Below are 57,487 nucleotides of genomic sequence, written 5' to 3'. Positions count from 1 at the left end.
ACACGCACACACACACACACATAAATGCACACACATATAGACAAGTGCAATATAAACCTATATATTTTGTATCTTTAAATTTGTAGTAGCATCCAACCATTTACATTTAGCACCTAAACACATTTAACAATGTAGAAAAAATTATCACACTTTGCTCCAGTTTATCGACAGCCATTAGCGTCTCCTGTGTAGTTAGAGTTATAGCTTCATGAACAATGTGCGTCTAAATATGAGTTGAACAGTGTTGAGGGTGAATGCCTCGATCTTACCTTGTTAAAAAACTTTAATATGATATATACTATATAAAACTGATTTTACATAGGATTCAGGATTCAAGAGTTTATTGGCATATGTACAGTATACAGTAGGAAACAGTTTGTGACACCATACAGTGAAGTTCTCTCTGTGAATCCTCCTAGCGGCCAATGACATAGATTATGAAGACATTGAGAAAGAAAAAAAGACATAAATTACAAATTTGCAAAATTAAAAAATTACAATTATTGCAAAATGCAAGAAGCAACATGAATAAAGTGTAAGTATATATAGAAGCTTTTGTAACATTAACATCGATTTCAGAGGCTAGCAGAATTCCCTAGGCAATTTGTAACCCTAAGTCAAATTTGAGCTAAGGGAAAATATTGCAGAGTTAAAAATGCAGTTGTGTGGATGGTGGTAAAGAATAGTGCATGTAGTGTGGATGGTGGTATTGAATAGTGCACATGGTATGAATGGTGGTAAATAATAGTGCACATAGTGTGGATAGTGGTAAATAATAGTGCATGTAGTGTGGATGGCGGTAAAGAATAGTGCACGTAGTGTGGATAGTGGTAAAGAATAGTGCATGCAGTGTGGATGGTGTTAAAGAATAGTGCACATAGTGTGGATTAATACTGCTAATGTATGCTGGCAAAGTAAACAAGGTAAATAGGACATCTAGGAAATACTTGGAAATCCTGGAAAACACTAAGATTCTATAATCTGCATTAGCTGAGCTGACTGAGGGCTGTTCGGCTGCACGTAGGCATAATCTCCTCAAAACAAAACAGAAACATACTACTGCAGTTTAAAGCCTCGTTACTCGCCATGGTTTTATTGAGTCTTGTGACACATAAAAGCAAAATAGTTTTCTTTCAATTCAACCCAGACAGGGGAGAAAAATGCCTGCCTGTGTAAAAAGTTCTAGGAGTTCAGTGCACGTGTGCTGGATGGAGACAGCTGGTGCAGCCTGAAGAACATTTGTTTCCTAGAAATGTCTCTGAGCATCAGCGTAGCAGTACAGTACGTGTGCACATGCATGTGCAAAGTCATGTATGTTAAACCCTTTAATTAAGCTTCATGAAATGGCTGAAGAGCCGAATTTACTTCTGCTTCAGAGGATGTGAATGTGGATGAAATGTGAGTCCTGTTCCTTGCTTTTTGGCAGATGATGCTACATTCACATTTTTGTGTGAATTCTTTCAGTGTGTGTGTGAAGAGAAAAGAAGTTTAGTCAGTGAAATATGGGTGCTTTAGATATATTCTGCACAGTTAGCATGTGGTGTGTATAATTTGTGTGTGTGTGGGTTTTTTTTTTTCTGAGTCAAACTGCATGCTTGTTTCTGATTGGTCAGAAGTGCTGACAATATTACATAGTACTTACTGTATACTAATGCACTTCTTCTAATATGTAATTGTTTCTATAGCAACAACTTATTCAGAGGGACGTGTTTCAATTCAATTCATTTCAAGTTTATTTGTATAGCGCTTTTTACAATTGACATTGGCTCAAAGTGGCTTTACAGAACATAAACATAGAACAAAAGGTTAATATAAAGATTACTATTAAGATTAATAGAATACAAAATTCAAGATTAATATTAGATATATTTAAATGTGTTTGTATGTATCCCCAATGAACAAGTCTGAGGTGACTCAGGCAGCAGTGGCAAGGAAAAACTCCCTTGAATGGAAGGAAGAAATCTTGAGAGGAACCAGATTCAAAGGGGAACCCATCCTCATATGGGTGACAGTGGAGGGTGTGATTATAAACTGGGAAAGTGTGTCTTTAGTGTGTATTTAAACTGGGAAAGTGTGTCTGAGCCCTGAACACTATCAGGAAGACTATTTCAAAGTTTAGGAGCTAAATACAAAAACGCTCTACGGTCTTTAGTAGATTTAGATATTCTGGGAACTACCAGGAGCCCTGAGCTCAGAAAGCATGAAAAATTGTAACGTGTTAGGAGACTAGTTAGATACATGGGAGCTAAAAAACTTAACAGGTAGCCAGTGTAAAGATGATAAAATTGGGGTTATATGATCATACTTTCTTGTCCTAGTGAGAACTCTGGCAGCTACATTTTGGCTACAACTGTACACAGCTACAACTGTAGCCTATTTATTAAAGATGCAGGACAACCACCTACAGTAGTAATGCATTACAGTAGTCCAGTCTAGAGTTCATGAATGCATGAACTAGCTTCTCAGCATCAGATACAGATAGGATGTTTCTCAGCTTGGCAATATTTCTAAGTTGGAAGAAGGCTGTTTTTGTAGTATGGGCAATATGATTTTAAAAGACAGGTTGCTGTCTAATATAACACCATTGTCTTTCACTGTCGAGTTACTAGTAACAGTATATCCCGCTAAATGGATCAGAGCTTCTGTGTACTGGCTTTTGGACCGATAAGTAGTATTTCTGTATGTGTTTCTGGACTCATGACCAAAGTGTGTAGTAAAAGTGTTTCTGTATAATGTTTATTTACCTTTTTTCTCCAATGTCAGCGTCAGCGTCAGTCTCTGTTCCACTCAATAGTAAAGCTGTAAAATGGAAAAATTCTCATGATGGAGGTAAAACAAGACAAACTGCATTTTTAGATACAGATGTAGGAAAGATTGTTATCTATTATAATAGATATAAACAGATTAAAGCGTGATGCTCATTTATCTTTTTACGTATTGTAATCATTCCCTTCCAGGATTCAAATCCAGGATTTTCAGGTTGTAACATTTAGCATCACATCACCGTTGATGTCGTCTTATTCTCCTATAACAGCACATCCTGAAGTGTTTTATATGCATTCGATTATATTATATCTGTCTTGTAATTAAACAGCACATCAGACTGAAGGACTTCTCATCTATTCTCAGTACTAATCGTTACTGTCTGCATGTGCTTGTTAAACAACAAATGACCTTCTTGATGTAAGTCTGGATAATTTCTTTTTTCCTTTAACAAGGATGTCAGTCTGGCTGCCTATATTTGTTAAGGTAAAGGTCTTCTGTTTGATGAATTATGCTGCTTTGAATTTGAAACACATCCTCAGACTCCAACTCTTGTTGGCTCTTCTAAAGCTTAGGTAGTACCGTATTGCATCATTACAAACATCAGGATTGTGCTCTGGTGACCCCAGAGCAAATGCTCTCTTTCAAACACACACACACACACACACACACACACACACATATACACACATACAAACAAAATGAAAAGAGCTCCACTCCTTGGCCTATTGTTTCTGACCACAGGCTTTCCAGCTTGTTCCCGGTGCTGTTTCACAACCAGACCGAGTCTCACATGTTTCTCATCTCCGCATGAGCTCGGCTGTAGAGCAAAGCCATGCCTTTCAGCCACTTATTCATTCAAGTACATGGGGCATATGGTTCCAGACCTTTTGAATTAAATCATCTATTGTGTTTTCACTGTTCTTATAATTTCATCTGGTGATATTTTCTATGCAATTATTTCAGGAAGAAGTCTATTCAAGCACCTTTGCATTTTTTTAACCGTTTCAAGACCAGTCCTTAATCTGTTGCACTACTCTTCTGCAAGCACAGATGTGTTGGTGGAAACCACAGTAGTATCTAATATTATTTTCAAGAAAACACAGAACTCTGTCTGCATTTGTGTCTACACTTTGAATGCAAGTATATGAACATTTAATCAAAGCCAGCTAAATAGTGGACACACTTTTGTACTTAGTGATCACCACTAGCTCTACATAAAGGCAGCACCACTAGATGGCATGGTGTTTTGCGTACAGCACACGGATGCATGTCATGGATAGCTTGGACTGTTCCCTGTCTGAACACCAGGGGGACGTTATGGCAGGCTTTGTTTTGTCTTGTGCAATGTGCTTTAGTTTTTGTTTTCGTTTAGTTTGTTTCGTTTAGTTTTTGTTTTCTGTTCCTTGTGTTTCAATGATTGTTCTCCCTTTTAATACCAGTAGACTTGTGTCTGTTTTTTGCTGAGTCCTTGTGTGTTTGTGTTTTTGGTTTGTTGTCATACCTCCTGGTTTCTGTTGTGTTATTTCAGTTCCATTGTCTTCCCCAGTGTTTTTCCATGTGTTTGTTGTTTTCCCTAATAAACCCCTTTTTCGGATTATATAGGCATTTTGGTCTGGATTTTATCCGTAAAGACAGTCCTGTTCCCTGACATGCTGCTACATTGTGGATGGAAGCATCAGCGGTGGTTTTATGAGCACGAGGTTTAGCACCATTCCAAAATCATGTTCATGTCGAGACTTTAATAAAGAAATTTATTTCTTAATTATATGAATGTTTTCCTGAAGCTTTTACACATTGTGCTGGTGTAGCCTCGTTCCCTTATTCAGTATCTAATGTCTTTGCCATGTCTCACTCATTAATGCTGGCTCACTAGGTTACATACTTAAGATACCATGAGTTTAAAAGTTCAGAGTTACAATGGAAAAGTGTCAAATGTTTTTTTTTTTTTTTTAAATGCAAAAGATAGGGAAAGAAGTGCTAGTTGAAATGTTTCCTGAATAAGTAGGTCTTCAACCGCCGTTTGAAAATAGCCAATGACTCAGCTGTCCAGACTTCTAGGGGAAGTTCATTTCACCACCTTGGTGCCAGTACAGAGAACAGTCTTGTAGTATACTTGCCTCTTACCCTGAGAGATGGTGGAACCAATCGAGCAGTGCTGGTAGATCGGAGGGTGCGGGGTGCAGTGTGTGGAGTGATGAGGGCTTTGAGGTAAGAGGGAGATGGTCCATTTTTGGCTTTGTAGGTCAGCATCAGTGTTTTGAATCTGATGCATGCAGCTACCGGAAGCCAGTGGAGGGATCGCAGCAGCGGGGTGGTATGCGAGAACTTTGGCAGGTTGAAAACAAGCCGGGCAGCTGCATTTTGGATCATTTGCAGAGGACGGATTGCGTTCATAGGTGGACCTGCCAGCAGTGCATTGCAGTAATCCAGTCTTGAAATGACAAGAGACTGAACAAGTACCTGAGCAGCCTGTGAGGACAAAAATGGCAGAATCCTTCTAATGTTGTAGAGAAGAAACCGACATGAGCGAGTCACATTAGCAACATGAAAGGAAAAGGACAGTTGATTGTCCATGGTTACCCCAAGGTTGCGAGCTGTGGCTGAAGGGGAGATCAGATCGTTGTGCAAGGATATAGCAAGGTCATGACCTGGGGATGAATCACCTGTTTCATTTGTTTATACTGATTGAAAATGTCCCATAATTACATTTCCACAAAACAGTGAATGGGTAAAAAACAAGCTACTATTTTAGTTGTGTAGAAGTTGCCTTAGTGATCTAACCAAAACCTAGCTCAGAAATGTGTAAAAAAAAGTCCTTTTAAAATGTGGAGATTGGAGCATTGCAAGTGAGGGATGTGATTTGAGGTTTTTAAACTTCCCAGTTCCCTTCATAAGCACAAGCTCAATCATACTGTCATTTGTCTTCTTTTTCTTCTCTTCTACAGTATACACAAATACACCTACACACTCCTACACACATACAAGTGTAAAGAGAAATACCCAGCTCTATTTATTACACTTGACACACAAGGCTTGTGCTAATCTCTACATACAACACAGAGTCTAAAACACTTCATCAAATCTTGAAGCTTGTCAAACATTTTCCACAGTTACAAAGAGCTACAACGGTGCTCACATTTGACGGTGGTAACAGTTCAAAATAGTACACAAAATCTTTAAAATAGATATCATAATAATGATGTTTCCCTTTATCCAGGGCTCTGGTGTTCTGTTTTGCCGGTGGAATGGAAATCTGACATAGCGATCATTTTCAATCAATATAAAAAAAATTCTGGCCAGTCGCATGATGGATATTAAAATGTGTCAGGACTGTTGGCTTTCAGTGTAAGAAATGTGTTTTTCCCTCTGTGTTGGGATAACCTTAAACAGACTTTAATTGATTGAAGACAATCTTCAATTTCTATTTTATTTATTTATTTATTTATTTATTTATTTATTTTACAAAAAGTCCAGAGTTTGCATGTAGCCACCAAGAGGGGGCAGAGCTGATGAAAAAAAAAAAAAATCTCAGATCTCAGATTAAACACTTCTGTTGTGCCACCTTTGACTGCATGCCCTCAAATTAGCTTGACTGTGCTCTGTTATGACTGTTAGCGGAATTATCTGTACTGAAGAGTTTCTCCAGTTTTAATATCGCAATCTTTAACAGGATTTCTCATCGTAAAATTGTCTGAGGTAATTTCTGGAGGTGCAAAACCACTGCCTCTGTAGTTTATTATCCAAGCCTTGTCTTACAGTACTACAGTACTTACAGTAGTCGTCGTAGCCCCAATAACCCTGACCCAATGGAATGTTATCATTGCTTGCCATAAAGATCATCCATAGGGTGATAGTAAAGATGTCCTTCACAAGGTTAGAAGAGAGGACTTCTCTACAGTGTTGGGGAATCCAGGAGACAGATTTGGTGTGAAGGAAGTAGTGAGATTGCAAAGTGGAAAATGAAAACATTCTCAAATCTTGATTTAGAATCATTTCTTTGTTTGTTTGTTTTTTATTTTTAAAATGTAACGCAGCTGGTATTTTAATCCCATTTTAGACTTTCCATTATATGTATATCCATTATCATTCTACATCAAACTCATTAATGAAATAAGAGAACACAGGCAACATAATCATGTTTCCAATCTTTTACCATGAACCTTTGCTTTCCCATATAAGCTCTAAATTTATGGCACACCGCTTTACACAAATCAAAAGCTTTCATTTACAGCAGAACTGTAAATCGCTGAGCATTTAAAAAAAAATCAGTGGAGGTTTTCTAAACATGTCTGACCTCTCTCTGGAGTGTGGATCAGTAAAGGTAGAGGATGGGCTAGTTTGAAGTTCACTATAAAATTGAACTCCTGCCATTTCAGATTACAGAAATGGTTGAAGGATGACAATGACACTGGATACTGGTCCTGTACAAAAATAATGGATGGTTGACTGCATTTTGGCTGCCATCCTGTTTCTGTCCATATTTAAAGAAAGTTATGGATACAGCAGACAAGTTTAACAGCTGTGGGATAGGATGATCAGAGAAATAACGATGAAAGACATGAGTGATGTGTGCTGTCATGGTGAGCTTAAGGCCAGAGAGGTTATGGTGATAGATCTCATGATGGATTGTACAAAAGAAAATGAGGGTCTTTATAAAAAGAACTTAGATTTGGGGATTGTTTAAGACAAAAAAAAATGTTCACCCAAGAATGAATCGTACCACACTATTGTACTCTACAGCAAAAAAATTATTGATCTTTAACCAATTAAACAATTAGCCAGGTACTTTTATTTTGGTTTTTGTTTTGAAACCTTTATCACACAAATTATACACACCACCCACCTTTGCTAACCATGCAAACTCTTTGGTCTCATCTCTTTCCCTTTTCAAGCTCTTGTCATTGTTTTTTTGCCTAACTGCTAACTGTGTTCAGTTATTTTATCTATGTTTATTTAGACATTTGTACATTCATCAATTATGCACGATCAACATTAACAGCTTGTGTTTTCCGGCTATGGACAATAGCGCTCTAATAAACTTTACAACATCTAATAGATTGTATATCGGCAATATATAACTGTCCCTTATGTTTCTCTAATTACCTCCCCTATTTATACCAGTTGTCATGAGCGTATTGTTTTCTGAGTCTTTGTAGTTTTGTACCTCTTCTATTCCTGGGATTGATTCTAGGTCTACCATCATCCTGCCTACAGTATGATATAGCAGTTCACAAAGATAAATTATTAATTTTTTCATAGAACCTTGAAAGCCTTGGCTGAAACTGTTCAGATTTAGCTGACTAATAATGCTGCAGGTTTGCCAAAAGAAACACTCAACATACTACAAGGATTAAATGCCTGTGTGTTTTTGAGGGGGAAAAAAAAACTATGACTAAGGTTATATGAAGGCAAGTGTTCCACCAAAATGAATGCAGTGCATAAAGTGGGTTGAGTTCAAACAAAGTGTAGGCTAACTCTGGTGTTCTGTGGTTTTCTAAAGCCAAAAGGACCTAAGCAACACAATTGGAATTTCACACTGGGTTAGCAAGCTGAGATTCCTGTGACATGATGTATTCAGCAGGCTGCCGTGCTTTCACTGTCCTGTCAGCGTTGAAAACAGTTTTCATTTATCTATTTTACCCTTTGTTTCTTTTGATATCAAAATGTGGCACTTCATGTGACATTCAGTAACTGCTCTATCCTGGTTAGGGTTACAGAGAATCCTGTGATCTATGCACAAAACTGCTGATTAATGAGTTTGCGTTTGAGTTTTTGTCAGTATTTAATAACTGTAGGCTATCATCTGGTCAGTTTTAATGCTATATCACCCCTTAGAGATGGCAAAAAGTATATCACACATTATCCAGACATTTTCTTATACTGTAGATTTAAAAATCGATTATTCTTCTGTTTATTTTTCTTTTCTACATTCGTTTTTTTCTTTCAGGATCAGCCATTTTCAGCCATTTTTTTCACTACACTTTCTTCAACTTTAGTAATATTTTTAAAAAGTAACATTTAAGGAATTGTTGATCATTATCAATGCATGTTAGGTAGGTTTCCGTCCTCACTTTCTTCCCTTGAGGGAGTTTCAGTGATTTCTTTTCACTAAGCGCAAATTGCATGCATTCTTTAAATATACAATCTACACACTGCCCTCAGGTGTTGTGTCAGTTTATGGCTGCGAGCTCTGTCCTTAATCGCTCCTTCAGAGAAGAAGAACACAGAGTTCGCATACTGAAGGACATATGTTTGGTGTATACTCTGTCTAGATGAAGGCTGTAACATGTTTGGGTGGGGGAAAAGTGTGTGTGACTGGCAGCTGTGTATCTTGTGGGTCACAAAGTCAGGGAACAGCATGTACCAGAGATGTCAGAGTAACACAAGTCCTAGCCATTGGACCTGGAGACTGAGTATCTCTTTTTGGTTACATTTTCCCCTGTGCTTTAGATTTTTGTCTTTAGATTTAGATTCTATTTATTTATTCTTTCATTTCCAGACAATTTTCATTTGTAATTTCTGGCACAGATTGACTGATTAATCAACCGATTGATTAGTTGTTTGCTTTATTAAAATGTTCCTTTTTTCATTCCATAGGAGATAATAACTTGTGCTCTCAGCTCTAAGTAGCTATGGGAGTGAAGAATCTAAATCTTTGCTCGCTGACATTTTGGAAAATTAAGGAATTCATAGCAGTTCTTCTTCTTACCATGATTCTTTGCTTCTAGAGGCAAATTTATTGGCACACTAGTTTTAAATAACTTGCTCTATTTTATCTCCTTGGCGGTCAGCCTTAATTCATGGACCTTTCCCTTTGACAATAAAGGAATAAAGTAAAGAAGTGTTTGTGTATCTGGTTGATATGGTTGTGTCACCGCAACAGGAAAGATTCTGAGCTCAAAGTGCACATGGGTGTCAAAACTGGCTCCCTAGAACACGACACAGCTCACAGAAATCTTTAAGACTTTTCTGTAGAAAAAGTGATCAATATATTATATTTTTTCAATGACATACATTTCACACACATACATGCATGCACAATAGATTATGAAGAGTACTGATGGTTGATGTATGCGATTCTACACACTCTAGAAAGTTCACGCTATCAAGGATTATAGACTCATCATTTTATATTTGTTTCTGTTTCTTGCTCATAGCTCAGAGAAACAGATTGAAAAAGATTCCAGCCTCCATTTTTTCTTAGTTGTGTTACTGTGTTAAAACAACAATAAAAAAAGAAAAAAGTAGAGAAGATGTACAGCATCATAACAATGTCATAAATAATCGTTAATTAAATGTTTACATGTCAGATTTTGAATGAAGTTTGAATGAAGTCGGCTTGATTTGAATTAAAAACTTGTAACATATATTGAAGTTGTATGTATTTGTTCATACACGTTTGTTAGTTACTGTATTAATTAACACCTAGGTGTAAACTAAATCAAATATTTTTCCTAAGAAATAATATGAATAAAATGTGCATCATTTTAAATTGTTTAAATCATTAAATACGCAAGCATCCCTGGATAGAGCTTACGGGAATACTTTCATAGTTTATGATGATCTTCTTTATCAAATGTAGAAAGACATACCAATAAAAAACACCAAAAACAACCTGGGCTGCATCATCTCCATCCATTTTTCTTCTAATCCCACTGTAGTTCTAGTGCATGTTCTTAGTGGCTCAGGCCCAGGACTCTACTCCCTTACATGCAAGGGATAAATGAACACAGTAAAGTTTATTCATTTAAAACTAGTCTTTTCTAACATTATTTTCTGATGTTTTTGTCTTCGATAAAACATGTTTGATTTAGCCCTAGTACTCCGGTTTCCTCCCCCGGTCCAAAGACATGCATGGTAGGTTGATTGGCATCTCTGGAAAATTGTCCCTAGTGTGTGATTGCGTGAGTGAATGAGTGTGTGTGTGTGCCCTGCGATGGGTTGGCACTCCGTCCAGGGTGTATCCTGCCTTGATGCCCAATGACGCCTGAGATAGGCACAGGCTCCCCGTGACCCGAGGTAGTTCGGATAAGCAGTAGAAGATGAATGAATGTTAATTAATACATTAACTAACAACACTTACTGTACTGACATGTACTTAAAGCTGGTTGTCATTTACGCATTACGTTTAATGTTCGATTTCCATGCCTTAATTCACCATTAGTTCATTTTTAGGTAAAACTAAATTCTCAAAAATTGGTGTGTTTTTTCACTTACTGTAACGTTAATTCTGTTAGGTAACAAATAGAAGACAAAGACGAAGAAAAAGAAGAAGAAGAAGAAGAAGAAGAAGAAGAAGAAGAAGAAGAAGAAGAAGAGGAAGTGAATAATCTAGGCCCAAGATATTCAATGAAATATAAAAGGTCCAGTTTAATAAACTCCCTTCTTTATTACCACATAACTGAATGGATATTAACGATCAATTCATGACTACTTAGCTAATAAAATAAGTCGTATTGCTGTTTCACACAGCTCCAGGGTCCTAGGTTCGATCCTGGTTTCAGGTAACATTCTGACAGGAGTTTCACTTACTGTCCACTCCCTGTGTCCACTCCTGTAGATTGGCTAAGATAAAATGCCCCTGAGTGTAAGAGAGTTCTTTTTAGCATAGTTTTAACTTTATCTATTAACATAATGGATTTAATATGTGTAGCAAAGAATAAGATAAGTAAGCTGAAATCTTCCTAAGTTACTCCAAGCTATCTGGTTTGAAGTTATCTCATCAGGATTTACAGTGCAGGTAGTGTTGCATATCATGTTTAAATATTATTTAGTAGAGTTGTATGTGGTGGAGTATTTATGAGGTAAATATTTTGTATCTTGTATCATCATAAACAGTGAGAGTTTATTCAAATAGGCTCAATTTCTAAAACAAGTTAGGTTTAGAGTAAATATGTGCATTAAAAAAACTTTCAGGTCCTACTTTATTCAGTATATTGACACATTAGACTTACATGAAATCATTATATCTACTAAGATACACACACAAAATGGATTTCATAAATACTCCAGTGTACTAACATCCGTATATCTTTACATACAGTAACAGTGTGGTTATTCTAATAAGATTTTCTGTGTGCTTTGATAACTGTGTACAGCATAGGAAAAGCCATGTGCAATTCTCTGTGTAGTCACACTCTAAATCATACTGCCAAGTCTTGTGAACTTTCAGGAGCCACAACGTCACACTGTATTTTCATTGTTTATTTAACTGCACAAGGATTAACGGGAATTACATTTCTGTTTGATGGAGTAAGCCGTTTATAAAAGAGAAAAAAATGCTTTAGGTTGATAGAGGAGTTTAATTAATAATATTATAATTGCATGTTGTGTTTGTTTAACTACTTGGGGATTATTATTCTCTTAGTGGAAGTTACAGAGTTCATACAGCAGAAGAAAATCAGATTTGGAATTAAAAAAAAAAGAGAAACTTGCTGACACATTGTAATCCATCTGTAACTGGGAAAGTTTTTTTTTTGTTGTAGTTAAAGAACTTTTAAGTGCTGCACATTGAAGAGATTGAACAGAGAGAAAGAGCGGGAGAGAGAGAGAGAGAGAGAGAGAGAGAGAGAGAGAGAGAGAGAGAGAGAGGCCTAATTACCATGTCTTTGGTAATCTTTTGTAAATGCTAGGAAACAAACAGAAACCCATCACTTACTGACACCTTCATATCACAGTCTCCAGATAAAAATCATGTTTCGGATAAGATTTGTTTCAAAATAACAGCAGCCTATCTAACAAACACTCATGCACACACTTGCTCCTTTTTACACATAAAAGACTAGATACAATCTGGCACTGAGCAAGAGGGAAAAGGGGTACAAAAAAGGCTAGGAGAGGACATGGTTTCTTGGAAAGAAAGAAAAAAGTGTGTGTGTGTGTGTGTGTGAGAGAGAGGGGGGGTGGGGGTGGGGGAAGAAAGATAGACAGAGAAAGGGGGTTGGATAATAATAAGTGTAATAAAACTTTGGCCATTGTGCTCTGATTAGATCCGTCTCTGAGTAGCCCCTCCCCTCCCTGCCCGTGTGGGGATGTGTATATATATGCACACACACTGCTCAGCCAATTCACCGGCCTGACTCGGTGCTGCAGAGTGTGTAAAGTCAGTGTGCACTCTCCTGCGTGTGCATGTCTGTGGTGTGTGTGCTTGTATATGTATGTGTGTGCATGTGTGTGTAAGAGAGAGAGCGTGTAGGTGAAAGGAACTGCAAGAACAAGCAAGCACGTGGGTGCACACTCCTATAATAGATAGATAGATAGATAGATAGATAGATAGATAGATAGATAGATAGATAGATAGATAGATAGATAGATAGATAGATAGATAGAGAGGGAGGGATAGAAGGAAGACAGAAGATAGAACTGCAAGAAGCACAGGCAAAGAAAAAGAGACAAGAGAAAAGATAGAGATATAGAGTACAATGGACGCCTATGCCCTGTCCTTTTGGATTTACATGGGAGTGTTGTCTGTGTTTGTCGGAGGCACGCTGAAGAAGTTCCTGGCAACCCACGTCAGTGCTGTGCCCTCGCTCGTGGCATGGCTGGGTGCCACGCTGCTGGTGGAGAGACTATGTGCTATATGCATGCCCGCTGTGCTGGCACTTGCTGTCTTCTGTGCCACCTGTTGGCTCTACTCGCTGTGGGCTGCCCCACCACTGGTCCTGTCTGTTGAGGGCAAAGCGGTTTTCATCACAGGTAAGCACGATAAATGTTTGTGAAAAAAATAAAATAAATCAACACTTAATTTCACTTTTTTCTTGTAGAGTCACCTTAAGTTTTAGTGTCAATATTATTAGTAGTAGTATTAGTAGTATGTATTTTTTATCAAGCTCCATCTCACAAATCTGAACCATAACAAATTGAACGCTCAAAAATCAAATGCAAAAATTGATTTATATATATATTTTATTTTAAAGATGAATGAATTAACTACAATTAACCCCAAACCAAGTGTCGTTATCATACAGTGCGTTCATATTAGATTTGATTAGATCAGAATAGATTAAGAATGGCCCACAAAACACTTGTGAAAGTGCTCATTACACACAACTGTGTGCTTCAGTGAAGACAAATGAGCAGTGTGAGTGAATTTTAAGTCTAACATGAGACAGCATGCACAAAGAGCCCCCTCCAACACCCCACCACCACTAGCACTGCTACCAGCACCTTAAAACTGCCCCTTGGCCCCCCCAAAACCCAGAGTCCAACAACAAGTGTTCACAGAGTTCATTTAAGTTCATCTGGATGCTAAACACAAGAGGAATTTGCTGTGCACACGGTGACACTCAGTCTAAAATTGTCCCTAATTCAGGGTGCAAACTGAAACTCAGCAGGTGTGTTTTTTCTTCTTCTTCTTTAACACATTTGAAGCATTTTCTTGTCTGATTAAATTATATCATATTGTCAGCTCTCTCAGGATCTTTGCAAAGTCCAGATGACTTGGAGCTGGTTGGCTGGTTGGAGGAGGTTATTATAACATGTATCAGGTTTCTGGGATTGTGTAATTACACTCGGGGTTGTTTGGGAAATCCTCTGGGTCCAAAAATCCAGAGCATTTCTGCACATTTTGTCCAAACACTAAGCTTCAGAAAGCTGAGAACTATTTTGCTATTGGACTGTGTGTGTGTGTGTGTGTGTGTGTGTGTGTGTGTGTGTGTGTCAGTGTGTATGTGTGTGTGCGTGTGTGTGTGTGTGTGTGTGTGTGTGTGTGCATGCGTGTGGGGGGCAGGCAAGTGTTTAGCGGTAATATAATGATAGGCTTACTAGACAATTCTGCCCTCATAAGGATATTTGACCTAAAAAGTCTTATATATTGATAATAGTGTGTGTGCATGTGTGTGTTTAAATAATCCTACTTCTAATCCCCAGCATTTGGTTTATACAGGTATTGTTCATGTTTCTGTTCCCCAAAACAGTCATAAACACCTCATTAGACCTTCGATGCATTAGACCTTTGCAGCACTGCGTGGAGACACAACAGAGCTAAAATCTATATAAAATATAATGAAAATATTTGCTTGTGAAGTGAAAACTGTCCTGAACTGTCACTTCAATATGAACAAATCAAAGTTCATGGAAACTAATTGTTTTAATGGCATGTAATTAAGTTGCACCACTTCTGAATCTGCTTCTCTCTGTTTCGAGGTGACGTATTCACATAAAGCAGCACCAAGAATACAAGTAAGTGCCACCTGGCACTTGCAGTCCTCTGGTATAAAGTCTGTGTCTGCCGTTGCAAATCAAAAAACAAACACACAACTGTGCACTTGACGCACAAAATGTAGGTTACTCTGTCTGTGCCAGCGTAGAGATGTTTGTTTGTTTCCAGCCCCACTTTGATGCTTATCTCTTACTTGCTTCCTTACACACACAGACAGAATGAAGCTTTGAACCGTGTGGTAATTTATGCTACACTATGAGAAGGCAGGGCATCACACAGTGATGGAGAATGAAAGGGTTGTAAGATGTAGGTGACCTACATTGTAGAGCCAAAACACTGCTGTATCAAAAAAAAAAAAAAATATATATATATATATATATATATATATATATATATATATATATATATATATATATATATATATATATATATATATATATTCTGTCTTTTTTTATTTATTTTTATTTTAGTTTTTTAGAGAGATTATAGCCCTGGTTTAGGAGTGGGATAACATTTGGGTTCCTTAAATCCCTTAAAGTTAGTCTACTGGCATGGTAACAAGACCAAATCCCTGCTTTTATAAACCTTTTTTTTTTCTTTTCTACTGATCCCAAGCCAAACACATGCACATTGCAACTTCTCACTGCATATGCATGTTACCATTTCTCAGCACACACACAAACACAACCCAACACACAAATATACACACATGCATGCCAGCAAGCAAGCCATCCGCCAAGACTTGGAACATAAACTGCTGCGCTGGATGGAGTTACTCCCAGCAAAATCCCCACTGCTGATTTAACACCTACAATGGAATCATTTAATTTTAGCATGGACACAAATGAAAACTTGGTTTCTACACAAAACACACAATGCCTGCTGGCTTTTTTATTTCACAATTAACAGTGTTAATGTGTCTTGTTTGTTGTATGTCACCCACTACTTCTAGAAATTTAAAAGGCAAAAAAAAGGCTAAGCCTCTTACTGAAGCAGCAAGAGATGTATAGAGCTAGCATTCCACAGAAACTCACAGAGCCGCTTGAATTGGCTCTGCAATCACATGACTGTGCATTTCATCTCTCTCTCTCTCTCTCTCTCTCTCTCTCTTTCTCTTCATTCGATTTTATGCACCATATTCTTTGCTCCTTTATTATTTTGTTTGTCTTCTAGCAAAAAAAAAGTCATAAACTCGAAAAATATCTTAAGGCTAGTTCTTAGAAAGTATGCTAGCATTGCATTTTTTAACAGTATTAGCTGAGTAGCTAATGAAAAAAATTCACAGTTGCACATAAAAATAATAAATATATCGTTAACATAATAAAAAAGTTTGTGAACATATTTGTTCATTGTAGTCAGTAGAGACAGTAAATAGTTCCATTAGATGCAAGACCTTTCATGATCCTTGCTCTTGGATGTTATTTTTATTTAAAATGATAGCAAGATTTAAATCAAGTATTTCAGTCCCGCATCATGACATGCTTGATGTCAAAGTGGAACTCTTTTGCTATGACCACATTATTTACTGAACTAACTCCAATGCAGCATTTTTTTCAGTGTAGGCGTACTGGAACCCTCAAGTCTATGACCAATGAGACTACTATAAATCTGTTGCATAAGTGCGAGCTGTTCAGTGCCAATCCCCTTGTTGGAGCTTGTGCTGCTATGATAACGTTTCAGTGTTCACTGAGAATAACATGGTATCAAACGAGCAATTTGTAAGAAATCCATATCAACCGAGGAGGGAGAGCCTGAGGGTGTGAAACCAATTAGATGAGCTGTACGTGAGTGTGAGTGTGTATGTGCATAGCTGCTACTCCTTCAGAGTTTTGGCATGCCTTTCTTTTACTCAATGTCCCTGGAGAAGCTCCAGAACGCAGTTCATCTTCGAGTCCAGCGATATACTGAATCGTTTTCCTGAAATATAAATACCAATTTCACATCATCCATCTTTCTACACGTTACAGCATAATCATTTTGGCTGACCCTGTTCATGTAAAGTGACCTAAGATTGATTTGAATGTTAAGTGACCAACAGTATTAGCTTGGTATTTAAAGTTGAACTTTACAAGCTAAGGGTCAATAGCACAGAGCTTTAACCGCTGACATGGCCATGGCTTTGAGCTCACCACAGTTTATAACAAAGTAAACAGCTATAATCAAATAAGGAAGCATGAAGTAAAAATAGGGGGCACGGTGGCTTAGTGGTTAGCACGTTTGCCTCACACCTCCAGGGTTGGGGGTTCGATTCCCGCCTCCACTTTGCGTGTGTGGAGTTAGCATGTTCTCCCCGTGCCTCAGGGGTTTCCTCTGGGTACTCCGGTTTCCTCCTCCGGTCCAAAGACATGCATGGTAGGTTGATTGGCATCTCTGGAAAATTGTCCGTAGTGTGTGAGTGCGTGAGTGAATGAGAGTGTGTGTGCCCTGCGACAGGTTGGCACTCCATCCAGGTGTATCCTGCCTTGATGCCCAGTGGCGTCTGAGATAGGCACAGGCTCCCCATGACCCGAGGTAGTCCGGATAAGCGGTAGAAAATGAGTGAGTGAAGTAAAAATAATGATTCACAAAATACTATAAGGTTTATTATAAAGTTATTATTCATCAATATTAAAGGTGCCATAAGAAGCTTTTTATAATATTTATCTATAACTTTTTATAATAACTTTCTATAATAGATTTGATTGAAGATATAAGAACATGATCAATATTATAAAAATGTTCCTGTAATAGTTTATCTATAGAGGATAAAATCTCTCAGGCTCAGCAAACTTGAAAAAAAAGTGTGTGATGTGGGCCACCAGCATTCAAACCAATAAGGACAGAGAAGTGGGTGTGTCTAGCCCTTCGCCAGTCATGTCACTTGGCAAATCAGAAATGTCCCCAGCTTTCAATCATATTTAGGTGTTTAAGTCCTGCATGTGTGTGTACTGGAAGCTAGGTTTTTAGAGAAACCGCCACTCCGACTGAGGGTTTAAGGGCCAGACAAACAATAACATTTACAGAAGGAGTCTCCAGTGTCAGTGCTTTATAACAGTGAACAGTTTTCCATGAAGAACAGCAGTCTTTAGGACAGGGGACATTTCACAACATTAAATGGAAATATAAATTAAACATGTAATTTTTTAAGCAACTATAAAAAGCAATCGCTGGAAAATTGCTGACACAATACAGAAATAAAATTCTTTGCATCATGCTGGTTTTGGGAAATAGTTAACTTCAGGGTGATAAGCATGAATCCACCCAGTCATTGATTAGTTTCCAATAACAACACACTATTATGTGTATTATTCTTTACTTTACTATTAAACTTTAGTTATTGAAACTTTCCAGAATGTGTGGCAATTAAAAAAGGTTGTGGTTTTTTTTATGAATGCAAGAAAAAGGACCAATGGTCTGCGAAAAACATCAAACTTTTTTTTTTGGTTCAGAGAAATAAATCAATAGTTATTACTCATTAATCCATGTCAAATGTGAATGTTAGATTTGGAAAAGTAGCAATGTTTAGGCAGTTAATCTTTTTGGATTACCAGTTGTACTCCCAATATAAACACACACATAATGAAATGGTGTGTACATTTACCCGATACAGTAGGGAGTGGAATGCACGGGTGAAAAAGCTGCCAGATTGTTCCATGTCCTCAGAAGACCTTGAGATAAACCTGTGGTTCACATCAGGTGCATGATTTTATGATAACAACCACAGTGTGTGTTTCAGTATTTAGCACTTGCACACGAACACATCCAACACCAGAGTAAAGTGTGTGAAGCCCCATGAAGAGTACTGTAAAATCCAAATTTATGGATGCATACATTTTCCTCAGAATCGCTATCTTTTTATTACCCATGCGAAACACTTCTGAGAAAAATCGATCTATTGTATTTATGATGCAGTGTACATAGAGGAAACAGAAGATCAGAGGTCAAAAAAGTGGGAAATTTCTTCCGTCTTTGTTTTTCTAATCTGTCTGTTGGGGTTAAAAGTCCGGCAAGGTTTACACATTTATCTGCTTATAGCAATAGGGTGTTTGATTTCTCATGAATGTGTTACACCTGTTGCCAGCATGTGACCAGTCACACACTGAGCATGGTGTGTGTGTGTGTGTGTGTGTGTGTGTGTGTGTGTGTGTGTGTGCGCGCGTGTGTGGGCATGTTTTTGAAACATTATTTACAAGCTTGGATTGAAGATCATAGGGCTGCCAGGTGAAGGATGTTTCGTGTCGTCACTCAGGCACTGTGGCCTGTTGGAGTTTGTTCACCTTGCTATATTTTAATATTAAATAAATAAATAAATATACCACAAAAAAATAACTAAAATCCTGCTTTTAATAAATAACCTTTGTGTTTCTCAGATTTAATTAAATCTTAACAGACGCAAAAGGGAATCCATCCCCTTTAGGGCGACACCAGATTATAAATCATTATAGTGTACAGGTGATGAAGAAACAGGTGAACAACACAAACAGTGCTATATATATATACTGTTTTGAGGAACCGCTTTGAAAGGAAATTATTCTCTTATTACTCAATAAACCACACATTTACCACTAGCTCCCTCCTTCACATTTACAGAAGCTGTAAAGTTTTATAATTCCATAAAACATTGTTTAAACAGTTCAACAGCTTTTGCTTGTGTTATTGTGATTATCTTGGTGTTAGAGTTGAGTGACATGACAAAGGCACTAAACTCATCCTGGTATTTTATTTAGTTAACCAGCTATTCATCTAAAAGCACTTCATTAACTGCTAAAGCAAACCTTTGCAATGTGCCAGTGTGAGGGAGAGGGATGTACGTTTCTACAGGGTGGCTCCATACATCAGAGTAATTAATACTTTTAACAGCAATTAACAACAAATTGTCTTCCAAAATATTTCAGACTTATTTTAAATTTTCTATTTTAGATTTATTTTTCACTTGACTCCATGCTGTATTCTAAGTTGATTGGCATCTCTCTCTCTCTCTCTCTCTCTCTCTCTCTCTCTCTCTCTCTCTCTCTCTCTCTCTCTCTCTAAAGGGTGTGACTCAGGGTTTGGGCATGCCACAGCAAGGCGTCTGGACGCTATGGGATTCCAGGTGTTTGCCACAGTATTGGACGCAGATGGTGAGGGGGCAAAGCGTCTGAGGAGTAGCTGCTCTTCTCGCTTGACCTTGCTCCAGGTGGACATCACTCAGCCACAGCAGGTTCAGCAGGCTCTCCTCAACACCAAGGCCAAGCTGGGCATGAAAGGTGAGCGCTCACACCAGTGCATTTCCCAACACATAACATGGCATATCTGAGCATTACATTACCGTCACCCACAATTACATATGCTGATATATATGTACTTGAATACAGCGGCGCTTTCTTCTTTTAGTCTTACTATTTTTTTCCATCTTACATCCTCACAAGCTTCAGCTTTCATTATGGTATCACCATCACCACGCCACACTCATCATCTCATAAATAGATAACTAGCCACGCCAAGTCTTTACTTTACTTCAGTGAAACTGCGTCGTAAAGTTGGAATGCTTGCTGAAACTTCAACTGTAGGGTGTTTAATATTGCATAGTGTGTAACAGGGCTCTTGCTCTAATGGAGCTAAATGGAGAAATTGAGCTATATCAATTATTCTTAGAAGAATTCCTTAGAATGAAAACAATGCATTTCTCTTTCATTATGTTTAAGATCATCGAAATGAAACTGCGCTAGCAATGTCACCCATGTCACCCAGTGATGTCAGATTGGCATAAAAGTTTACATTTTCATTAAAAAACAGAACAAATTGGAGTCAGATCCACAAAACGAGGTGAACTTTCCCCTGAAAACCTTCTTGCAGCTATGTCCTCCTCTTTGTTTCTTTTTCTCCCTGTTCCTTTTCATTTCTTGGTAGGAGCAGTGTGTTATAAATAAAACTTCATACGCACTGTAGAGTAGCAATGACCTTTTAAAGGCAAGTACAAATTTACTCCCTTTTGGATGACTTCCTTTACTATTGTTTACATTACAGGAGTCATTTGAGGTAAAACAGTCTGTGGGTGCATTTACATGTCGGTAATCGTCGAGCTTGGAAAAATGTCATTGATGCTCAATAATGCATGGCCTTCTCACTGAGCCATGTGTATGGCTTGGCAGCATTTCAGTGATGCACTTTATTTTTAAACTAGAGCAAAGAGCAAGCTGTCTAACAGGCCAAATATAAAGAAATGAGGATTTTTATTTCCAGCATTTTCCTCCTATTTTAGACACTGTTCATAATCTGGCAATAAAGGTGATAAAAGAAATGACACGAAACCATTGATGCACAAAGTGTATCAGGTCATGAGAGTTAAACAAACTATATATAAGTGTATGAGAGTGTGTGTTCATCTTTTAGAACACAATATCCTTTCTGCTACAAGAGAGTACATGTCTTTTGGATTGCATTTTTCTTGTGTCCTGAATTCTCTTCCCACATTGATTGATGAGTCTGATTGTGTAAGTATATGGTGTAATGAAGCTGCTTTTTTGTAGAAGTTTCTTATATTCTTATATTCCAAAAACATGTAGGTAGGCAGATATTGTAGGATAGATCGTCCCGAGGTGTGAAAGCCTCTGTGGGTATGGGTGTGTATGTGTGTGTGTGCATTCCATCCGGGCGTCCCATCCTATCTGAGGCGATCTGAATTCTCCCTCAATGCTCCTGACTCTACTTCCAACCCTGACCTGGATAAAATGGTTTATTTATATAAAATAGAGAGCTGAAAGCTGAAGAGTGAAAAACATTGCCTTTTCCTTTCCTTGTCTCTGTGCCAAATGTAGCCTCCTCTTCATGTTCTTGGCTGACTCATAACAGTAGGGTGATAGTTTCTTTGCTGCTGTAACTCATCCTCCTTGAGGATTGACATGTTGTGCTTTATGAGATGCTTTTTAGCTCAACACAGTTAGTGGTTTTTTGAGTTACTGTAGCATTCCCGTCAGCATGAATAAGTCTAGCCATGACCTTTCTTATCTGAAAGGTGGCACAAACTATTTAATCCAGTCCATCTGGAACCAACAACCATGCTATTGTCAAGGTGACGAAAATCACAAATGTTTTCTCATTCTTAAGCCTGATGTGGATTTTAACTGAAGCTCAGGTGGCTGTTGATATAAATAGGTGACTGATGAAAGAAAAAATTGGTGGACTTGTTGCGTTTGAGTTCTTCTTGACATTAAGTGGCTTTTGAAATTTACGTTCCACAACCTAAAAGTATAAATGTTATAAACGTTAAAAATGTCATCAGCAAATTGCTAAACCTGATTCATAAGAGCATTATACCACCCAGCTCTTTAGTGTGTTCCCATATGTCATGCCATATTTCTTAGACATTCAATCTAACTCTGCTTTTTATATTATGCTTTCTCTGAAGGTCTATAAATGTGTTATTGCTCTGGAAAAACATATCATCATAAAACATAGAATAATCTAGTAATACATTTGGCAAAGAAACACTGCTCTGGGGTAAATTCAGAGTTTCCGTGTCCACTACAAATCACAAATTCAGCACTCCATAGCTATCTGATTTTCCTTTCCAGAGCCACAAGCCATCAAACACATTTATGCATGTTATTATTTGCACCAGTACCAATAAACTACAGATAAGTGTTTATTTCTTTGTTTTGTCCATCACTCAAATCCAATTATTCTCCACTCCAGAAGTACGTAAAACATTGCAGTCAAAGCTCACATGCAGAAAGCATTAGTGCAAGAGACGCCGGAACCCGAGGCCAAGCTGACAAACACAAGAGCTTGGCTGTTACAGCTGAGAATCTTGTGCGACTTCCCTTGATCTGTTCAGAATAAAATCAAAGAGAAAGTGTCATTTCACTTGTTCAGTTCATTCTCTGCATATCAACAGTAATGTAGTTCAAAGGAGGATGAGAATACAAACAACAGTACATCTCGTTTAACCTCTGCATACTGTACACTCACTTACACTCCTCGTGATCAAGCATACCATTCTTATAACAATAACTGATAAATAAGACACAAGTAGAATTGATTCACGCTTTAATTGTGTCCCATTTACAGTTTTTGAAATGTGTCATTGGGCATCTTGTAGGATTGTGGGCTCTGGTGAATAACGCAGGAGTGTGTGTGAACTTCGGAGACGCCGAGCTCTCCCTCATGTCAAACTACAGAGGCTGCATGGAGGTGAATTTCTTCGGCACCCTCTGTGTCACGAAGACCTTCCTCCCTCTGCTGAGACGAAACAAGGGCCGAATAGTGACCATCTCCAGCCCATCTGGTATATACACACTTCAACACACACACATAATGTGATTTTAGTTCCTCATAGGATTTGGCCTCAATGTTTTGATTAAAATTAATGAATGAATTATTAATTTACATCTGGTACAATATGGCAAAACAGAACTATAACACTCTATGTTGTTATAGTTGTAACATGAGTCTTAGAAGACATTTCTCCTAGCAATGCTCATACTATATTACATGCATTTTTATCGAAAACCCAAGCATTAATATCAAGCTGAACTCCCAATTTGGACAGGAAATCTATGCTTTAAAGACATATTAATATTATACGATAGGTTCTGATTTTATTTTCACTTTTTAGATAAAAATTCTGTCCTATGATTAACTCAACCGGCAATTAAAAGACAACTATGTTTGAGTATTATAGCATCTGTTATATAGCATCAGGGATGTGATGGCCTAGTGTTTAAGGTGTTAGTCTGCCAAACAGAAGGTATGTTGTTTGAATCCCATTTCCATCAATCTACTGCTGTTGGGATCTTGAGCTTGGCTCTTAACCCTCAATTGCTAAGCTGTATAAAAGGAAATAAAAATTCAAGTGCTCTGGATAAGGGTGTCTGCTAAGTAACATAAATGTCTCATCATTAGGTGTAAAACTATTACAAAGCTGCTCATTAAAAGAGAGGGAACTAAAACCTTTTTGTGTTTCATGTTTGTAATCAAGCCATGTATCTTGACAACACTGTCACTAATACACTGATACTAAAGTCTGGGATAAAAAGAAATCAGCCCCACCCCTGTGTTTGTATACTTCACCATTGGTGGTGCTATTGCTCTTTGCTCCTAGTAAACATTTAACCCCAAGTATTGTCATTGCTTCTTTAAAGACGGGGCTGAACCATAACTGTGGTTGCTTATAATTTGTTTAATAATTTTGGCACAAAATTAGAGACTCAGTTCATCGCCAGTTCATAGAGTGCAGTTCATCGCCATCTAAATAACCCTCAATGCCTACAGTATATACAATATACAGCCAAAAGTATGTGGACTCTAGACCATATGTCCTTTTTGTATCATCTTGTTCTTGATTTTGTTCCAAATTGCTATCAGAATTAACTCCACATTTCTAAGAAGGCTTTTTGCTAGATATTGGAGCGTGACAAGGAATTTGTGTTTATTCCATTACAGGAGCATTAGTGAGGTCATGCAATGATGTTTTGCAAGCAGGTATGACATGTAGTCAACATTCCAGCTCATCCTAAAGGTCTTCAGTGAAGTTGAGGTCAGGGATCTGTGATGTCTGGGACACTCAAGTTCTTCGACTCCAACCTTGGCAAAACATGGCTTCATGGAGCTTGCTTTGTGCAGAGGGGCATTGTCATGTATGAGTTTGATGGACAGTGATGGTGTGTTGGGCAGCTGTTCACATATTTATGTCTACATAGTGTATCAGTGATTTCTTACAGATCAGAAAGCCTAAAATGCTGATGTATATAAATGTTAACACCACAGCTTCATTAGATTCGCTGGGTCCATTAAATCGCAACTATTATAAATTATATATATATGAGGTTTCAATCAGGCATCAGCAGAGACTTGCTGAGCCCATTTGAATTCTATTAGAAGACTATCAAGTGCATCTGGAATTAGCCAGTGTTCATTTGTTAAATCTTTAAAGACCATTTACAAATAAAATGTATGTTTTAAATCTTTTTACAACCATTTCACACCCACAAAGAGGCAAATAAACCTGTAACAACCTGATACACACACACACCACACACACACTCAAAAACACCTCACACACAACACACCATGTTCCCACACACCCCTTAATCTAGCGTAAGACTTTATCTCATCCCATTTAAAGACCTGGAGTTCTTTCAAATGTCCAAAAATGTCTAAACATAGTAAAAATAGATCCCAAATTCTTATCTCTATGATATGTCTTTGTCTCATGAGGGCTCAGTGTTTACCTCCACTGAGAACAGCTTATGTTTTGATTTTAGATTACAGGAGAACACTGAGGATAAGCACGGTTCAAGCAGCATTTCTTTCCTTCCTTCCATTTTATCACCCCTTGTTTACTGCCTTCATGCCAATACAAGCTATGGCCTGAGTCCCCTCTAAAGTACTGGCATCTGGCCCTGTTAAACAAAGATGTCTCCATCAGAGGGATCTCACTAGGCAATGGGGGCCGAGTAGGAGTGAGTTGTTTTTTTTTGGCAGTTAAGAACAACAGACGCTACCATGCGAATGTCTCCCTGCCATGTTCCAGTAAGCCTCCTCACAGGTGGGCTGTGTTTTCAAACGGTTTTCAGATCCTGTCAACGTTTAAGCTGGCACTATTTGAAACGCAAACCCCTCCTTTTTTACTTCTCATCTCCCAAGGCCAAACCACGTGTTTATATAAAACAGCACAATGTGCAATTAACCCCCTGTGCTTGTTCTGCACTTGAATAGTTAGCTCCTGGCACAGTGTTGATTCGTCGACTCGTTTTTGCTACCCGGAGCAAACACTTCACTAAACAATAGTGCAATTCTGTGTTGGGATCAGGAGCTGTCATGGTGTACCTGAATCACTGCCTACTTAGCCTGGAGTGTAATCTGATTCTGTTCTTCACATGCTATTTATGCATTGATTTACCTGCAGAACAGTGCACTAATAAAAGTACATCATAAAACACTGGGCATTAAATCTAAGGATCAAAGTGGTTTTATTGTGTGTTTTATGAAATCTAACACGTGGTGCTAATAAGGGGAAGATAAGTAAATGGCTTGAAACAGTTAAATCATGCTGACTTCTTGGGGTACATTTAATCACTGTATGTGTGTGTGTTTGTCTGTGTGTGTGCGCATGCAGGTGAGCAGCCCTTCCCATGTCTGGCATCCTACGGGGCCTCAAAGGCGGCACTAAACCTCTTTGTTAACACTCTTCGTCATGAGTTGGAGCCGTGGGGGATCAAAGTGTCCACTATTTTTCCTTCTGCCTTTAAAACAGGTAAGAAAACATTTTCATTCCTGAGAATATTTTTCCTAAGTGGGTCCTCTTCGTTAATGTAGATGTGGCCACAAGTGATTTATGCTACTGGCCACTATATAGTGATATTTTAGAATAACAGGTAATAAGCAGTTAAGATCTAAGAACATCATCATCCAGCACTAAATCAAGCAGATTATTTCAAGTGGTTTTTAAAAGTATCTTTGTTCAACAGAGTTTCATGCACACACACACACACACACACACACACACATACACACACACACAAACACAAGAGAATTGGCAGGTTTCAGGTTAAATTTCCAGTTTCCATCCCAGCTGCATCTCTGCATACTCTTTTTTTTTTTTTTTTTTGATTAGCCATTGTATAAGTAATCAGGTCACTGTAAAGCACATACATTTCTGAGTTTCAGACATTACTGCATTATAAAGTAATGTCTGTAAATCAGAAATGTACAGTATGTGAGAACCATTGTTCTGGTCTGCAAATGTTCTGGTCTGTTTAAAAAAAATCTGTAAAGACAAAAAGGTATTGTTGTCTTTTCCTTTCTTTTTCATTTTCTTATAACAATTCCAACCTTCCTCTAATGTATATTTATGAACAAGCACAAGCCAGCACACTTCCATTCCAATCAGCCTCTATTAGTGCTTGTTGTCATTCTCATTAACACATGTTGAATGGCTGAGCATATGGTTTGGTTAATCTGCCACTGAAACTCACATAAAATCACCTTAAAATACAGTACTGTTTCAATGTGTGACACAGTGTCAAATAATATCTTGATAATATTCAGTTTAGCACGTTATACAAAGATGAAATATTAAAAAAACCTACAGATTTTCTGAAATAGCATGTGATCTTTTCTCTAAAAATGTACTGGTCATGGCGGTCATTAAGGAAATTCCTACTATGTTAGAAAACCCATAGAATAATTATCAGGAGACACAAAAAAAGCCAGGATTACCATATGGAGCACCATGAGTTTTTTCCAGTTACAGTCTACAGTAGTAGAGTTTACTAGGCTACTGTAATGATATTGCACATAAAATGATGATGTGTGTAATTAGTGGGGAAAAAATAGAAAAGGGTCAATGTTCAAAATTCAAAAAGAAATTTTTACTGCCAGAAAACCTCTGGAAAGACTAAGAAATTGGGCAACATCTAAACCCCCATTTAACCTCTTTTAATTGAAACCATTTCTAGCTCAAATTTTTTTCTTGCTTGTTAATATAACAGGCCGCGCAGGCAAAACCAGTTATAGAGTATTACTTAAGAAATAGCAGGATAAATTGTACCCAGAGCCATGTTTACATTCTTCTTATTTAATTCATCTCTAATCTCTCAGTCAAGTTTCTTCCCATTATGCTCGAATACACACTAATCCTGGAAGCCAATACTTTCATTGTATGACTCAGTAGCATTTATGTATGTCACAAGATGTCCTGGCTTTACGGGAACAAAAGCCAAGTTAAATACTGTTTATATAAACAACTGTTTAAATGTGTTACTGAAATAAGACAGATGCCTGTTATTCTGGATATCCTCAACATTAAGATTTTAGCTAGAATTCTTTTTTAAAGCATATCTTTTTATTGTTTTTAGGACAGAGCAGTAACACTGAGTACTGGGAGAAACAGTACCAGCACCTTCTTCAGAACCTGTCACCGAGCCTTTTAGAAGAGTATGGTGAAGACTATGTCATGGAGACTAAGGAACTCTTCCAGAATTATGCAAAATTAGCCAGCGAGGACCTGAGTCCGGTCGTTAACACCATCGTGGAGGCTCTTCTCTCGCCGCAGCCTCAGGTACGCTACTATGCTGGGCCTGGCGTTGGGCTCATGTACTTCATCTACAGCTACTTCCCCCTGAGTGTCAGTGACAGGTTCCTGCAAAAGATCTTTCTGAAGAAGAAGGTGGTGCCACGTGCACTCAGGAAACAGAATGAGCTGAACCGCATCAAGGACAACAACAATGACATCATCAGCAACAACAATAACATCTCTAGGATAGAGTAAATCTGTTGTAACTCCATGTAAATAAAAGATGCTAGAGGACCACTGATGTAATCCAATCATAGTGACCCAATGCCGATATGTGTACTTGTATTTGTGCTGTTTTATATAATGTACTGTATAATGCATTATGGGCTTTTTGTCATAATTTTGAAGGGATTGTAGAATAGCTTTGCTTTCTGAGTAACTATTAAATACTATTTTAATAGAAATTCAAATTTGGCTTCGCCTTAATATCAGCTGATGCATTCCCTCCAAACTTTTGTTGGTAATATTAAATTTCACTATGTGATAACACTAGATGTGTATAGTTCATACACCTTCCAGTTTTCTATGTTACGTTAGTTCCTTCACAGATACCAGATAACAGACTTTATTTTTCCTAAAAAAGTCCTCAAAGTCCTTCAAAAGACTTTGGATTAACAACGTACATCACTAGGTCACAATCTCACCTCAGGTTCATACAGCACATACCATTGCTGCTACTCAGTGTAAAATCACTTCACGGTTCTATTGTATGTTCAATAAACAGATTCGCTTCAATCTTAGTTAGCCAGCTTCAAGCAATATAAGGTCTGTGCATAGTCACAATGTCCCAATCTCCTGTAAATAATTAATGTTTTGTTGGGAAGATCAAGCAAATCCCTACTATATTCTTCAACTTTTATTTTTTGTTTGGTTTGTTATTTTTCACCATTATTGCTACAAATCAAAATATTTATTCCTGTTTCTTTATGAATCACTTAAACTGTGAATTTTTATACAAAAAAAATTAAAAGAAAGAAAGAAATGTAAATTGTCCATTTGTTCATATTTGAATTGAATTAAAGTTGACATTTTAAAGAAGCATGTTTGCAATGTCTTGCATTCATTTTCAGAAAGATGAGCAATGATATCCTGGGACCCAAAATTCAGTCGTTTAAAACCATATGGATCTGTGTAATACATTTATCATGGATCAGGTTTATCAGCAAATGAACAGAGATTAGAATGAATGAGAGTTTGGTGTGACATAGTCCAATACACATCATAGACCAATCAACGGCCAACTCTTTAAGAAGAAGAAAATAATATTATATAGTAGGCAGGCACTCAAGGATTTTGGATTAGGCATCCCATTAACTGTAAAATAAATTCCAAAGTGAATTCCTTAGCATAATAGTCTCATTATTTAAATGTGTATATATATTATAGATTACATATACACACCTGAACATATTAAGCCTATATTGAAAGTATTAATAGGTCAGATCTAATTGTTTTTGAGTTACTAAAGTTTCAATAGTGCCCAGTCAATTGACATGACCCATAAAACAGTCTAAAAACTACATTAACAATTAATAATACATATGACTTTGATAATTGTATATGGAAATTTCCTACAGTTCCTCATCTATGCTTGAGGAACCTCTGGGAGCACATAGACCCCACATTGAGAACTAGTGATTTAAGGAAAAATAATTTGCAGATTTTGTTTAATTGGGATTATTATGTGTAAAGTTCCATTTAAATGTAATTTTTGGCCTCTTGGGGTGTGCCGATTATTCTGTATCTGATTACTGAATGGTCAGCAGCTGATGAATTAGATATGTTAGATATAGTTAGATAGGTTTCCTTGTCCACTCAGGAAATAGCATCCTGTTCCATTCCTGTGCTTGGCAGGAGTATACAGTGTAAGTGATTCTTGGAAATGGCCTTAAATTACCTGGAAGCGAGTATGAAAACAGAACTATGGGGGGAACATGGGGACTACCATTTTCCCTCTCAGATGGGAACTTTGGCCACTGGAGTGAGGTTATGGTGCCAAATATTTTGCTGCTTTCATGCATGTTTACCTCATTAATTGCTCATTGGTTTTGGACATTGCTGAGTTTCTTTGAGAGCAGAGACCGTGTTATTGCATACTGGAAGACTGGATGATTTGAACATATATTTGATGAGGACTTTGCTCTCAAACCAGGCCACCGTATAAACAGTGAAAGAGTGAACAGTGCTTGTGTAACATAAACAGTACAGTTCAGAACTCTGTTGAATCTAAGCTTTCTTCTGTGGTACTTCATGTCTGATTCTCCAGGAAAATGCAGACCAATTAAAAAATTTTAATTATTTCCATTGGGCAAAACATTTTGTTCTTAGAAGATATAGCAGACTGGTTGCTTTTGTAAATTTTCTGTGCTAACTAAACTACTGATACTTTTTCAAACTTCAAAAACGCATTGAATTAAAAACATATGATTTGGCAGTCACAGTAGAAAATGCAAGCCAGTGTCCATCCAGTCTCATTTGTAATTTGCAAGCAAAGACAAACATGGAGAATTACATGTCTTTAGGTTGGGAGCAAAGAAAAAACTGTTAAAGAATATATTTGAATACATTTTTGGATCAAAGATCTTTTTCTCGCCTGTTAAATTTCAGTTTAATCAATTTAAGAAAATGGTTTATCAGGAGTTGGTTTGAGGGAACTAAGCATGACTGATCTGAATATAGACCACATGTGCTTGCCCAGACTTTCTGAGTCAGTGCTGAAGCCTGTTTCTTTGATCAATCCCACATAAGTTTACATCCAATCAACAGCAGGCCACAGCTGTACTTCTGCGTGGTGTGAGCTGAGTATACAAGAGGAGTTTATAACCATGTGACTGTGTCACACATGTTCACAAACTAGGACACCTACTGTAAACAGTGAGAGATTATGATGTATGTTCAAACATCAATCATGATATTCAATGCTTCAGCCCAAAAAAAAAATTGTAACAAAAAAGCAAGCCTAACAAAATTACAGTGATGAACGGAAGGACAATAGAGGACACGACGGTAAGTACGAGTCCAAATCACCCACTCAGAAAGTACAAATGTTTCCAGAATGTCTGTCCAAGAGCTGTAATTTCAGACCAGCTGTGCAGGAGTGAGAGCAAGGATGTAAATCTTTAGCCAATCTTAGCCAAACCACAAAGGTTAAGAAAAGAATAAGGAGGAGGCCAAATCAAAGGGAGTAAAGTGCATCAGACTGGCCCATGTAGTATTGCAGACATCTGGCCCTTTACTGGAAAATGTCCCTTCCACGTCATTCCTCTCCAAGCATAATCCGATACACCTGCCACAGACAGTCGGTTTGTTTCATTAGTCACATCACCTCTGTTCGAACTTTAGAATTGCATATGTCCAGAATAAAATTACGACACATAGCAGTGTTCCAGGGGTTACACAGCTGACAATTAGCCGTCTGCAAGCTCTGTTTTATAGATTATTATTCATCATGTCATCAGACCTATCATCTTCAGTCTCATTGATCTTAACCATTACAAATATATGTCTATTAACTAAAGGCTAGCTGCTATTGAGATGTGAATTTGACCATCTATATGGTTTACAGCTCATGGCAATGCACACAATCCTGTTGCTAAGTAACCTAATTTCTGACAGCTGTTGTAACTGAACAAAAAAATACTTTGATTGGTCAAAAGATCTATACAGTTTTCTAGCAACATCCAGCTTGAAAACTGAACAAAAGATACAAAAATAAAAAACTCAGCATAGTGTTTGTTTATCTAATAACTAACATATATGCTTTTCACTGATAACTCTAAAACTGTTTTAATAGTAAGACATAAAATTAAGTCTTTATACTGATGATTTCTAAACTCTTGCGCAATATAATAGGTTAATGCTTGGAAAATCTAAAGGATAAGCATTGTCATGTAAGCAGTCAGGGGCAATACTGTAAGTCTTGGGACAGGTATTGATGCCAGATTGACTGGTTTGAGTATATCAGAAACTGTTGTTCTCCAGGGAGTTTCTAACACAACAGACTCTAAGGTTTACATAGAATGGTGTCCAATGAACATCCAATGAGCAGGTAAATAAAGCACCTTAGAGTAGAATGGCCAGTTAAAAGTGACAGCAAGGATAACTCAAATAACAACACAACTTGTTAAACCATGGTGAACCTTGAAAGAAAGATAAGAATGTTATTGATTTAATTATTTATAAGGCCCTGGGGTCTCATTTATAAAGCGTGCGTACGCACAAAACGGGGCTGGAAACGTGCGTACGCCAGTTTTCGCGCAAAGGTTGTGATTTATAAAAAACAAACTTGACGGAAAAATGTGCGCACCTTTAAGCAAACTTTGAGACGTGCGTACGCACATTCTGGAGACAAAGGGAATTGGCGACACAGATGGTGAGGTCGTGAACTGAAGTTAGATTGTAGAAAATACATGTGAGAAGAACGATTATAAGAATTAATGACATTTAATTTTCACCCCATTTCATACGTTATATACACATTATCATAAGGATTAAATCCAACAGTGTTATTTGTGCCGATTGTTTTAGGCTATATACATCTAGTAAAATCCAAACGTAATTCAAAATGTATTAAAAATAAAATAATAATAATAATCAGCGCTACTCCGTCCAGGGTGTATCCTGCCTTGATGCCCAATGACGCCTGAGGATAGGCACAGGTAGAAGTACCCGTGACCCGAGTAGTTCGGATAAGCGGTAGAAGATGAATGAATGAATGAATGAATGAATGAATGAATGAATAATCAGCGCTGCCTTACAGTCACATTGTTACATTTACATTTACATCATTTGGTAGACGCCCTTATCCAGAGCGGCTGTGGCTGAAGGGGAGATCAGATTGTTGTGCAAGGATATAGCAAGGTCATGACCTGGGGATGAGTCACCTGGGATGAACAGCAGTTCAGTTTTGCTAGGATTGAGCTTTAACTGATGTGCAGTCATCCATGATGAAATTTCTGCCAGACATGCTGAGATCCGGTCAGAAGCTGTGGTATCTGAGGGTGGGAAAGAGAAGATAAGTTGTGTATCATCAGCATAGCAGTGGTAAGAGAACCCACGTGAGGAAATAACTTCCCCAAGAGAGTGAGTATACAGGGAGAAAAGAAGAGGACCAAGTACTGAGCCCTGTGGGACACCAGTGGAGAGTCTGCGTGGAGCAGATGTCACTCCCTTCCATGTTACCTGATATGAGCATCCTTCCAGGTAGGAAGCAAACCATTCCCAAGCTGAGCCGCAAATCCCAAGACTCCTGAGGGTGGATAAGAGAGTCTCGTGGTTGACCGTATCAAATGCTGCTGAAAGGTCAAGGAGGATAAGGACAGATGACAGTTTGGCTGATCTAGCAGCATGTAGTTTCTCAGAGACATCCAAAAGGGCTCTCTCTGTGGAATGAGCTGCTTTAAAGCCAGACTGGTTGGGGTCTTGGAGGTTGTTCTGTGAGAGATAGACAGACAGTTGATTATAGACAATGCGCTCAAGAATTTTTGAAAGAAATGAGAGAAGTGATACCGGTCTGTAGTTACTGATGTCTGATGGATCCAGAGCGGGTTTCTTTAGGATGGGAATAACCCTTGCTCTCTTGAAAGTAGTTGGTACCTGACCAGATGCTATGGATCTATTGAGGATAGTGGAAATGAAGGGCAGAAGGTCTTGCGAGATGGTTTGGAGCATAGTGGAAGGGAGTGGATCCAATGGGCAGGTGGTAGGATTGCAAGACTGGATGAGTTGTAAAATCTCTTCTGCTGCTACAGTTGAGAAATGCGACAACAAAGGTGTAGGGGAATCCATACTCTGAGATATAAGTGCAGTCGGGGCTGAAGTGAAGGTCCGGCAGATTTCCTCAATCTTCTCCTGGTAGAAGGAAGCAAAGTCTTCTGCAGTCAGGGAGGATGAAGAAGGTGGAGCCGGGGGGTTGAGCAGAGAAGAGATGATGTTGTGGAATTTCCGAGGGTCATGTGAGGAAGCTTCAAGTTTTTCCTTGTAGAAGGAAGTCTTGGCAGAGGTCACATCTGAGGAGAACTTGGCAAGAAGTATTCGGTAAGAATCAAGATCTGCATCAAGTTGTGATTTCTTCCACTTTCTCTCTGACGATCTTAGCTCTCTTCGATTGTTGCGCAGCACATCTGAAAGCCAAGGAGCAGAACAAGAGGTTTTCTTGGGTTTAGTGAACATAGGGCAGAGGAAGTCCATAGTTGAGGAAAGAGAAGAGAGGAAGGTATCTGTGGCCGAGTCCAAGGGTAGTGAGGAAAAAGACTCAGGATCAGGAAGGGAAGAAAGAGTGCTAGAAGCTACAGAAGAAGGGGAGACAGAGGGAAGGTTGCGGCAGGTAAGAGCGAGGGGGTGAGAGGTAGTTTTAGGTAGGGTAAGGAGAGTGATGGTGAATGATACCAGGTGATGATCAGAGACGTGTAGTGGGGTAGCAGTCACATCTGTATACTTAATATGGGTAGTCGATACGTCAGGTTCCCCTACACTATGCGAGAACAGGCCGAAATTAAAATGCAATTTGCAGCAATGTCTGGTTTCCCAAATGTAATCGGCGCAATTGACTGCGATCATGTTGCTATAAGTTCACATCTGAAAATGAATTTGCTTATGTTAATATAAAGCATGTGCATTCTATTAATGTGCAAATCATATGTGACTCCAACATGACCCTCACAAACATTGTGGCACGCTGGCCTGGTTCAACACATGATTCCTTTATCTTGACACATAGCAGTGTAGGGAACAGACTAAATGCAGGCGCAGTACGTGATGGCTGGCTTCTTGGTGAGTTTAACAATATTAAAAAGTAGAAACTGTAACAATTTTGTTTTTAATATAATTATAACAATGTTGCTTTTAATATAATTATAACCTGCAGGCGACAGGGGCTACACCCTGAGACGCTGGCTCCTCACCCCATTTTTAAACCCACAGAGCGCAAAGGAAACTCATTATAACGAGGTCCGCTCTCGTGCCCGCGCAGTGATTTGCATTGACTATTTATGGTTAAAAATGGGCGTGTACAGGGCGGGATTTCACGTACGCACATCTGCGGGTGATCTGCGATTTATAAAGGGAACATTGCTTAGAGGAGTGCGTATGCACGGTTTTATAAATCGGAATTTTTTTTGGCGTACGCCATTTTTGGCTTTTGGGCGTACGTAAACTTTTAGTAGGGATCCTACGCACAGTTTTATAAATGAGACCCCTGGGCTGTTGAGTGGTGTTGACTCCCCAAGCTGCCGCTGTTAGTTGATAGTCTCATAGTGGATATTTAATATTAGTTGTATGATTTAACTTGGTATTATTTGTTTTAAAATAAAATCTGTGGTATCGTCTACTCCAAGAATTAAGTAACAATTTATAACAACCCAAACTGTATGAAAAGTTTTTAAATTTAAGCTTAAGATAAGAATCAGGTCTACATGTACCCCTTTTTACAACTCTGTTCATACAAAATGTTCTGAAATTCAATCATGTGTCCAAACTACATGAGATCAGGTTTAGTATTTCTTATTTCCAAACACTTGCAAGAACACTTTGTCTGAGGCTTCACACAGAGCAGGTCTGCACACTGTCACAGCACAACAGATGCTGGGAATCCTGTACAAGGCCTTCTGCTACACCAAGACACTTAGAGTAATCTAAACCTGTAACTTCTCAAAACAATTTGAGAAGCTGAGCTGATGGAAAATTATTTGGCCACCTGTCATGCTCGTTTTAGTGCGATAGATTCAAGACCACAAAAGGAGAGCTTTCCAGGAAAACCAAGAACTGTCAAGTTGTGTATTTCCATATTGTGATTTGAGAGCCTTATATCTGTGATCAAGGGAACAGTTTGAAGGGAAGATGAAAATAAATGGGCAGTTTCCCAGCTTTTTGTATGAGTGCTTTTTAAATACTAGATGCTAATGATGCTTTTTGTACAATAGTGGATTTTATACATGTAACTTGGACATTGCTAAGGTGTAATGAACCATGTAAAATGGTTCTGTTCCAGAGATAAGATTTGTTGGTTGTAAATGAAAGCATGTTCATTTAATACCGGTGATGCAGTTGGATTTCTAACCTCTGCACTGTGTGCCTGAAGTTCGCATGTTCTTCCTGTGCTTTGGGGTTTCCTCTGGGTACTCTGGTTTCCTCCCCAGTCAAGTACATTCAATGTAGACTGAACAGCATCTCTAATTGTCCATACTGTGCAAGCATGTGTGCAATTGTGCCCTGCGATGGTCAGGACCCTGTCTCAGGTGTCCCTTTAATGGGCTCCAGGCTCTCCATGACCCTATTGGTCAAAATTGAAAGAACTGCAATAAGCTCTAACAGAAAGTCAAAAACACAGAATTATGCTTGCTTTATAATATTTTCAGTGATAGCTAATGGCAAGGTTGACTGTTACGCCAAAATTCTCTGTGGCCTCCAAAATCTTGTTATATAGCATATAACTGGAATAAGGTATACAATGTGTAAGTATATATAATGAGTCTTCTGAGTGTACTGAGTTACAGAGTTGTTTCTCTTGTAAGGTACTTAAAGTGCTTAAAGATTGGGAGAACAAAAACAGGGATAATTTAGAGCAGTGGTTCCCAAACTTTTTACAGAGCCCTAACACAAAGGGATTTAACATCATTCTGCCCAATAATAATTGTGGTCTTGATTTTTTTTTAAACGTTCATTTTAAACACATATACTTGTATTTGATCAAACACAACTTTGTTATACAAATCATATACATTTTTATGATTTTTTTAAATGACTCACCGTATAATGAGATGGATGTGCTTGAAATGACTTGCATAACTCTGGGATGTTTGGTTGTATCGGAGACAGTTTTAGTCATACAGTAAATCATTGTCTATGCAGAGTCTTTATGCTGGTAAGCGCTGAAAACCCACTTTCGCACAGGTATGTTGTCGAGAAGGGCAATAATGTTTTCAAAGTGCGATCTGCTAAGGCAAGATAATCTGCATGCAAAGCTATCCAGAAACCTGGTAGTGAATTTTGTATAAACTCAATTTTCAAAGCGCCACTCGTAGAGATTTCAATGAGACTCTCTTGCTCAGAAATGGGCAGGTGTGTTGTGAGATGGTAGCGAATAGATGGCGAATCCAGTTGTTTGCATTGTCCGTCTCTGGAAAATACCATCATAAATTCATTAATATACCAGACATAATCCAGCAGCTGAGCCAAACCAGCTACATCAGTCGATTCGTCGATTTCTAAAGCGCAGAAATCGCTGGATTTTATGCGAAGCAATAGTTGTTTTAAAACGTCTTCTGCCATATCAGCGATGCGACGTGAAACTGTGTGTGAATTACACGCGATACGTAAAGATGTGCACTTACGCATGACACTTGAGTGGACACAGATTTTTGTTTACCGCAGATGGGGTAATTTGATTGGATGTCATGAATTTGACCTTTTATGGCACTAACTGGCTACTTTTCTGTGAGTACACTACAGGGGACACATATTTATATTTAGTCTGAGAAATACATGTCTGCTTGAATATTAGGTACATTTTATTCGCGTACCCCCTCCGTCACGTACCCCAGTTTGGGCACCACTGATTTAGAGGATAATATCTATAGGTATGATCTGTGAAGCATGGTTAAAGTTAATAATTTAAGCTCCAGTTAGCTGCATTGAGCACAGTTAAACAAAGCTTTGTCAAAAACTAGCCAGATAACTAATTGAATTTAGAGCTGATTTCTACATCAAGTTTTAGATAAATTGCCTGTCGGCTGTAGTCCTCTCAAGACCACATTGATGAGTTTGGTTTAGATATCTCTATCAAAGGTTGTGTTATGTTTTCCACACTATGTGGTCAGATAGATTATTATTATTGTGTTCTTTGTCTTTTCACCACATTTTCAATATACTGTTCTCACTGAGAGAATGTGAAGGCCTTGTTTACACATCCATCAGTAAGGCTTGTGATGATGAAGCCAAATATTTCTGCTCAATGGAAACTTCTGGTCTCTGATTGACATACAGACGCATGTTATGAAAACATAGTGTTGGTTTGCTGGTTATGTTCCTATCCCATGCTTGGTTGTCTAGGCTTGTTGAAAGTCAGACCACAGAGAGGGATCTTACCAAAGCTAAGTGTAACCTTGATAACTATATCAAGCTATTTGATAGCATGAGAAAAGGCGGTATAGAGAGATAAATAGTGCCTGGAATGTAAAAAATCTAGGAGCCTTTGTAAAAACTAGATCAGTAATGGTGGCAAATTCTTTAAAAGATCATCCACTGGAAATAAAAATACACTGAAATTAGGTTTCAAGCTTGATAAACTATGGACAGAAAACAGGTCCAACAAGACAAATACATTTTAGAAAATCGTGTGCTTCCAATTCTGTAGCAGAAGTTTGTGGTCCAAACCCCAAATGGGCTTTGGGGTGTACATACTTTTGCACATAAAAATCTTCTTGACCGCATCTCACAATGCAATGTCATTTCATTTTGTACATTTTGTACATTTGTACACCCCTAAACTAATATTTTGTTGAAGTACTTTTTGATTTTATTGTATCACTCGGACTTTTGGGGTAAAAATAGATCATCCTGAATTGGCAATATTATCTCACTCTTATTTGCAATAAAAATTAATAATTAATAAAATTCCATTAAATTCTAAGGTCATCTCCTGTTCACAGCCTGCCTCAGGTCCCCCTCAGATTTGGCTTCAGTTCCCAAAACCTTCCATGTTAACAGGGGAGTGTAGACATTTTATGTCCAATGTAACCTGAAACATTAGCTATTTACCCTAGCTAATGTTTTACTTTAGTAAACTGAATAATGCTAATTCACAACCATAAGTAATAACTAATGACTTGGCAGCATGTCAGTTTTGAGGTTTATTCTTTTGTCAGTTATAAACAAACTGAAATGTTTAACTGAATGTAAGGAATATATTGTAGTATACAAGTATACTTCAAACACAGCCAATGTTCTTTCATGGACCTCACATTTATTAATGATTTTGCTGCCAAATAAACTTTTTTTTTTTTTTACACATGGTTACTGTGTTCCTATTTTACAGCTTAGTATCTGTAATTATAAATTGCACTGAGGTTAAGGGTGAAAATCTCTAAGGAATAGTAAGAACTATTTAACACAGAGAAGGCCAAGAAGAGGTGCTGCTGTGTAATCGTGCCAGCAAGGTTAAACCTTTCAGCAATTAAAAGATTTAAGTTTGTTTGGATTTTTTTTTTTTTTATCAAAACGGTAATGATAAAAAAAATACATGAGTCATAAGAAGAAGTGAATCTGAAGCCGATTTCATTTATACCAGAGTGTAGATTCATGCAGCTTATAAATTACATGTCTGGGGATTAAACAGATTGACACAACTTCAACAAAAAGATCTGGGCTTTGCCAACACATTTGATATACATTATGAGCAGTTCTCAAAAAAAAAAAGGACAAATTTGACTTTTTTTTGGTTTATGTGTAAGTTTTACTACATTCCCCTCTTCAGCCTGCTGCACATGCTGTCTTACCTTCTTTACAATGGCTTTTTAATGATCTCCACAGTCTCAGCCACCCGTACTTTACACAAATACCTAATTAGAAAGTTTCTCTCATGTACTACAGTACATGTGGTCCTGAGGATTTAGATATTCGTTTGAGAAGCTAGGAACAATGTTTCCTGACATCAGCAGAAACACTAAAGGCTTCTCTGTGAGTCATATTCAATTCTTTCTCCCAGTAATTATGGGGATTTGTAATCCAGGAGAAAAGAAAAGCCATTGTGCTGAACTGCAAAAAAAATACTGCGGATAATTAGAGAACAATGAATGCAATGGAAGCGCAAATTACAAATATTTCAGTGTTAATGCTATGTATTCAAAGCTTTAATTTTCTTGTAGCTAAAATTAAATGTTATAGAATATGTCTTGTGTGACACAGGCGTTGGCTTGCTGACTTGCTTGATAAGCTTTTGATCCCACTCTTAGTGCAAAAGAGTACAGTGTTCACTTCTTTCCTGTTCATTGCTGTTCTTTGTTGAGATACGTTTTTTAAGCAACATCCAGTGCAATAAATCTTAAGTCATGTTTCATACAAATTGTTCTTCCACGTTAGTGCAATAAAATAGTAATCTTACACGTTCATGAAGCGGTATCCATCCAACTTAGAGATTATCTTTATTAAACCTGTGCTATTCTGTGATAAGAGCATGCGCTGTTTTGAACTGACACATTGACAAAAAATTCCATTTATCAGCTATCATGACATAAATCTTTAAAAAGTCATAAATGGCATATGCAAAGGAGAGAAACACCTTTGAGGAATGTCTGTGTGTTTGTGTGTGTGCGTGTGTGTGTGTGTGTGTTTGGGAGGGTGTGGGGGTGGGGATCTGTGCGCATGCTAAAGGTGAATGAACTTAAGCTAACTTTGAGACTGTCGTGTTTTGCAGGCAGGTCAGTTATTATTGGGTGACACAGTTTGTTGGTGTTGTTTTTTCTGCCTGCAAGTAACTCATAAACCCAGAGCAATGTTATAATGCTTATTTAGAAACTGTAATGCTTTGATATTTTAGGCACATTGGCACCAATACTCAAAAACCTCCAGGTTTTTTACCACCTGATTCAACTCATCTGATGTGTTTTATATTTTTTTCTTGATAAGATTTTTAGGGTGTACAGAGGATTGGGGAAAAAAAATATTTTCTGTATGCTTGTACATGCTATGACCAGTATGGGGTGGGTAATGCTGCACTTAACAATAAAATATTTTGGAATATACATTTTGCTAATATTTTGTAACAATATGGAAAGAAAATGAAAATAATTTCACCACAAACCATACAGGAATTGTTTTTCTTTTATTTCTAGCATTTTGGCAGAAAACCTTATCCAGAGTGATTTGCATTTTTTCTCATTTATACAAATGAGCAGTTAAGGGCCTTGCTCAAGGGCCCAGCAATGACAGCTAGGCAGTGCTAGGATTTGACCTCATGATCACTGAGCTACAACTATCATTTATTAGTATTTATGGAGTGCAGCTAACTGTAAATCAAGCCCAAATCAATTATTTTATTCCCATTGTTTTTCTTATGTTGTATGGTGCATAAGATGCAAATGCTATGTGGGAGTTCTGAAATTTCACAGCTTAAAGTGAAAGGCAGCATTTTGCTCAAGACATACTGTAGTTGTTTACCAAATCAGTCAAAGTGGTGTGCTGCAGGTCAAGTTCGAGTTAAATCTGTATTATTGTGAATGATGTTATATTGTTAAGTCAAGAACTACTGCAGTAGCAGCTCAGGGATTAAGGATCTGAAGCTACAGATCAGGATATTGAGAGTTCAGCATGGTCCATGACCACAATAATCTCAAGGTTGTCATCCTATACTGTACCTGTACAGTTGCATCTGTATCTGAGGAACTGTGTTTTTGCACAGCACTTTTTTATACATCATCAAACTGCTGCTACTACATAAGATTGTATATGTTTACAATTGCTCTAGTTGCACAAAGTACTTTATAATATAGAGTATGTACACTGTACAGAGCTATTTTGTGTATTTGCCTTGTGTTGTATTGTCTATTTGCACTGTCTTTTAATTTATTTACTGACAAGTCCTTAGCTCTGTGTTTCTTTTTTTATGTATCTTTGTCGATTTTTGTAGCATCACCGTCCTGGAGAAACATTATTTCATTTCCCTGTGTACTGTGTCAGCTACATATGGTTGGAATGACAATGAAAGTTTCTTGATTTGACTTGCAATACAAAATAAGGCTGGACCATTAGCGCCACCTGCTGGAGCCTCAGAGCAGTTTGAAATATTTTATATATGAAAAAGGTCATGTATGGTCTTTTATTTTAAACTGAATTACAAAAATTTATAATGTGGTCTGGCCGTTTAAGTCAAAAAAATGTGCTCAATAATGACATTCACAGAGATTTAGACACAGATTCCATATAATTCTCTCCAACACCATACACAAGCAAGGTTACAGAAATACAGTATAATTTATACAGCAAGGGATACCTGAACGCGAGGTCACAATTAAATCATATTCTTCTATAGGTCCGACCTTCCACTTCTGGCTCTCGTTGATAAAATTTGATCTACACCATAAGTTAGTCAAGACTCATTTACAAAAAGAGAACAGCACAATTCACATCAGCTTCAACAGAATAATGCATCCATACGCAAGAAAACGCAACACTTGTCCACATAGGCACGTTTCTATCATAAAATCTCATTTTTTTTCCACCAATGCTTTTGTAATACTCATTACGACTGGATAGGTTTGAGAAATGACTGTGTTGGAATTTGCGTTACAAGGGGAAAGTATCATAATTTAGTTGTACAGCTGTACAATGACAATAAAAGTATTCTATGTCTATAGAGCAAGGTATAATTTGGGAACATTTATACAGACATGTTAAAATAATGGAATGTTTGACTCAATTATGCAGCCTTAAAGTCTTGAAAATGTCCAATTACACTTTTGCTTTATTCATAGTCATGTTCCAGTGATTTTTTTTGTTTGTTTGTTTTTATGAAAAAAATATGGATGCAGGACCAGGATGTTAAGAGCATTAATGTTTTCAACACTTTAACTAAAGCAAAAATCACTCAGGATGATTCTCTGAGGCTTCTCTGAGGTTGTAAACGTGTTAAATCTCAAGCAGAGAAAGCCGTTGCCTGAAAGCTGGACTTCAAGACAAACATAGATCATTAGATATTATAGAAATTATTCAAAATATACAGAACTTATAAATAACAGGGTGTGAATGACAATTACAGACAGGAGTTAATGAGAGTGTAGAACATTAGAAAATAGGGATATAGTTGTCTATCTTAGCGCGGTGCCTCTGAGCAATACACTCTGCAATCCAAACGATGTTACGGCATTCCTGCTCCTTTAGCTTTACGTAAGCGTAGAACACACTGAAGTGGAACTGGTTAAGGAAGGCCAGTTTGTTCAGCTTTACCTGCAAAATTACACACATGTAAGCTTCATTAGTGGAGGAAAACACAGGGTTTCAACCTGCAGTTAGCCATGCAACACTAGCAGGGCAGTTTATGATGATTTATTAGACGACTGCAATTTGGTACCAAAACAGTGTATCATTTAATTACTAAGGTCAGTTGTTACATAACTCGGTGCCAGAAGCAAACACTGAGGTCATTTTGGTCCTCTCCTAAACTCACTAAGCTCATTGTCTCTCTGTCCTTCCTCATGATCATGCTCACCTCGTGCTCAAAGAAGCGATCCTCCAGCGTTTTATCGCCAGGGTTACTCCCAGCACCCTCAAACAGAAGCTTGTATTCCTGGGAGGGAAAAAAACCCAAAAAAACAAGATGTGGTTGGTGTAATGTGGCCATGTCACAGATTTCTTTAAACACATCAAAGGGTTCCCTGCAGCTTTATTAAACAGCTTTCTTTTTGAAACAAGGGCAAGTCAAGTCACTGGGAAGTTTCTACATTTATTACACAAACTGGCTCAAATTGTTAAAAAAAATAAATAAAACAGTACCGAAAAAGCCTCCGAAACTTAATATAATCTAAATTTCATTTAACAAAATAATATCCTAATATTTTTCCAGCTACTTTCTGTCTAGAAAAATTGCTGGGAACATTTTGGCTACATTTTCGATATTCCACATAAAAGAGTGAAGGACGGAGGCACAAAAAACAAAATTACTGAAAAGCGCTCGATTAGAATCGATTGAACTCAGTTCACTTGTCCTGATTCAAATTAAAAATGAATTGGTTGATATAAGCAGTGTTCTGTGAGAACTTACAGGGTAGTAGTCAGCAACAGCTTTGACCTGCTCGTAGTCGTCAGCCCGTGCCAGCTGAGCTAGGCCTTCAGGGTAAAGCTTTCCACAGTGAGGGAAGAGTTTTGCTCGGTCCTCTTTAGACAACTCTGTCCCAAATGAGTTGATTGTGATTATAAAGGCCCTCCGGTCTGCCTCAAACTGAATGGAAAAAAAAAAAAAAAAAAAAACTCACTTTGAATATAAAACAGTGGTAAAGCAGCATCATTGTAGCAGAAAAGACATAGAATGAAATGAGTGTTGTTTCTTCCGTGTTCTTCTACATATCTATTGCCTTTGTTTTCAACAAGAACAATTTTTTAAACGATTAAGAATTTATTCTTGTTTTGGATTGTCTCTAAACTCCCCAGTCTAAGTAAGCTGTATAGAAATGATAGCATATTAGAGCAAACGCTTGAATAAACCATAAGATTTGCCTTGTAGCTCTCAGGAAAGTGAATCAATCCCTTCTGATAAATTTTGAGTTTCACTGTAGCAAAGGCTTACTCACTTCCAGAATAGGGCACATCGTATCTGCCGTCGTCCCACCTAGATTGGTGCAGAACTTATAAAAGGCCTCAAGATAAGCCTGAAAAAGCACAAAAGAAAAAAATGTAGTTACTCACTGTAATAGTTATCATTTTGTGCTGATTAATCACATTTAAAGATTCTCCTTGAAAGGTGAGTTGTGGTTTGTTACCTTGTACAGAGTGTTACGTATGATCTCTATGTTCATCTCATCCAGATCCTGCTCCGAGATGCAATCCTGGAAGAAAGCAGCTGAAACCAGACAGATGAGTAAGTAATGTAGTACAGATCTTCTACAAATGTTGAAGAAATTGATGAAAATGAAGTTGAGTTCATTCAGATAATGCTAAAGCTTTGCTTGTAAATTTAACATTAACATACACTGCTATGAGTTATCACTAAAATTGCTTGAGCTGATTGGCCAACCTGTCATGGTAATATCTTACCCAATGGTGTATCAACCAGGATGGCGTTGTAGAGCTCAGCAGGGGTCTGGGCAATGTTGACAGCTTCCATCTGCTCAAAGCTGCCCAGCGGGTGACATTTAGGCACCAGCTCTGAGATAGCTCTCTGGTGCAGTGTGCCCGTGATCAGCAGAATGACATTATCAATCATGTAGCTGTACCTGCAATAACAAGTCACACTGGTGGTGAAAAAATGTTCAAATGTAAAATCCACCTATTCATAATATATTGTGTATTAAAAACGTGAAAGGAAACGACTTGAAAGCTGCATGATTCAAAAAAATCTAATCCTGAATGTTACAGGTAAAGATGCTGATATTGTCCAGCTATTTGTGTTTTCAAGGGGTTCTATTAAAAGCCAGCATCCCTAATTAAATTATTTGCTTGTAAATTTTATTCTGCTAAATTCAACTTCAACTTATGTTGCAAATTATTTACGTGATGAAATCCATGAAGCTGGCCAAAGGCTCGTATGACTGGTTCCTCATATGGCGAAACTCCACCACCATCTTCTCCTTCAGCTTGTCGTCGATGACTGATACGGTGAGAGGAGATGCTTCGTTGGCCAGAAAGCTTCCATAATCCGTGCTCTGCAAGTGAAGCTTCAGATCTGAGAAGAAAAATTCCACAAGCTGAAGCAGCACAAATGAATTTATTTTCAGACCAAATAAAACTTGTTTCAATGCCGAAATGTGCAAGTAAGACGTATACAAGCAATCAGTTGTGTCACCGGAGCATTTTATATAGCTATTCCTTTCATGCCGGTTGGTGAAATATTCTGCTAGCCATGAACTCCTTATTTTTAAGACGATTTATGTTTAATAAGTTTATGCATTTAAACAGTGGCTTTAATAGAGAGTTTGAAGTTGGCTGATCTAAGCGTGCAGAACAGTATCACTCAGTGTGGTCATTAAAAATAAATGCAAGGTGTCAAATAAAAAAATTATATAATTTTTTAAATAGATAAAACAGCTGAAATTAAAGCTTTTGGCACCTTATAGAAATAGATGTTAATGCAAGTTACGGACTGGACCTCGGTGCTCAGAGAGCTGAAGTGCGCGGATATGTGCCAGGATCTCTATATACAATTTCTCTACTACACATTCACAAATAACTATCTGTTTCTGCAATTCACGGCATCTCGCTCTCATTCTCACCACGCTTGGTGATATTTTGCTCTGCACTCTCAGGGTGCCTACCTTCGTTCTGTCTATTAAAGACACTGTTAACATGTCAGATGTTTTATCTAGTGCTGCAGGAAGATAATATAAAAAACTTGATGGTTTTATCAGAGCAATTTTGTATATTTTTTAAAATAATTTAACTAATTTTTAAAGTAACAGGGAACAGTACTGGTGGCTCCCAAGACCAGTGTCACTACTGATATTTATTCAGTCCTACATTAAGATTTCTAGTTGGTTTATGGAAGTGGTGTAAAACTTGTTCCCACTCTGACACAATGAATGGACAGACGACTTGTTTCTTTTTATTTTTTCCAAGATTGTGACAGAACTGTTTCCAGTTCCTCAAAATAATAAGCTAAAACTCCCTGTGACTCAGAGAAATACAGAAAATTTGTTAGGGTGAAATAAAAATAGTGTATACATTGCACCACGATGTATATATTACACACACACACACACACACACACATACATATACATATACATAAATATATATATATACATATATATATATATATATATATATATATATATATATATACAGCATAAATGTGTTATTGAGGATATTCAGGCCACTGCTGTGTAAGCTGTAACACTTAGCATAGCTGTAACATTAGCATAGCTACATCACATGATCAGCTAGTAAAGCTGTAGTATATAACGCAATACTGGTATGGTCTCAAGATAAAGTGAAATATTTTACACCTGGGTCTGCGTGTGAACAACTTTTATAAAATTCTCTGCCTTAATATTTCTCAAAAAATGTTGTTTATGCGAATTGAACGAACTCAAGACGCGTTAGCATACTAGCCGGCTAACTGTCATAACTAGCACCGGTTTGCTAGCTAGTTATCTAACGACGCTGTTGTGCTGAAGGCAGAAGTGTTTTTGGATTGTTTTCGTTCTTCAGCATATTAATTCATATAAGTCCGATCATTTCAATCTGAAAACCTGATATGTTTGACATCAGGGTGACATTAGACAGTATTTAAACAGTTTTATGCTAGCTCGTCAAATCGCTGTTTAGCTAGCTAGGAAAAACGGCTAGGTGACCGTCTTAACCACCTTCAATAACAATGACAAATAAAGCTACTACATAGAAAAAATAGGCTAACTCGTATGAAGGTCTGATAGCTAACAAAGAACCCATGAACATCAAGCTCACCTTCCAACGTTTCACACTGAACCAGGTTCAGATAATCGCCCTGAGTGAGGATTCCAGCCTTAAAACCTCTCACCAGCCCTTCCAAATAGCCATTATCCACGTTAAAATATAATTCCGAAAATGGCATGTCGGAATCTTTTTTGTTTTTATCTTTCTACGGTGTACAGGGTATTAAATCCTCAACGAGGTTAGTCTATATGTGTATATGTGTGTATGTGTGTGGGCCGAACTGCAGAGGAACAGAGCTGTTCATGTGACAGATCACGTGACCTCGCTGTGCACGTCCTAGTCACTCACATAAGCTACCAAAGAGGAGACCAAATATAACATTACATGTACACTAACATGATAAAAATAAAAAATAAAAAAAGGCTTTTTTTTTGCTGTAGTGAATATTGAAGATTGCAATAGTAGCATGAAATGTTTGAACACACCGACCACTTTAACAGGATCCCATGTACACGTTTTGGTTTATGCAATTTGTCAAGCCAAGTCAAGAAGCTTTTATTGTCATTACAATTATACATAGCTGTAGCAGTACACTGTGAAATGAGACAACGTTTCTCCAGGAACATGGTGCTAAATAAGACAAAGACGGAGATAAGGACTTAGTAAGTTAGTCCTAGATACATAAAGTCAGGGCTCTCAGGTTTTGAAGACAGGCAGGAGTGACATATTTTAAAGAAAATTTATGACATAAAACATTCCAAAACATAATATTTGAATTAAACAAAACATATTAAATTATAAAATTTAAATCTGAGATTTAATTTATGGTAAATCCATTATTTTATAAAATGTCATAAAACCGGGGCCCCCTGGCACCATCTCAGGGCCCCCAGTTTGAGAACCACTGGCCTAGACTACTTGTTCTGAGCAGGCGTTGTCAGTGAACCGGGGCCCCCTGCCACCATCTCAGGGCCCCCAGTTTGAGAACCACTGGCCTAGACTACTTGTTCTGAGCAGGCGTTGTCAGTGAACCGGCTGTAAAACTGTTGGCAGTTACAGACACTCATGAAAAACTGAAGCTGATTATCTGGGAAACATCTCTAACAGCAGTCACAATGTCATTGTCTGTGTCAAACAAGTTGTGAATTTGTTGTAACATTACAACAGGAGATCATGACTTACTCTCTGCTCAAAGTGATGCTCGCAGCTCCAATGGTTTTCTCTGTGGGTGAACGGGGATGCCGGTGAACAATGCCAGGATATGTTTTTTTTTCATTGGTTGTTGCGTTAAATCTTACCCAGATACAATAGTGCTATTTTCTGATTGGCTATTGTGTAGCCTCTTTTTTTGATTGGCTGATAAGTGGCAGGCTCGACTAAGAACTCCAGGGGAGACGTGCTTGATTCCTGCCCAGTTCCATAGAGACAGCGGTGCGGACAGATACATTTTGGGAGCTGTGGCATATTAAATATATGATAAATAGTCAAAAAGTTTTTCTGCGTGACAAATGCAATGTGTGGCGGGAGAGCGTGACAAAAGACCGAAATACGTGACTGTTACTCTCAATGCTTGACACTTGACAGCCCTGCAATACATAAAAGACAATAAACAAAAACAGCACCGACCAGTGTAAATACTGTTTGTTCAAATAATATTGCGTGTGCAGAAATACTGGAATAAACACATTAGCATTATAGCAGCAGTTACATGAGGTATTGTAAAGTATTGTGCACAACAGCAATCGACTGAAATGTGAGACAGCATGAGCAAAGAGCAAAAACGGTGCAAAACGTAAACAGTGATGGTGCTGTAGACATGGATGTAATTACATAATGTCATCAGGTCAATTCATAAAAGCATACAGATCACTATCTTCAGTTAATATTCAAATTTAACATCAGAATGCGCTATCTCAGTGATTTTAAGCATGGCATGGATGCTGGTTTCCGACAGGCTGACTTGAGTAGTTAAGACATTTTCACACAATATAGAGTTTTGACAGTGTTGAGTAGAAATCAAACAAAAAAACATCCAGTTCTGTGGATGGAAACACCTTGTTAATGAGAGAGCTCTAAGGAAAACAGCCAGACTTTTGTCTAGACAGGATAGCTGTGTGAACACAGTATCATTAGTGCAAGCATTTTATGGAAAATAGCTTGAAAATATCTTTTAAAGCATACTTGTAAAGGCCACACTGAGGTAAAATACAGCTTATAAAGCTGAGGTGCCCGGGTTATATCTTTTAGGTGTCACATTTTATTTGTGATGCCATGTTGACAATATTAGTATTTGACATTTCCATTTTTTCACAGTTTAATTGAGTATAGACTTAATTGTGTGTGTGTGTGTTTGTGTATGTGTGTGTGTGTGTGTGTTTGTGTATGCGTGTGTGTGTGTGTGTGTGTGTGCGTGTCTGTGTGTGTGTGAATTTATTACATTTACATTTACATTTACAGCATTTGGCAGACGCCCTTATCCAGAGCAACATACGGAAGTGCTTCAGTCTCTAGACCATTTGCCGAAACCTGGGAAATTAAGATGAATCCCTGCACTCGAACATGTGAACTACATGTACTGTAATTGCCATGTTTTTTCTTCCCAGATGCTGTGTGGAATGAAAAAAGCAAGTTCATGTATAAGCCCTAAGCAATCTGAACTTAAATGCACATTACAATTAAGTGCTATGTGCGACTTTCCATCCTCAGAACCACAATAAACAGGAAATTAGATAAAATGACCTTAATGTAGTCCCAATAAAAGCCTGATAGGGTTAAATATTTCATCTGGCTCATAGCTGATGATTGCTTAAGGATAGTTTTGATCTTTTGTTTCATTTTAGGAAGAAAAAAAAGATTCAGTAAATTGTGCAGAAAAACTAGATGGAAGTTGCTATGTTTTCAGTACAATAGAATGTATGATTTTTTTTATTTGATTGGTTTATAGTCTTCATTTATGTGCCGTGCTTAGTTCATGTGACAATTCCTGCTGATCTTTAATGCTGAATCAGAATCAGATTCAGATCAGAATCAGAAAGATCTTTATTGCTAAGTATGTTTTCACATACGAGGAATTTGTTTTAGTACAGAAGCTCCACAGTGTAGCAGAGTGACACTGACAAGACATGAACACATATATAATATAGACAGTTGTATGTACAGTGGAAAAATGTGCAAATTGAAATATAAATAAGTAAGTATGTGTTTTAATTAAATAATGTAAGAATAGTGTTATGTGTTCCGTGTATGTTAAGTGTTCATCAGATGGCTTGCCTGAGGGAATAAACTGTTCCTATGTCTGGTCGTTCTGGTGCTCAAGGCTCTGTAGCGTCGACCAGATGGCAACAGTTCGAAGAGTGAGTGTGCTGGGTGTGAGGGGTCCAGAGTGATTGTCTTAGCCCTTTTGCTCACTCTGGAGAAGTACAGATCTTGGAGAGTGGGGAGAGTTGTGCCAATGGTTCGCTCAGCAGTCTGGACTACCTTCTGTAGTCTTCTGAGGTCAGATTTGGTAGCTGAGCTGAACCAAACAGTCACTGAAGTGCAGAGGATGGATTCGATGATGGCAGTGTAGAACTGTTTCAGTAGATCCTGTGGCAGGTTGAACTTCATCAGTTGGAGGAAGTACAAACTCTGCTGAGCCTTTTTCACAATGGAGTCAATGTGAATGTCCCACTATGAATGACTCCACTGCTGTCACAATGCTGTTCATGATGATGGGTGGGGGAGAGTAGGGGGGGTTTCTCCTGAAGTCCACAATCATCTCCACTGTCTTGAGTGTGTTCAGCTCCAGGTTGTTAAGACTGCACCAGACAGACAGCCGTTCAACCTCCAGTCTGTAAGCAGACTCGTCACCGTCCTGGATGAAACTGGAAAATGCACTTTTTTGCACTTCAATAAACAAAAAAAAGATAATTAACACATTATATACAATGACCTTTTCCACAAATGTTTGTGCATCCATTTACTGTTATCAGTCTTCCTGTCATCATTTCTACGTAATTTCATGTTTATCAGAACAACATTCGTTTAGCGAGAAACATGTTTTGTATTCGCAGGAAATTTAATTTTACTTGATGTTCATGATCAACATCCTAAAAATATTGCTAGCACATTACTATCCATTTCCGCAAATTTTCTCAGTCGCTCAAATTCTGACAAAAAGCAAAAGAAATGGCTTTGCTGAGCTGATTGACGCTGATGTGCAGACCCTTAAACAAATTGCTTGCCTCATTTATTGCGTCATTCTTTAAAAAGAGCAAAAGTAACCAGTTCATGTAGGATTGATTTTGATGCGTTAAAGTAAACGTAATGCACTGTATACCAAGCTGTAATAAACATCTAATGAAAGAAGAAAAATTAAATGGTCACTTTGTACTCTGTTTTGGTTCAGCATGATTTCTCACATGCACACACATCCATCTAAGTGGCAACAGGAAAGCACCGTAATGGAAAATCCACGTGGTGATCATGACTGTCTGTGTGCTTTCTGTGCTAATAAAACAATCATGTCTATGTAAGTGTGCATATGTGTGTTCGTTACGTGTGAGTAATGAAGGACTCAACTCTCTCAGCTGGCTTTTACTCTCTTTGCGATGAATGATTGGAGCCGACATTTCTACAGAAATGTTTTTTAACAGAATTTTTATAATCTTCTCTTTTTCTAGAAAAATACACTGGGAGGTGATCAAGGTTCTACTGAGAAACAAACACCATTAACAAAGAAGGATGTTCACGATCTTAGATTTTAAATTCTAAAATACTTAATAATGAGTTTATTAGTGTTGAGCAGTGCGAATATGCAAATAAGTTTGTGAAGTCGTTATTGACTTTTCAGAAATTTTCAATCAGTATAACCAAATGAATTTTTTAAGATTGAAGTTAATATAAATTGAACCAGACACTGTTAGTTTTCAGTGTAAAACAACAAAACAGACACAAATTCCATATTTTGCCTTTGGAGAAAAAGAGTTAAAATCCATCACACCTGCTGAGTATATGCTGCATATGAAAGTCTTATTTCCATATGGTATATAAAATATTAACAGTAAAGTATCATACAAAAAAAAAACACTAAACATGTGGTTAGGTCATGTGTATTTTTTTCTAATTTGTAGATTGCGTGTGAAATATTGTTAGGAACATTTAAGACTTTTCCATGCCAGACCACCAGAGGGCGCAGGTATTTTCGCTCATTCATGGTCGTGTTTTCTCACCTGTATTATGTTATGCCTAAAGTGTTCCTCTATTTATACCTGATCTGTTGTATTAGACTTTGTTTTTGTCATTGTTGAGTGTCACACTTTGTTAAAGCGTGTTATTTGTCTCCGATTATGTTATGTAATGTTTATGGTTTTGTTTTGTTATGTGTATGTGAACGGGATATATTTGTTTCTGTGGTCTTTCTTTGTATTACCCTTACCACCATGTTCTGGTGCTGTTGTGCAAAAATAATCCAAAAACAATCAATCAGACAAGAGCAAATAATCTGATGTTGATGTCTGAAATGAAACTTAATAATAATTTCTTTTTATCTTTGAAAGACAGGAAGGCATGTCCCTGCTAGCACATTTACACAGCTGCCCTAGGTGTAATTAATCAGAGATATTGCCACCTCGTTCATGAAGCATCCTGTTAAACTCACCGTGAGGCATTTGGCACGGCAGAATGATCGAGAGACTGCAATTACTTTATATTACTTTATATCATTTAATCATCAAATTCGAATCTTTTACTGGCTCTGACTGAACATATTTGTATTACTAGGCATTTCATAATATATTGAAACAGCATGAAAGAAAAAAATGTTAGGGTTGAATGCTTCATTTTAAGGGTGAAGCAAAATAATCAATATGATAAAAGGAAACACAATTTCATTTCTGAAACGTTTGTGTGTAAATTAATTTCTCTGTGACAATGACAAATCTCTTTTTTGTTAGAATAATCGGTTCCTCTAGGACTTTTGGAGCAGAGTTTTTGTAATTGCTGCAGCCAAAAAAATTACTTGATTTTGTTGCTACTTGTTACAGTGAGCTTTTTATTTGTTTGTTTAAATTCCTACAAGCGAAGTCACATATACTTTCTATGATAGCTGTACTCGTGTTAGAGGGTTTTGGCTGAATGTGCGTTGTGATGATGTTACACAACGTGACTTGAACATTGTGGAGTTTACTTGATTTTGAGTTCATGCTGTTAGTCACAAAATCGTGGAATCCTGGTGGAACTGAATCATAATAATTGTAGAATATTGTACATGGGAGGTGAATATAAAGAAAAAGTCCACAGGAATCTCCAGTAAATTTATCCTTTTATGAAAGTTTCATGCATGTAGGTACAACAGGTTTAATAGTATTGCATACAGGAATACATATTTGTCAGTATTTGTAATTAATATTTCTAATAGAGCGTTGAAGAAATATTTTTCCAATAATCTTATGCTGATTATCACAAATTTTAGAGTTGAATTAAACCGTGGATGATTATTAGGGGGAATGTCAATAAGCCTTTTAGAAACAGATGAGGTAGGCTGTTATTGTTGAGCTGAGTGCTGAGTGTTCTGAGTCACTAAAAAAAAGCTGGAATTCCCATCACTAGCATGTGTATGTGTGTGAGTGAAAAGAGCACGACGTAAGAGATTACTCCCCCTCCCACTGATTAGGATCATGTGGCTTCACTCCTCCTACTTCATGGAGGCTTAAAAACAAGAGTTGGGTACCTTAAAACCAGAGGTGAGGAACACTGCAGGTAGGAAAGATGACTATTATATACATTAAAATGCATATAGTGTAAAAAATATATATGGATAGATTTTGCATGAAAGATAAACACAGAAGACTTTACTACACCTTACTTTTTACTTGTCAGTTGTTATACATGAAAAACATCTTTTGCAGCAGAAGTTGATTTCCCAGAGTCCTGGGTTTAATTAGATCCAGAGTCCTGGATTTATGATTAGATGATTTATTCTGCTGAGAATCATTTGAAAACATCTTAGTATAGTGGTTTCAAACTGCATGTGTTACATGTTGACAGATAAGAAGTAACCTTAAGCTTAACCTTAACCTTAAAATTAGAGTTTTCCCAATCCCTACAGATTTTAATTGAGCAAACTAGTATCCTGAGTCTTATTACTGTACTTTGCCTCTAAATCCTCATCTCAATCCAGAGAATAACCAGCTTGCTGACAGAGACAGATAGGAGGAAACACTTGTGACTAAGTGACCATGTTGTGTGTCATGATCTTCTGCTGGTTGAGTCTCAGCGCCGTCCGGGTGGCATCGGGTCTTGTCCGCAATAACCGCATGGAGGTCTCGCATCCGAGCCTGAGGAGGACAGATACCTCGTTCTTCCCTGGCATCAGTAAGTGACCTATCTCAAAATATATTAACTATACAAGGAACACTTTGTAAATGTATTCAGGTTTCAGGTGTATTGCTTATGTGAAATGATGTAGCATCTCTTACTGTATGTTAAGTGATATTTCTGACCCTGATTTTATAGCCGTGCAAGATTCAGGTCCTGCAGTGGATGCAGTACAACTTCAAATCGATTCAGTTGAGGAACAGCTGATGGTGGATCCTGTTTCCTATGATGAGGTAGGCTTGATTTTGCCTTGTCCTCATTTTCCCTTCACTGTTTTGCAATAGTTTAACAGATGCATTAGCATTATTGTTCATTTTAACAGACACAATAGAAAGACTTAATAAGCCAAATTCCTGGCTTTTGATTCTTAATGATATTATTATATTTTTCAACAGCTATGAATTATTCAGTTCAGTGATTCAAATCAAGTTCTTAAAATAGTAATCAATGATTAATAGTTAAAACAAATAGTAAAATGAAGGACAATGGTTAGCACTTACAGCATTAATCCTATCATATCATATATATCATACAGAGATTTGTAACACCTTAAAATTACATACTTACATGTAACAACTTCAAATAAAGCATTTGAAAAATAATTCTAAATCATTTCGCTTTTTTTTTTTTTTTACAGTAAAGCATTAAAGCATTTTAGTGTGTGTCTGTGTGTCTGTGTGTGAAGAAAAGCTTGTGTTCAGTTGATAACATCAGTGAAACAGAAAAGAAAGGAGTTTGTTGTTGTCATGTGGTTAGATGAGTCCACTAATTACTCCACTTAGTCCACTAACAAACCATCAGATCTGCTCACAGTAGTGTGTTCGGTAAAAGGTATTTTATTACCCAGTCTGTAATTTCCATGTATTTATAACCTAATCTGTGTATTTGAGGCATAGTACATTAAGACAAGGCTTGATATTTCATAATATATAATGTAATAATTCATAATAATAATAATAATAATAATAATAATGTAAAAAGTCATTATTTACATATGTTAAATGTCCATTAAATTGTATTAGGGTTTATTTTTGAAGTAAATTTTGCAACTAGTCAGTTGTGTAACTTTGGGTAAATAATAAGGGTAGGGTTAAGCAGCTGACATTTTAGTTCCCACAGGACATGGCAGATGCAGTACAGCTCCAGAGGAGAGGCACACGTTCACCAGGTCGCTGTATCCCGCATCAGCAGTCATGCCTGGGCCATCAGCTGCCCTGCTGTGACTCATGCGATACCTGCTACTGCCGCTTTTTTAAAGCCTTCTGTTATTGCCGCAGCATGGACCACAGCTGCAAACACAGACGCGCCTAGCACTCGCAACACTGACCCGGCATTAGGCTGGGTTAAAGATGATATGCAGATGTGAAAATAAAACCTTATGCCAAATGCAAATTTGTCAGTATGCACACGAATTCATGATGGTACTGCTTTACATTAAAGTGCCCTGAACTAACATAAAAAAAAAAACAGAAAATAAACACTCATTAACACATATTGTTTCTAAAATGATGAACCAGCATGCAGACCTACCTACCAAATACTTGATTAATTATAAATGATTAATTACCAAAACATATGTTAAGGTGATTACCAACATTTAGAAAGACGGTCTAGGTTAAGTTGATTTCGTTTATACATTATTGTTAATTAGTGTATTTGTTAACATTTCTAATTGTTCAGAAAAGTTAATGATTTGTTCTTGTTAATTAATGCAGTAAATGATATTATGTAAAGGAAACCTTAATATGAATCGAAACATTTATTATACATGCAAAGATAAAAGTTTATAAAACCTCACAGGCATGAACTCAGAGTAGACAACAATGACCACATATTGTTGTAAATGTTTATACGTGTACAAATATATGTGAAAATTGTGGTGTTTTTATTTTATTAAAAACTTTAGCAAACATTATATTATTTTATAGTGTTAGAAAAACTATAGAATTGTGTGTCATTAATAAATAAAAAGCAAAGCACATGGCTGTGTTTTTGTTGATGTCAGTTATTTTTTAAATGATTGTGGAAATTTTCACCCTGTTCCTAGACCCTGTCTAGGGTTATGATTATGTACATTTTGAGTTTGGTGACATGGGCATACATGCCTGTGTGGAGGTGACGTGTAGTGCTTGGTTAAATTTGGGATGTAATGATTCAGTCTATGCAATACTGATAAGAATTAAATACTGCTGATAGGAATATGTCGTGCGGTAGTCCAACTGGTAATGATCTCTCATCGCTCACCGCTTATATGTCAGTTTTTCATGTACAGATCCAAAATAAGTTCATCATAACCTGATACATTTTGACAAGATTCACCTATAATGTGTCCATAAATATCACCTCAGTGATGTATAGCATCTTCTGTGAATCAATTTAGAGCTGTAAATGAATTATATTAGAGAGAAATACAGGTCATAATCAATTATCCTATTTTGACAGTTTTATTGCCCCCAATAAAACCATAAAACCATAAAACAATAAAATCATAAATGAAAGGTTTATGACTGTAATAAAAGTTTATGATTGTAATTACATAATGTTTACTGATAGGAATGGGTCAAAGGTCATACCTTTGATCTGACAGATGTATGTCATGATTTTATGATGTTAGGTTTAAGTTAAAAGTTCGTAATAATAAAGTTAATGATTGTATTGATATATTGCTTGACTCCAAGTAGTTAAAGAGCTCATTTTTTAGCTTTTGAAGTGGGAGAATTATTCGAGCGCTTCTGTGCCATGTCTAATGTAAAAAATGTCTTAACAATTCTTTATTCAACAAAACAAACCAATTCAAGGATTCCTGAGAATTACACAAAGATTGAACATATTCACTATCAGAAGTGTTTTGTAGCGCACTGTAGACATGCTCAAAGTTTTCAATTATTCTATCCCTTAGATGTAAGAATTCCCTAGAATGTCTTGAACTTCTTGAATGTTGATATTTTCTCCGTGGGTGGTGCTGGTGGTGGGAGGTGCTGGGAAGGGGGTGTGGGGTCTTGGGGTGGGGGTCTTGGGGATGGGTTTTGAAAGATTCACTCGTAATCTTGGTTTAGTTTTACTCTTACTTCGGCGAATTCAGCTAGGAAATAATCTGATTATTTACAGTTGTCT

At 37.5% G+C, this 57,487-nt stretch overlaps 3 protein-coding genes across 4 annotated transcripts; 2 read left to right on the top strand and 1 right to left on the bottom strand.

The window, feature by feature from the left end:
* Positions 1-12,840: 12,840 nt before the first annotated feature.
* On the top strand, positions 12,841-29,000 carry hsd11b2 (hydroxysteroid (11-beta) dehydrogenase 2). Its single transcript, XM_060858911.1, has 5 exons — positions 12,841-13,461; positions 19,939-20,151; positions 22,986-23,171; positions 26,004-26,141; positions 27,745-29,000. The coding sequence occupies exons 1-5, from the start codon at positions 13,188-13,190 to the stop codon at positions 28,155-28,157; spliced, it is 1,224 nt and encodes a 407-aa protein (XP_060714894.1). The 5' UTR covers positions 12,841-13,187; the 3' UTR covers positions 28,158-29,000.
* A 12,858-nt stretch (positions 29,001-41,858) lies between these two features.
* Positions 41,859-47,306, bottom strand: atp6v0d1 (ATPase H+ transporting V0 subunit d1). The gene is made up of 8 exons (XM_060859463.1): positions 47,069-47,306; positions 45,159-45,330; positions 44,703-44,881; positions 44,429-44,508; positions 44,240-44,317; positions 43,714-43,890; positions 43,162-43,239; positions 41,859-42,899 (listed from the first exon to the last, which is right to left on the bottom strand). Exons 1-8 carry the CDS (start codon positions 47,193-47,195, stop codon positions 42,738-42,740), a joined length of 1,053 nt encoding a protein of 350 aa, XP_060715446.1. The 5' UTR covers positions 47,196-47,306; the 3' UTR covers positions 41,859-42,737.
* Positions 47,307-53,912: 6,606 nt separating this feature from the next.
* On the top strand, positions 53,913-56,277 carry agrp (agouti related neuropeptide). Of its 2 annotated transcripts, none has more exons than XM_060859432.1 (3): positions 53,913-54,370; positions 54,512-54,606; positions 55,493-56,277. In XM_060859432.1, the coding sequence occupies exons 1-3, from the start codon at positions 54,235-54,237 to the stop codon at positions 55,682-55,684; spliced, it is 423 nt and encodes a 140-aa protein (XP_060715415.1). In that variant the 5' UTR covers positions 53,913-54,234; the 3' UTR covers positions 55,685-56,277. The 2 variants fall into 2 exon arrangements, with proteins under 2 accessions (XP_060715415.1, XP_060715414.1); XM_060859431.1 differs by having other exon boundaries at positions 55,484-56,277.
* The last annotated feature ends 1,210 nt before the right edge of the window (positions 56,278-57,487 follow it).

This window comes from Tachysurus vachellii, chromosome 23, assembly GCF_030014155.1.
Source record: "Tachysurus vachellii isolate PV-2020 chromosome 23, HZAU_Pvac_v1, whole genome shotgun sequence".
NCBI classification, from domain to species: domain Eukaryota; kingdom Metazoa; phylum Chordata; class Actinopteri; order Siluriformes; family Bagridae; genus Tachysurus; species Tachysurus vachellii.
Note: the sequence above shows the minus strand (reverse complement) of the source record. Positions and strands in the feature narration are given on the sequence as shown.

Bases quoted from the DNA above. Each gene is read 5' to 3' on its own strand.
- hsd11b2 (XM_060858911.1), top strand. From the start codon at position 13,188: ATGGACGCCTATGCCCTGTCCTTTTGGATTTACATGGGAGTGTTGTCT. The intron at 20,152-22,985 runs GTGAGCGCTCAC...GGCATCTTGTAG, and splicing joins GGCCAAGCTGGGCATGAAAG to GATTGTGGGCTCTGGTGAAT. The intron at 23,172-26,003 runs GTATATACACAC...GTGCGCATGCAG, and splicing joins GACCATCTCCAGCCCATCTG to GTGAGCAGCCCTTCCCATGT.
- atp6v0d1 (XM_060859463.1), bottom strand. From the start codon at position 47,195: ATGCCATTTTCGGAATTATATTTTAACGTGGATAATGGCTATTTGGAA. The intron at 45,331-47,068 runs GTGAGCTTGATG...TTTTCTTCTCAG, and splicing joins TCAGTGTGAAACGTTGGAAG to ATCTGAAGCTTCACTTGCAG. The intron at 44,318-44,428 runs GTAACAAACCAC...GTGCTTTTTCAG, and splicing joins TACGTAACACTCTGTACAAG to GCTTATCTTGAGGCCTTTTA.
- agrp (XM_060859431.1), top strand. From the start codon at position 54,235: ATGTTGTGTGTCATGATCTTCTGCTGGTTGAGTCTCAGCGCCGTCCGG. The intron at 54,371-54,511 runs GTAAGTGACCTA...CTGATTTTATAG, and splicing joins CTCGTTCTTCCCTGGCATCA to CCGTGCAAGATTCAGGTCCT. The intron at 54,607-55,483 runs GTAGGCTTGATT...CTGACATTTTAG, and splicing joins ATCCTGTTTCCTATGATGAG to TTCCCACAGGACATGGCAGA.